Genomic DNA, 72,089 nt, shown 5'->3' with positions numbered 1-72,089 from the left:
CGACTTTTTTCTAATATTAGTCTTCTTTGTGTAGGCAAACACCAAACTTTTACTCCTGAGCTATATGCAATGGTTGAAATATCTGCTCTGTACTAGCAATTTAGCTGTTGTTTTCTGCTGGATTCTATGGAGTCTCTTCTTATCAATGTGAAATGTAGCAGCCGTCATATATCTGAATGAAATTTAAGTGCTGATTTTAGATTTTTACTCTGTGACATTCTCCTCTGTGACTTTCACTTGTGTGAGATTTCCTCCCATGTCTCTCAAATTTCCCAGTTCTTCTTTTCTGTCAGCCTGGAACTCTGTGCTCTTATTCCTCAAGCTAGTAAAACTCACTGCTTTACTCGTAGACATGCAATTTTGCACAGACCAGGGAGTGTCATCAGGTGTGAAGCTGCATTGATGCAAATTTAAATCATTGGAATTTTTCTTTATTCAATGGTTAAAAACTTCATCAGTGATCAAATATTCTACTATTTCTGCCTATTTTCTGTTTCTTATTACCATCAAATATGTATTTATTTTTTTTAGAGTTTACAGTTTTTTTTTCCCTGCATTTGAGTTAGACATGAGCTACTACCACATTTTGTAATTCAAACTTTTTGTCTAACAGTGTTTTAAAAAACTCTTTCTTTGGAGGGAATTCTCAAATTTCTAAATACTCTACAAACATTAGGATTGGGGCTCAAATTCCCAGTTTCCCTTGTAGCCAGATGTGCCTATGAAACATGGCCTCAGCTAATTAAGCATACCCAGATATTTGAAAGTAAGAAAAGTGTTAAGAGGAACTATAGATATCATTTTAGTTGATGCAAGGATGGAAAAAAAAATAACCAACTTTCACTGGTGAACTTTGTCTTCAATTATTGTTTTCCTGTGGGAAGTGGCTAATTTTCTGGCCTGGAGGTGGAATTGGTGTGTTGGTAACAATTGATTTGATGATAACCTGCGTTCATCTTTTTTAAAATTGCTGACCCACCATTGTTTCTGGTCCTGTTTTATACTTATGCAGTGTATAATCTCTCATGCAAAATTTAGTTCTTTGTTTCTCAGCTTAAACTGGATTTTGATGAGCAGTTTTCACCTTCAAATGAAAGAAACGGCTTTGTTTGATGTTACACAAAAATAACAAGAGGGAATTAAAGAAATACGTTTGTCACCTTGTGACACTACATAAATGAAACTTTGAAAATTCAACAATTCTGCTTTATAAGAAAATAGAAAGTTTCTACTGTTTTTCTTTATTTTCAAAGCTGTATCATTAAATGAAATTTCTGCCTCATGGAAGATTTTTAGAACTATGTAACAATAACATACAGACCATCAGGAGAGAAATGAATAAAGACGGAAAGAAGTAGGCACTGTGTGGTCACGTAGATGGCGCACAGTTGTGTGCCTGCAGCCCTAATACATTTTACCATGGAATTTATACAATAAATGTTAGTTTCCTGTGAACCTGCTAATTAATATGACTTCTGCAAATATTTCATTAACCTGAGCAGTTGAGGTTTCCTGTAGACAGACTGCACGTATTCTTATCTTTAACCTTTCCATAATGTTCTCTAATTAGAGATGTCACTGGTTCTCAAGAGCAAAAGAACAGCAGTAGCTTATAAAGTTACATTATTTGTTTTTTACTAATATGTAAAGTGATTTTGTCTTTCATTTCACCTCTAGAGCTAATTATGTATTCTAGGTTAACAAAAATTCCAGATCATACCATCATGAGTTTAAACTTTACAATGAACTCGTTATTTCCATTTATTACTAGCCTGCATTATAGCAATATTTAGCTAATGAATTCTCAAAATAGTTCTTGAAAGGGGAAAGAGTGCCTCAAGTAAATGGTGTAATTATTTATTTCTCAGAATTTTAAATTCAGTGTTCTGTATAATCTCAAAGGGATACCAATGAAGTTAGGGCGTAAGGACTCTGTGGTTAATAAAATGGCAAGAATTAAAAAGGATTATTACATTTTTTCCTCATACTATGATGGCTACAATTTTTTAAAACAGTAGAAATGTTTAGTTTTTAAAGGCTGCTAGTGTCTATTATATGCAAAATGTGAGCTCCCCAGTTCAACCTGTTGTTTGAAATTTGACCAGCTTTTTCTTGCTCTTGTTCAGGACAGTTATTAAACAGTCCAGGCAGGCCTCCGGAGTTACATATATGTATGTGGCTCTGTGTATATATATACACAGAAGTACAAGTAGCATATAATCAATTTACATAAGACTTTTGCTTTTGATGAAAATTCTTCTGAAAGTGAATATAAATTAATAGCATATGGAGCCTACAAAAATTGTCTAATAGGCAAGTAGGCAAAGATAATCTGTGAACAAAGAGTTTGCTAAAACATACTTTTTTTTTACATGTAATAACATTGTATCGAAGGGTTTCCAGAATTACATAATGTTATAGGGCACTTATCCTGAGACACACAAAGGAGACAAGGGGTAGAGCTAGAATGGAAGGGAAAATAAAGGACAAATAGAGATAGATACTTAAGTGGAAATGTTTTTATAAGAAAATCATCAAACAGGTGGTAATTTTAAAACATGGCTTTTCCAGGCAGCAAATTTTCTGAATTTATTGCAAAAGAAGATAAATCACGTGTCTACGTAGATCATGCCAATGAAATGAACAATAAAGGTTACTTATTAGAATATTGAAAATGGTTGATAATAAATTACTTATATTTATGGTAAGAGCAATAAACTTGATTTTTAGGGGGTTCAATGACTTCCTGAAAATATCCTTTCACAGATTTTCTCAGAGTGTCTAATTGGCAAAAGCACAGCTCCAAATAGCTCTTTCTGTCAACGTCTACAGAACATTTACAGTTTGATTTCTGAAAGTTACCATTTCTACTGATCTTACAAATTTGTAAAATGAATGCCCACCAGGACAAAATATTAAGTGATAAAATTAATTGGATCCTACAAGCGAAAATCTAGGCAAGGAAAGTCTTCTTCCTTCTTAATGAATGATTTTTATGTCTCTTTATTCATGTCCTTCTAGGTAGAGCAACACTCTGCAGACCTTCTTTTGAGGCATTTCACCACCAGAGTAAGTGTGATGTATGACTAATTAGTCCACCCACAGGGGGCTGGTGAAATTAAATTGGAAGTTATTTCCTAACTGGCATATCTTGGAGTAAAATTAATCTAATAACAGCTCTCATAAGAGAGCATAAGCTTAAAAGACCATTTTTCATTCAACTTTACCAAACAAAGTGCAAATTTAGGACTCCAGTTGTGAAGTTTGGTTGTGTGTGGATTGTACAGTGAAGGTACCAGTGGACAACAGTTGCTCATCAAGCAAGTTTATACAAAAGCTTTGGGACAAGTCCAACTCTAGATAAACTTCTAAAGGATTTCGTGCCTGTGTTCAGAGATCCTTTTTCTCTCTCCAAGGTAACCCACATATCAAAAGACATATGGGTTGTGGGTAGAACTTCCTAAAACTGCTGGTGAGAAGTGTGCCATGCATAAACATACTTCACTAGCTTGAATTTTCTATTAGTCTCACAGGCAACAATTACAATCCTGTATGTTGTTCTATCTCCACACACACCTGTACATAGAAAGATCAAGTAACATCCCTGGTTAAGATGTGTACAGGTTACAAGACATGTCTAAATATATTCACCAAGAGTTTTATTATTTTCACAGTGGCATTCACTAAATCAGTTGTCAGTGCAGCAATACTCAAGGAATAAGCAGGGTCTTTACTTTATCAAAGTTTGGAGTCAACCCCAAGTTAGATCACTGAAGCACATAACTATAGATAAGGTCACTCAAAAGCACAAATCCAGGTTATAAATATTCAGTTGTCATTTATATGCATTTAGCAATTTGAATGCTGGGAAGTGTAGCCCAGAAAATCAATCGACATGGAACTATTGAAGAGGCATGCATGGCACCTGCACTTTGAATCTCTTCAGACTCAGGTTAAACAGGAGACACCGTAGCTCATGTATCCTGCAATAACCCTTCCTCATCGCCTTTTTATCTACGAACCTGCCCTTTTCACTGTTATCTATATGCCTGAAGGTATGAATACCCTTGATCTTGGTAAAAAATGGTACCACCCGTCAGCAAAATCTCACTGATCAGTGTCTATGTTACCTCACCGAGTTAGCCTTTTGTGTTGTTGTGGCCCAGGATGACAATGTTGACACAATCCAAACCAGTATTGGAAAGTTAATGTTGGATGCGTCTTTGACAATTGATGGAATGACCTGAAATCAAATGTGAGGCAGTGGAGACTCAAGAATGCTATTCAGGCAGTTAGTGATCTGTGGAGATACTAAATGAAATATCTGGAAGGAATTGTAATCTTGCAACTATGCTTTTATGTGTTTTTTGACATAAACGGTTTCTCTTTATGATGGAGCTGCAGAGTGCATTTCCCATGAAGTTCCCTCAGTGTTAACTAACATAGTCATGTGTCACTTAATGACAGGGGTATGTCTGAGAAATGCATTGCTGGACAATTTTATTATTATATGAACACAGAGTTTACTTACACAAAGCTAGATACTATAGCTGATTACATACCTATGCTATATTGTATAGCCTATTCCTCCTAAGCTACAAACCTGTGCAGCATGTTACTGCACTGAACACTGTAGGCAATTGTAACACAACAGTTAAGTATATCTATATGCTTACTTATATCTATACAGTAAGTGTATCTATACATGTCTAAACATAGAAGAGGCACAGTAAAAATACAGTGTTATGATTTTATTGCACCACTGTCATGTGTGTGCACCATCCTTGACCAAAATGTTTTGTGATGTAGGATTGTAACAAAAGAATTAATTAAAGATAATATTGAAGTGCCTATTGAAATTTCAATGAAGGAAGGAATATTTGTAAATTCTGATTGCCTTAAGTGGGAGTTGACTTTCTTCCTGTTTCCACGGTTGTTCTTGTGAAAGGGCATAGCTTTCCAAAGACCTGAAATCTCCGACAAATCTTGCAATTCTCTATTGCCTGCATTATGAAGGTCACCTGGTATCAAATGAAGCAAAATGGTAGAGTATAAAGACCTGTACTTTCCTATCAGTTCCTAAACATAGCAAGCATTGGTCTGTCTTGAACATTTCTGCAGTTATAAATTAGCCTTGGGTCATGATTGTCTGCCTTTTATCATAGACAAGATTTAATTTAGGAGATGTCCTTTTAATGTGTTATGTGAATAGTAAGTGCCACTTATGAAGCCCTATTTTCTTCCAGTCATTCTAATTGTCGAATCTATCCAGTCAGGATGCATTGTTAGAGGCTTCACTGACGACACCGTCTGTGTGTGTGTGTGTTTGTGTGTGTGTGTGTCTGTGTACATACATATGATTGAGCAGGATTTAATGTAAGTCAAAACAATCTCAAATTTCTTAGGCCAATACAGCTTCCTTGGCCATTCCCTTGGAGCTCTGGGTTGAGGAGCTGGTGATGTGTGTTTCTTTTGCGTGTTCTACACGTTATCCCTATGCAGGCCTTCCTTGGGCTTGGTTTTGGAACCAGTGATGAGGAATATCATTAGAATTGTTGTGCTCAAAAAGATTCCTCCATTCTTCTGTATAAGCAATGGCAATTTTCCCAGACCAATATTTCTTCTTTTGAAATGGTAAATTTTGAATAGTAACAGGTTAGTATAATCCCATAAAATAACAAAATTTGAGTCCTATGAACTGTGTTTTATGCTAAATCATCATTTACTCCTTGTATGAGCTTTTTTTTTTTTTTGAGATGGAGTCTCACACTATCGCCGAGGCTGGAGTGCAGTGGCATGATTTTGGCTCACAGCAACTCCACCTCCCGGATTCACACCATTCTCCTGCCTCAGCCTCCTGAGTAGCTGGGACTACAGGTGCTGCCACCATGACTCACTAATTGTTTTTAAAGATTAAGAGCAAAATCAAAGCTGCTCCCCTATATTATATTCATAAACCAGAATGATTAATGCAAGCTATTTATTTATTAGAAGCAAATGCTCCAAATTTAGAATCTAAGACATGACAGCCTTTCAAAAGACATCAATTTACATTTTAGTGTCTATAGCTATGTTTGTATTCATGTTATTGGTGTCCGTAATATTTCACTAGATGTTCTGGGCAAATCGATAAATGAAAATAATGTATATGATAAGGAGAACAATTTAGGCCACCTGGAGGCCCCTTACAACTCAGCTGGTGAGGCAATAATGCCTGGGTGTAATAGTGAGCAACAACCTTTCAAACCTGTTGGGCAGTTTTCAGGCAGCGGAATATGTATGCCAAACCAGGCAGAAAGATAATTGGAGGCCAGTTAAAAGATCAGGCTGTGATTACACGTTTATTGTTTGTTTGTTTCTACTGAGGAAATATAAAACTTACTTATTATTTTCTCCATCTATCCCGCTATTTTGTCAAAACCTTTCATGTAAGTTACTACCAAACAATGGGTTATCCAAGATCTGTGGGTCGTATTCAATATTTGCTTTTCCATCCACTACTAACACATTTGATTCCCTTTGTAACTTTCTCCCGTTTCTCCTTTCAGCCTGTTTTCTCCAACCAAACTGAGGTTATGAGCCTCCCTATGTACTCTCACACCCTGTTTCATCTCATAGTGGAAAAACAAATATATTCATATAAAACTACACAGAAGCATTCTGTGAAACTTCATTCTGTTCCGTGCATTCAACTAACAGAGTTAAACCATACTTTTGATAGAGCAGTTCTGAAACACTCTTTCTGTAGAAAATGCAAGTGAACATTCGGAGCGCTAAGTGGGTAATAGTGGAAAAAGGAATATCTTCAAATATAAACTACACAGAACCATTCTGTGAAACTTCTTTCTGTTCTGTACATTCAACTAACAGAGTTAGTTGATTGAGCAGTTCTGAAAAAATCTTTCTGTAGAAAATGCAAGTGAACATTCAGAGCGCTAAGTGGGTAATAGTGGAAAAAGGAATATCTTCAAATATAAACTACACAGAAACATTCTGTGAAACTTCTTTCTGTTCTGTACATTCAACTAACAGAGTTGAAACTTACTTTTGATTGAGCAGTTCTGAAAAAATCTTTCTGTAGAAACTGCAAGTGGACATTCGGAGCGCTAAGACGCCTATAGTGGAAAAAGGAATATCTTCAAATAAAAACTACACAGAAGCATTCTGTGAAACTTCTTTTGGATCTGTGCATTCAACTAACAGAGTTGAACCTTATCTTTGATTGAGCAGTTCTGAAACATTCTTTCTGTAGAAACTGCAGGTGGACATTCGGAGCGCTAAGAGGCGTATAGTGGAAAAACAAATATCTTCAAAGAAAACTACACAGAAGCATTCTGTGAAACTCCTTTTTGCCCTGTGCATTCAACTAACAGAGTTAAACCATACTTTTGATTGAGCAGTTCTGAAACACACTTTCTGTAGAAAATGCAGGTGGACATTCGGAGGGCTAAGTGGCCTACAGTGGAAAAAAGAATATCTTCAAATAAAAACTACACAGAAGAATTCTGTGAAACTTCATTTCGTTCTGTGCATTCAACTAACAGAGTTGAACCTTACCTTTGATTGAGCAGTTCTGAAACACTCTTTCTGTAAAAACTGCAAGTGGACATTCGGAGCGCTAAGAGGCCTGTAAAGGAAAAAGGAATATCTTCAATTAAAAACTACACAGAGGCATTCTGTGAAACTGCTTTCTGATCTGTGCATTCAACTAACAGAGTTAAACCATACTTTTGATTTAGCAGTTCTGAAACAATCTTTCTGTAGAAAATGCAAGTGGACATTCGGAGGGCTAAGAGGCCTACAGTGCAAAAAGGAATACCTTCAAATAAAAACTAGAAAGAACCATTCTGTGAAACTTCATTTCATTCTGTGCATTCAACTTACAGAGTTGAACCTTACATTTGATTGAGCAGTTCTGAAACACCCTTTCTGTAGAAACTGCAAGTGGACATTCGGAGCGCTAATCGGCCTATAGTGGAAAAAGGAATATCTTCTTTCTGTTCTGTGCATTCAACTAACAGATTTAAACCATACTTTTGATAGAGCAGTTCTGAAACACTCTTTCTGTAGAAAATTCAAGTGAACATTCCGAGCGCTAAGAGGGTAATAGTGGAAAAAGGAATATCTTCAAATATAAACTACACAGAAGCATTCTCTGAAACTTCTTTCTGTTCCGTGCATGCAACTAACAGAGTTGAACCTTACATTTGATTGAGCAGTTCTGAAACACTCTTTCTGTAGATACTGCAATTGGACATTCTGAGCGCTAAGAGGCCTATACTGGAAAAAGTACTATCTTCAAATAAAAACTACACAGAAGCATTCTGTGAAACTTCTTTCTGATCTGTGCATTCAGCTAAGAGAGTTAAAACATACTTTTGATTGAGCAGTTCTGAAACACTCTTTCTGTAGAAAATGCAAGTGGACATTCGGAGCGCGAAGAACGAAATAGTGGAAAAAGGAATATCTTCAAATATGAACTACACAGAAGCATTCTCTGAAACTTCTTTCTGTTCCGTGCATTCAACTAACAGTGTTGAACCTTACTTTTGATTGAGCAGTTCTGAAACACTCTTTTTGTAGATACAGCAATTGCACACTCTGAGCGCTAAGAATCATATATTGGAAAAAGGAATATGTTCAAACAAAAACTACACAGAAGAATTCTGTGAAACTTCTTTCGGATGAGTGCATTCAACTAACAGAGTTAAAACGTAAATTTGATTGAGCAGTTCTGAACACACTTTCTGTAGAAAATGCAAATAGACATTTGGAGCGCTAAGAGGGTAGTAGTGGAAAAAGGAATATATTCAAATATAAACTACACAGAAGCATTCTGTGAAACTACTTTCTGTTCTGTACATTTAACTACCAGAGTTGAACCTTACTTTAGATTGAGACGTTCAGAAACACTCTTTCTGTTGAAACGGCAATTGGACATTCTGAGCGCTAAGAGGCCTATATTAGGGAAAAGAGTATCTTCAAATAAAAACTACACAGAAGCATTCTGTGAAACTTCTTTCTGATCTCTGCATTCAGCTAACAGAGTTAAACCATACTTTTGTTTGAGCAGTTCTGAAAGAGTCTTTCTGTAGAAAAGGCAAGTGGACATTAAGAGAGCTAAGATGGTAAAAGTGGAAAAAGGAATATCTCCAAATAAAAACTACACAGAAGCATTCTCTGAAACTTCTTTCTGTTCTCTGCATTCAACTAACACAGTTGAGCCTTACTTTTGAAGTAGCAGTACTGAAACACTCTTTCTGTAGAAACTGCAAGTGGACATTATGAGCGCTAAGAGGGCAATAGTGGAAAAAGGAATATCTTCAACTAAACACTAAACAGAAGCATTCTGTGAAACTTCTTTCTCTTCTGTGCATTCAACTAAAAGAGTTGAACCTTACTTTTGATTGAGCCATTCTGAAACACTCTTTCTGTAGAAACTGCAATTGGATATTCGGAGCGCTAAGAGGCCTATATTGGAAAAAGGACTATCTTCAAATAAAAACCACACAGAAGCATTCTGTGAAACATCTTTCTGATCTGTGCACTCAGCTAACAGAGTAAAACCATACTTTTGATTGAGCAGTTCTGAAACACTCTTTCTGTAGAAAATGCAACTGGACATTTGGAGCGCTAAGAGGTTAGTAGTGGAAAAAGGAATATATTCAATTATAAACTACACAGAAGTATTCTCTGAAACTTCTTTCTGTTCCGTGCATTCAAGTAACAGTGTTGAACCGTACTTTTGATTGAGCAGTTCTGAAAAACTGTTTTTGTAGATACTGCAATTGGACATTCTGAGCGCTAAGAGTCGTATATTGGAAAAAGGAATATCTTCAAAGAAAAAATACACAGAAGAATTCTGTGAAACTTCTTTCTGATCTGTGCATTCAACTAACAGAGTTAAACCATACTTTGATTGAGCAGTTCTGAACACTCTTTCTGTAGAAAATGCAAGTGGACATTCGGAGCGCTAAGAGGGTAATAGTGGAATAAGTAATATCTTCAAATATAAACTACACAGAAGAATTCTGTGAAACTTCTTTCTGTTCTGTGCATTCAACTAACAGAGTTGAACCTTACTTTTGATTGAGCCGTTCTGAAACACTCTTTCTGTAGAAAGTGCAATTGCACATTCTGAGCGCTAAGAGGCCTATATTGGGAAAAAGAATATCCTCAAAAACTACACAGAAGCATTCTCTGAAACCTCTTTCTGTTCTCTGCATTCAACTAAGAGATTTGAGCATTACATTTGAAGGAGCAGTTCTGAAATAATCTTTTTGTAGAAACTGCCAGTGGACATTCGGAGCGCTAAGAGGGTAATAGTGGAAAAAGGAATATCTTCAAATAAATACAACACAGAAGCATTCTGTGAAACTTCTTTCTGTTCTGTGCATTCAACTAAAAGAGTTGAACCTTACTTTTGATTGAGTCGTTCTGAAACACTCTTTCTCTAGAAGCTGCAATTGGATATTCGGAGCACTAAAAGACATACATTGGAAAAAAGACTATCATCAAATAAAAACTACGCAGCAGCATTCTGTGAAACTTCTTTCTGATCTGTGCATTCAGCTAACAAAGTTAAACCATACTTTTGATTGAGCCGTCCGGAAACACTCTTTCTGTAGAAAATGCAAGTGGACATTCGGAGCACTAAGAGGGTAATAGTGGAAAAAAGAATATCTTCAAATATAAACTACACAGAAGCATTGTATGAAACATCTTTCTGTTCCGTGCATTCAATTAACTGTGTTGAACATTACTTTTGGTGCAGCAGTTCCCAAACACTCTTTCTGTAGATACTGCAATTGGACATTCTGAAAGCTAAGAGACCTATATTGGAAAAAGGAATATCTTCAAATAGAAACTACACAGAAGAATTCTGTGAATCTTCTTTCTGATCTGTGCATTCAACTAACAGAGTTAAAACATACTCTTGATTGAGCAGTTCTGAACACTCTTTCTGTAGAAAATGCAAGTGGACATTTGGAACGCTAAGAGTGTAGTAGTGGAAAAAGGAATATATTCAAATATAAACTACACAGAAGCATTCTGTGAAACTACTCTCTGTTCTGTGCATTTAACTGAGTTGAAGCGTACTTTGATGGAGCCGTTCTGAAACACTCTTTGTGTAGAAATTGCAATGGGACATTCTGAGCGCTCAGAGGCCTATATTGGGAAAAAAATATCTTCATATAAAAACCATACAGAAGCATTCTCTAAACTTCTTTCTGATCTGTGCATTCAGCTAACAGAGTTAAAAGATACTTTTGATTGAGCAATTCTGAAACACTCTTTCTGTAGAAACTGCAATTGGGCATTCTGAGTGCTAAGAGGCCTATATTGGGAAAAAGAATATCTTCATATAAAAACTACACAGAAGCATTCTGTGAAACTTCTTTCTGATCTGTGCATTCAGCTACCAGAATTAACCTTACTTTTGATTGAGCAGTTCTGAAACACTCTTTCTGTAGAAAATGCAAGTGGACATTCGAAGCACAAAGAGGGCAATAGTGGAAAAAGCAATATCTTCAAATATCAGCTACACAGAAGCATTCTCTGAACCATCTTTCTGTTCCGTGCATTCAACTAACAGATTTAAACCACACTTTTGATTGAGCAGTTCTGAACACTCTTTCTGTAGAAAATGCAAGTGGACATTTGGAACGCTGAGATGGTAATAGTGGAAAAAATATCTCCAAATAAAAACTACACAGAAGCATTCTCTGAAACTTCTTTCTGTTCTCTGAATTCAACTAACAGAGTTGAGCCTTACTTTTGAAGGAGCAGTTCTGAAACACTCTTTCTGTAGAAACTGCAAGTGGACATTCGGAGCGCTAAAAGGGTAATAGTGGAAAAAAGGAATATCTTCAAATAAATACTACACAGAAGCATTCTGTGAAACTTCTTCCTCTTCTGTGCATTCAACTAAAAGAGTTGAACCTTACTTTTGATTGAGCCGTTCTGAAACACTCCTTCTGTAGAAACTGCAATTGGATATTCGGAGCGCTAAGAGACCTATATTGGAAAAAGCACTATCTTCAAAGAAAAACTACACAGAAGCATTCTGTGAAACTTCTTTCTGATCTGTGCATTCAGCCAACAGAATTAAACCATACTTTTGATTGAGCAGTTCTGAAACATTCTTTCTGGAGGAAATGCAAGTGGACAATCTGAGCGCTAAGAGGGTAATTGTGGAAAAACGAATATCTTCAAATATAAACTACACAGAAGCATTCTCTGAAACTCCTTTCTGTTCCGTGCTTTCAACTAACAGAGTTGAACCTTAATTTTGATTTAGCCATTCTGAAACACTCTTTCTGTAGAAACTGCAATTGGACATTCTGAGCGCTAAGAGGCCTTTATTGGGAAAAAGAATATCTTCAAATAAAAACTACACAGAAGCATTCTCTGAAACTTCTTTCTGATCTATGCATTCAGCTAACAGAGTTGAACCTTACTTTTGATTGAGCAGTTCTGAAACACTCTTTCTGTAGATACTGCAATTGGACATTCTGAGCGCTAAGAGTCCTATTTTGGGAAAAAGAATATCTTCAAATAAAAACTACAGAGAAGCATTCTGTGAAACTTCTTTCTAATCTGTGCATTCAACAGAGTTAAACCATACTTTTGATTGAGTAGTCTTGAAAACTCCTTCTGTAGTAAATGCAAGTGGACATTCGGAGCGTTAAGAAGAAAATAGTTGAAAAGGAATATATTCATATATAAACTACACAGAAGCATGCCGTAAAACTTCTTTCTATTCTGTGCATTCAACTAACAGTGTAGAACCTTACTTTTGATTGAGCCGTTCTGAAACCCTCTTTCTGTAGAAACTGCAATTGGACTTTCTGAGCGCTAAGAGGCCTATTTTGGGAAAAAGAATATCTTCAAATAAAAAGTACACAGAAGCATTCTGTGAAACTTCTTTCTGATCTGTGCATTCAACTAACAGAGTTAAACCATACTTTTGATTGAGGAGTCTTGAACACTCCTTCTGTGGAAAATGCAAGCGGACATTCGGAGCGCTAAGAGGATAATAGTGGAAAAAGGAATATATTCATATATATACTTCACAGAAGCATTCTCTGAAACTTCTTTCTGTTCTGTGTGTTCAACTAACAGAGATGAACCTTAATTTTGATTGAGCTATTCTGAAACCCTCTTTCTGTAGAAACTGCAATTGAACATTCTGAGTGCTAAGAGGCCTATATTGGGAAAAATAATATCTTCAAATAAAAGCTACCCAGAAGCATTCTGTAAAACTTCTTTCTGATCTGTGCATTCAGCTAACAGATTTGTACCATACTTTTGTTTGAGCAGTTCTGAAACACTCTTTCTGTGGAAAATGCAAGTGGACATTTGGAGCGCTGAGATGGTAATAGTGGAAAAAGGAATATCTTGAAATATAAACTACATAGAAGCATTCTCTGAAACTTCTTTCTGTTCCTTGCATTCAACTAACACAGTTGAGCATTACTTTTGAAGGAGCAGTTCTGAAACCCTCTTTCTGTAGAAACTGCAATTGGACATTCTCAGCGCTAAGAGTCCTATATTGGAAAAGGGAATATCTTCAAATAAAAACTACACAGAAGCATTCTGTGAAACTTCTTTCTCATCTGTGCATTCAGCTAACAGATTTAAACCATACTTTTGATTGAGCAGTTCTGAAACACTCTTTCTGTAGAAACTGCAAGTTGACATTCGGAGCGCTAAGGTGGTAATAGTGGAAAAAGGAATATCTCCAAATAAAAACTACACAGAAGCATTTTCTGAAACTTCTTTCTGTTCTCTGCATTCAACTATTCGAATTGAGCCTTACTTTGGAAGGAGCAGTTCTGAAACACTCTTTCTGTAGAAACTGCAAGTGGACATTCGGAGCGCTAAGAGGGTAATAGTGGAAAAAGGAATATTTTCAAATAAAAACTACACAGAATCATTCTGTGAAACTCCTTTCTGTTCAGTGCATTCAACTAAAAATGTTGAATCTTACCTTTGATTGAGCCGTTCTGAAAAACTCTTTCTGTAGAAACTGCATTTGGATATTCGGAGTGCTAAGAGGCCTATATTTGAAAAAGGACAATCTTCAAATAAAAACTACACAGAAGCATTCTGTTAAACTTCTTTCTGATCTGTGCATTCAGCTAACAGAGTTAAACCACACCTTTGATTGAGCAGTTCTGAAACACTCTTTCAGAAAAAAATGCAAGTGGACATTTGGAGCGCTAAGTGGGTAATAGTGGAAAAAGGAATATCTTCACATATAAACTACACAGAAGCATTCTCTGAAACTTCTTTCTGTTCCGTGCATTCAACTAACAGAGTTGAACCTTACTTTTGATTGAGCAGTTCTGAAACACTCTTTCTGTAGAAACTGTAATTGGACATTCTGAGCACTCATTGTCCTATATTGGAAAAAGGAATATCTTCAAATAAAAACTACACAGAAGCATTCTGTGAAACTTCTTTCTGATCTGTGCATTCAACTAACAGCGTTAAACCATACTTTTGATTGAGGAGTTCTGAGCACTCCTTTTGTAAAAAATGCAAGTGGACATTCGGAACGCTCAGAGGATAATAGTAGAAAAAGAAATACATTCAAATATAAACTTCACAGAAACATTCTGTGAAACTTCTTTCTGTTCTGTGCATTCAACTAACAGAGTTGAACCTTACTGTTCATTGAGCCGTTCCGAAACCCTCTTTCGGTAGAAACTGCAATTGGACATTCTGAGCGCTAAGAGGCCTATATTGGGAGAAAGAATATCTTCAAATAAAAACTACACAGAAGCATTCTGTGAAACTTCTTTCTGATCTGTGCATTCAGCTAACAGTTTTAAAAAATACTTTTGTTTGGGTAATTCTGAAACACTCTTTCGGTAGAAAATGCAAGTGGACATTCCGAGAGCTAAGATGGTAGTAGTGGAAAAAGGAATATCTTCAAATATAAACTACACAAATGCATTCTCTGAAACGTCTTTCTCTTCCGTGCATTCAACTAACAGAGTTGAACCTTGCCTTTGATGGAGCAGTTCTGAAAATCTTTCTGTAGATACTGCAATTGGACATTCTAAACGCTAAGAGTCCTATATTGGAGAAAGGAATATCTTCAAATAAAAACTACACAGAAGAATTCTGTGAAACTTCTTTCTGATCTGTGCATTCAACTAACAGAGTTAAACCATACTTTTGATTAAGCAGTTCTGAACACTCTTTCTGTAGAAAATGCAACTGGACAAGGGGAGCGCTAATAGGGTAGTAGTGGAAAAAGGAATATATTCAAATATAAACTTCACAGAATCATTCTGTGAAACTTCTTTCTGTTCTCTGCATTCAACTAAGAGCGTTGAACCTTACTTTTGATTGAGCCCTTCTGAAACCCTCTTTCTGTAGAAATTGCAATTGGAAATTCTGAGCGCTAAGAGGCCTATATTGGGAAAAAGAATATCTTCAAATAAAAACTACACAGAAGCATTCTGTGAAACTTCTTTCTGATATGTGCATTAAGCTAACAGTTTTAAACCATACTTTTGTTTGAGCAGTTCTGAAATACTCTTTCTGTAGAAAATGCAAGTGGGCATTCTGAGCGCTAAAAAGGTAATAGTGGAAAAAGGAATATATCCTAATATAAACAACACAGAAGCATTCTGTGAAACTTCTTTCTGTTCTGTGCATTCAACTAACAGAGTTGAACCTTACTTTTCATTGAGCCGTTCTGAAACACTCTTTCTGTAGAAACTGCAATTGGACATTCTGAGCGCTAAGAGGCCTATACTGGGAAAGAGAATATCTTCAAATAAAAACTTCACAGAAGCATTCTGTGAAGCTTATTTCTGACCTGTGCATTCAGCTAACAGATTTAAACCATACTTTTGATTGAGCAGTTCCGAAACACTCTTTCTGTAGAAAATGCAGTGGACATTTCGAGCACTGAGATGGTAATAGTGGAAAAAGAATATCTCCAAATAAAAACTACACAGAAGCATTCTCTGAAATTTCTTTCTGTTCCGTGCATTCAAATAACAGTGTTGAACCTTACCTTTGATGGAGCAGTTCTGAAACACTCTTTTGTAGATACTGCAATTGGACATTCTGAAAGATAAGAGTAACATATCGGAAAAAGGAATATCTTCAAGTTAAAACTACACAGAAGCATTCGGTGAAAGTTTTTCTGATATGTGCATTCAGCTAACAGTATTAAACCATACTTTTGTTTGAGCAGTTCTGAAACACACTTTCTGTAGAAAATGAAAGTGGACATTCGGAGCACTAAGATGGTAATAGTGGAAAAAGGAATATCTTCAAATATAAACTACACAGAAGCATCCTCTGAAACTTCTTTCTGTTCCGTGCATTCAACTAACAGTGTTGAACCTTACTTTTGATTGAGCATTTCTGAAACAATCTTTCTGTAGAAACTGCCATTGGACATTCTGAGGGCTAAGAGTCCTATATTGGAAAAAGAAATATCTTCAAATAAAAACTACACAGAAGCATTCTGTGAAACTTCTTTCTGATCTGTGCATTCAAATAACAGAATTAAACCATACTTTTGATTGAGCAGTTCTGAACACTCTTTCTATAGAAAATGCAACTGGGCATTCGGAGCGCTAAAAGGGTAATAGTGGAAAAAGGAATATATTCCAATATAAACAACACAGAAGCATTCTGTGAAACTTCTTTCTGTTCTGTGCATTCAAATAACAGAGTTGAACCTTACTTTTGATTGAGCCGTTCTGAAACACTCTTTCTGTAGAATCTGCAATTGGACATTCTGAGCGCTAAGAGGCCTACATTGGGAAAGAGAATACCTTCAAATAAAAACTACACAGAAGCATTCTGTGAAACTCCTTTCCGATCTGTGCATTCAGCTAACAGAGTTAAACCATACCTTTATTGAGCAGTTCTGAAACACACTTTCTGTAGAAACTGCAAGTGGACATACGTAGAGCTAAGAGGGTAATAGTGGAAAAAGGAATATCTTCAATTAAATACTACACAGAAGCATTCTGTGAAACTTCTTTATGTTCTGTGCATTCAACTAAAAGAGTTGAACCTTACTTTTGATTGAGCCGTTCTGAAACAGTATTTCTGTATAAACTGCAATTGGATATTCGGTGCGCTAAAAGGCCTATATTGGAAAAAGGACTATCTTCAAATAAAAACTACAAAGAAGCATTCTGTGAAACTTCTTTCTGATCTGTGCATTCAGCTAACAGAGTTAAACCATACTTTTCATTGAGCAGTTCTGAAACACACTTTCTGTAGAAAATGCAAGTGGACATTCGGAGCGCTACGATGGTATTAGTGGAAAAAGGAATATCTCCAAATTAAAACTACACAGAAGCATTCTCTCAAACTCCTTTCTGTTCTCTGCATTCAACTAACAGAGTTAAGCCTTACTTTTGAAGGAGCAGTTCTGAAACACTCTTTCTGTAGAAACTGCAAGTGGACATTCGGAGCGCTAAGAGGTTAATAGTGGAAAATGGAATATCCTCAACTAAATACTACACAGAAGCATTCTTTGAAACTTCTTTCTGTTCTCTGCATTCAACTAAAAGAGTTGAATCCTACTTTTGAGTGAGTCGTTCTGAAACACTCTTTCTGTAGAAACTGGAATTGGATATTCGGAGCGCTAAGAGGCCTATATTGGAAAAACTACTATCTTCAAATAAAAAGTACACAGAAGAATTCTGTGAAATTTCTATCTTTTCTGTGCATTCAGCTAACAGAGTTAAACCATACTTTTGATTGAGCAGTTCTGAAACACTCTTTCTGCAGAAAATGCAAGTGGACATTCGGAGTGCTTAGAGGGTAATAGTGGAAAAAGGAATGACTTCAAATATAAACTACACAGAAGCATTCTCTGAAACTTCTTTCTGTTCCGTGCATTCAACTAAACGAGTTGGACCTTACTTTTGATTGAGCAGATCTGAAACACTCTTTCTGTAGATACTGCAAATGGACATTCTGAGCGCTTAGAGTCCTATATTGGAAAATGGAATATCTTCAAATAAAAACTACACAGAAGCATTCTGTTCAACTTCTTTCTGATCTGTGCATTCAACTAACAGAGTGAAACCATAGTTTTGATTGAGGAGTTCTGAACACTCCTTCTGTAGAAAATGCAACTGGACATTCGGAGCGCTAAGAGGGTAATAGTGGAAAAAGGAATATATTCAAATATAAACTTCACAGAAGCATTCTGTGAAACTACTTTCTGTTCTGTGCATTCAACTAACAGAGTTGAACCTTACTTTTGATTGAGCCGTTAAGAAACCCTCTTTCTGTAGAAACTGCAATTGGACAATCTGAGCGCTAAGAGGCCTATATAGGGAAAAAGAATATCTTCAAATAAAAACTACACAGAAGCATTCTGTGAATCTTCTTTCTGATCTGTGCATTCAGTTAACAGATTTAAACCGTACTTTTGTTTTAGCAGTTCTGAAACACTCTTTCTGTAGAAAATGCAAGTGGACATTGGGAGCCCTAAGATGGTAATAGTGGAAAAAGGAATATCTTCAAATATAAACTACACAGATGCATTCTCTGAAACATATTTCTCTTCCGTGCATTCAACTAAGAGTGTTGAACCTTACCTTTGATGGAGCAGTTCTGAAACACTCTTTCGTAGATACTGCAATTGGACATTCTGAACGATAACAGTAACATATTGGAAAGAGGAATATCTTTAAATAAAAACTACACAGAAGAATTCTGTGAAACTTCTTTCTGATCTGTGCATTAAACTAACAGAGTTAAAACATACTTTTGATTGAGCAGTTCTGAACACTCTTTCTGTAGAAAATGCAGCTGGACATTTGGAGCGCTAAGACGGTAGTAGTGGAAAAAGGACTATATTCAAATATAAACTACACAGAAGCATTCTGTGAAACTACTTTCTGTTCTGTGCATTCAACTAACGGAGTTGAATCTTACTTTTGATTGAGCCGTTCTGAAACACTCTTTCTGTAGTAACTGCAATTGGACATTCTGAGTGCTAAGAGGCCTATATTGGGAAAAAGAATATCTTCATATAAAAACTACACAGAAGCATTCTGTGAAACTTCTTTCTGATCTGTGCATTCAGCTAACAGAGTTAAACCATACTTTTCATTGAGCAGTTCTGAAACACACTTTCTGTAGAAAATGCAAGTGGACACTCGGAGCGCTACGATGGTAATAGTGGAAAAAGGAATATCTGCAAATTAAAACTACACAGAAGCATTCTCTGAAACTTCTTTCTGTTCTCTGCATTCAACTAAAAGAGTTAAGCCTTACTTTTGAAGGAGCAGTTCTGAAACACCCTTTCTGTAGAAACTCCAAGTGGACATTCGGAGCGCTAAGAGGTTAATAGTGGAAAAAGGAATATCCTCAACTAAATACTACAAAGAAGCATTCTTTGAAACTTCTTTCTGTTCTCTGCATTCAACTAAAAGAGTTCAACCTTACTTTGGATTGACCCGTTCTGAAACACTATTTCTGTAGAAACTGCAATTGGATATTCGGAGCGCTAAGAGGCCTATATTGGAAAAAGTACTACCTTCAAATAAAAACTACACAGAAGCATTCTGTGAAATTTCTTTCTGATCTGTGCATTCAGCTCACAGAGTTTAACCATACTTTTATTGAGCTGTTCTGAAACACTCTGTCTGTAGAAAATGCAATTGGACATTCAAAGCGCTTAGACGGTAATAGTGGAAAAAGGAATATCTTCAACTATAAACTACACAGAAGCATTCTCTGAAACTTCTTTCTGTTCCGTGCATTCAACTAACAGAGTTGGACCTTACTTTTGACTGAGCAGTTCTGAAACACTCTTTCTGTAGATACTGCAAATGGTCATTCTGAGCGCTAAGAGTCCTGTATTGGAAAATGGAATATCTTCAAGTAAAAACTACACAGAAGCATTCTGTTAAACTTCTTTCTGATCTGTGCATTCAACTAACAGTGTTAAACCATACTTTTGATTGATGAGTTCTGAACACTTCTTCCGTAGAAAATGCAATTGGACATTCTGAGCGCTAAGAGAGTAATAGTGGAAAAAGGAATATATACAAATATAAACTTCACAGAAGCATTCTGTGAAACTTCTTTCTGTTCTGTGCATTCAACTAACAGAGTTGAACCATACTTTTGATTGAGCCGTTATGAAACCCTCTTTCTGTAGAAATTGCAATTGGACGTTCTGAGCGCTAAGAGGCCTATACTGGGAAAAAGAATATCTTCAAATAAAAACTACACAGAAGCATTCTGTGAAACTTCTTTCTGATCTGTGCATTCTGCTAACAGGTTTGAACCATACTTTTGTTTTAGCAGTTCTGAAACACTCTTTCTGTAGAAAACGCAAGTGGACATTCGGAGCACTAAGATGCTAATAGTGGAAAAAGGAATATCTACAAATATAAAATATACAGAAGCATTCTCTAAAACTTCTTTCTGTTCAGTGCATTCAACTAAAAGAGTTGAGCCTTTCTTTTGAAGGAGCAGTTCTGAAACACTCTTTCTGTAGATACAGCAATTGGACATTCTGAGCGCTTAGAGGCCTATATTGGAAAAAGGACTATCTTCAAATAAAAACTACACAGATGCATTCTCTGAAACTTTTTCCTGTTCCGTGCATTCAACTAACAGTGTTGAACCTTACATTTGACGGAGCAGTTCTGAAACACTCTTTTGGTGGATACTGCAATTGGACGTTCTGAACGATAAGTGTAACATATTGGAAAAAGGAATATCTTCAAATAAAAACTATACAAAAAGATTCTGTGAAACTTCTTTCTGATTTGTGCATTCAACTAACAGAGTTAAACCATAGTTTTGATTGAGCAGTTCTGAACACTCTTTCTGTAGAAAATGCAACTGGACATTTGGAGCGCTAAGACAGTAGTAGTGGAAAAAGGAATATATTCAAATATAAACTACACAGAAGCAGTCTGTGAAACTTCTTTCTGTTCTGTGCATTCAACTAACGGAGTTGAATCTTACTTTTGATGGAGCCATTCTGAAACACTCTTTCTGTAGAAACTGCAATTGGACATTCTGAGTGCTAAGAGGCCTATATTGGGAAAAAGAATATATTCATATAAAAACTACACAGAAGCATTCTGTGAAACTTCTTTCTGATCTGTGCATTCTTCAGCTAACAGAGTTAAACCATACTTTTGATTGAGCAGTTCTGAAACACTCTTTCTGTAGAAAATGCAAGTGGACATTCGGAGCGCTAAATGGAAATAGTGGAAAAAGGAATATCTCCAAATAAAAACTACACAGAAGCATTCTTTGAAACTTCTTTCTGTTCACTGCATTCAACTAACAGAGTTGAGCCTTACTTTTGAAGGAGCAGTTCTGAAACACTCTTTCTGTAGAAACTGCAAGTGGACAATCAGAGCGCTAAGTGGGGAATAGTGGAAAAAGGAATATTTTCAAATAAAAACTACACAGAAGCATTCTGTGAAATTTCTTTCTGTTCAGTGCATTCAACTAAAGAGTTGAATCCTACATTTGAGTGAGTCGTTCTGAAACATTCTTTCTGTAGAAACTGCAATTGGATATTCGGAGCGCTAAGAGGCCTATATTGGAAAAAGTACTATCTTCAAATAAAAACTACACAGAAGCATTCTGTGAAATTTCTATCTTTTCTGTGCATTCAGCTAACAGCGCGCCCAGATCCAGCGATGCCACCGGTCCGCCTCTCCCGCCGCCCTGGCCTGTCCTTAGCCCCAGGCCGCTTCCAAAACCGCCCTCAATCCCGAGAGCTAACCCTGTCCACCTCGCCGCAAAGCCAAAGAAACGGGAGCAGCCGGCGGCAGGACAGGGCCAAAAGCCGAGACTAACCCCGACCCCCGACTCCCAGTCCCCCGGAGTGCCTGCCGCGGGCCGTCGCTCCTGTCCCCATCCCTCTGCCCCTCCCGGACCTCCGTCCTTCCACCAATGGGCTCCCCGAGGCCCGAGCCCTCACTCCCAGTCCCCCGAGTCCCTGCCGCGGCCCCTCGCGCCTGTCCCCATCCCTCGGTCCCTCCCAGACCTCTGGCCTTCTACCACTCGCCTCCCCCAGCCCACCTGAACCTCCGCGGCTTCTGAGAACAAGGCGAACCCCCTGACCCAACAGCCTCCTGACAGTCTTCTGTCCTGGGCATCTTCCCCTTCTGTGGGGCTCTCTGAACCTCCCCACCCCCACCCGATTTTTCCCCCACCCCCCCTGGCAGGCGCCCAATCAATCTTGGTATGAATTTCAACATTGAAAAGAAAAATCATTGAAAAGCAAAGCTGAAAGTCCTCAGCTTCTCAATGCGCGCTTAGCTGTTTTTCGGTAGAGCCACCACAGGGAGGTGGGTGAAGCACTCAGGCTCTAGAATTACACATCTGGGTTCACATTCAAATTCCACCACTTAGTAGCTTTGTAACACTGGACAAATAGCTTCTGCGCGCTTCTGGTTTTTGATCTCCAGAGTGTGATCAGGAGGTCATGGTGAGGAATGAACGAAGCAACACACGGGCAGCCTTAAAACGATGGCACATAGTAGGTGTTCAATAAAGGGCCCAAGTGGTTTCTTCCACCCAGACCAACCAACGACAATGTCCCAATCAGTCAGTCAACTTCCAACTGGACTCCAAGAGAGAACGAACCATCACGCCTCTCTAAATTCACGTTTCTCTTTTGAATCTGCAGTGAGAGATGACACACTAAGTAGCTAGTTTTGGTGGAGTGCCTGATTTGACAAATGTGCGTCTGGGGGGCGGGGTGGGTGTGTCTGTATACACAACTAAATTAAACTGAGAATCAGAATGCTTTCATTACCATTAATTTACTTTGTGTGTATAAGCCCACACACCCATATATACACACACACTAACTGTTCCCGAACAAGGAGTTAGTGAACAGCAGGATGTCCACTCTGTCAGACACGTTTCGGGAAGCACTGAAATGGGACGTTTCTGATTGATTTTACCACTCCTCGAAGTTTATTTTCCTTTATGACTTAGACTCCTTCTGTGGAGATTTAACAAATAAAAGTCTTTTTTGTTGTATGTTATATCATTTAAGTTTTATAATGTATTTAAGTTTTCATTTTAAAGAGACCAGTGAAAATTATATATATTTATGGTGTACAACGTGAGGTTTCCTACCTGTATACATTGTGGAATGACCAAATCAAGCTAATTAACACACTGGTTTCCTCGCATCCTGATTTTATTGTGATGAGAATACTTTGAAAATCTACTCCCACAGCTATTTTCAAGTAAGCAATACATAGTTATTCACTGTAGACGCCGTGACGCTCAGCAGATCTCTGGAAATATTCCTGCCTGAAATTTGGTATCATTTGACTCACATCTCCCCACACCCTCCCCGGCACCTGCCTCGGGGAAACACCCTTCTGCTCTCTGCAGCTACGATTTCAACGATGTTACGTTCCTCGTATCAGTCAGGTCACGCATTATTCGAATTTTTGTGCTCGCTTTTTAAAAATTTATTATGTATGTATTTACTTTTGGAGACAGGGTCTCACTCTGTCAAGCAGGCTGGAGTACAGTGACACCAACACGGCTCACCACGGCCTCCACCTCCCGGGTTCAAGAGATCTTCCCACTTGAGTCTCCTGAGTAGCTAGGACTAAGGCGTCCAACACCACACCTGTCTAATGTTTTTTTTTTTTTTTTTGTAGAGATGGGATTTCACCACGTCGCCCAGTTTGATCTCCAACTCCTGGGCTGAAGTGCTCCACCTGCCTTGGACTCCCAAAGTGGTGGGATTACAGTCACGAGCCTCCGTGCCTGGCCTTTGCTTTATTTCACTCACTGTAACCTCCTGTAGACTCATTCATGTTGCAGATGATAAGATTTCTTTAATTTGTGAGGCTTCATAGTATTCTATAGGGTATATAGAACTGTTTTAGTGTTGTTGTTTTGCTCTCTTTTGAGACAGCGTTTCGCTCTTGTCGCCCAGGTTGGGGTGCATTGGCTTGATATCGGCTCGCTAGATCCCCTGTCTCCCAGGTTCAAGTGAGTCTCCTACCTCAGCTGAGATCAGAAAGGCAGAATCTGCCTCCCGGGTTCAAGTGATTCTCCTCCCTCGGCTGAGATAAAGAGGCAGAATTACCTTGCCCAGCTCACTTTGTGTCTCTGGCACAGATGGGGTCCCACCACGTTGGCCAGGCGGGTCTTGAACTCCTGACCTCAAATGATCAGCCATGCTTGGCCTCCCAGTGTACTGGCTTTACAGGTGTGAGCCACTGCGCCCTGGGCCTCATTGTGGTTTCAGTTTGCCACACTGGTCTGTAATGGGAGACTGGACCAATTAGTTGGGCTGCAGGCCTCAAGAGGCAATAAGGTAAACATCAGGAAATCAGCAAGGTACTCAGAAGAGAATAGTTTTACAGCACCCAAGAGAAGTCAAACATCTGTAGTAGTCATAGAAATGTAATGAAAATGTAAGTGAGGCACTATTTAAGTCACTGCTTTTTTCAGAAACACTCTTCCCAAATCTGACAAAAGTGTGGTATTTTGAGGCAGCATTGAATTGATAAAATACGTATTTGAAATAGGTATTGATATATGTCAATTGTCACGGAAACCTTCGTGTCCTTGTATTGAGGCGTCTCAAGCTTGCATAGGGTGTCTAAGTAAAGTGCCCAAAGGAACCTGAATCAAATACACAAAGAAGTTATTTCCCCACTAGAATATTTTATTATATCTTAAGCTGTAGGGTGCGTGTGCCCAAAGAGCTCGCTTCTTCCATAGGTATCCATGTGCCATGCTGACCTGCTGCACCCAACATCTCATCATTTACGTTCGGTATTTCTCGCAATGCTATCCCTGACCCCGCCCTCCACCCCGTGACAGGCCCCAGTGTGTAACGTTCCCCACCCTGTGTCCGAGTGTTCTCATTGTTCAATTCTCACCTGCGAGTGAGAACACGGGGTGTTTGGTTTTCTGTCCTTGTGACAGTTTGCTCAGAATGATGGTTTCCGGCTCCACCCATGTCCCTGCAAAGGACATGAACTTATCCTTTTTGGTGGCTGCATAGAAATCCTTGGTGTTTATGTGCCACATTTCCTTAATGCAGTCTATCATCGTCGATGGGCATTTGGGTAGGGTTCCAAGTCATTGCATTCTGAATAGTGCTGCCATAAACGTACGTGTGCATGTGTCTTTACACTAGCATGATTTATAAACCTTCGGGTGTATACCCGGTAATGGGGTCGCTGGGTCAAATGGTATGTCTAGTTCTAGATCCTTGAGGAATGGCCACACTGTCTTCCACCATGTTTGAACTAGTTTACACTCCCACCAACCTAGGCAAACAGGGTCTGGAATGCACCTCCAGCAAACTCCAACGGATCTGCAGCTGAGGGACCTGACTCTTAGAAGGAAAACTAATAAACAGAAAGGAACAGCATCAGCATCAGCAAAAAGGACATACACTCCATAACCCCATCGGCAGGTCACCAGCATCAATGAGCAAAGGTAGGGAAAACCGCAAAGATGGGGAGGAGCCAGAGCAGAAAAGTGGAACACTCTCCAAACCAGAGGGCCTCTTCTGCTCCAGAGTCTCGCTCTGCCCCACAGGCAGGAGTGCAGTGGCGCCATCTCGGCTCACTGCAACCTCTGACTCCTGGGTTCAGTTCCCCTACCTCAGCATCCCGAGTTGCGGGGATTATCGGCACCCGCCATCATGCCCGGCTGATGTTCGCATTTTTCGTTTGCATTTTAGACAGGATCGGGATCCCTCCTGTTTAAAAGTTCCACTGAATCTCTGCTCGTGAGTACAGCTGATCTGTACACAATGGTTTCCACAGCATTTGCTTTTCGTAGCCACTGCAGGATTCACCTTCCGTATCTTCTCATCTCCTCTGAAAACCAGCTATACATTGGTAAACGGCTGATTCCTTTGGGGCAGTGTCCTTACAAGCTTTTCCTAAAACCTCAGTGACTTCTTTGTTATTCCGCCCGAGTTCACCATACATTTGATGTTTGTTCTTGCTGCAATTTTAGCGGAATTCATCTTGCTCTGATAGGAGTCCTTTTCAACCGATGTCTCATCCTTCTTAGTGCCTCAGTCTAGATCTAGTTCAGGAAGGTTCTAACAAGTTAGTACAAGTTAATTTTAGTGCAAACAAATTGAAATCCATGCATAGACTTTCAGCATGTACATTTTCTATGAAGTTTTTGAAGACCCCGTGTGTTGAACGTTGCCCACGTCCTGGGAGAGAAGTGGTTGCGGTCCGCTTCCTGTCCTCAAGCTGCCCACGGTGGAGGAGTGCACAGAGCAGGGAAAGGCAAGCCCAGACAGATCCTGCCCACTAGCAGGCAGCAGCAGATGGCTGGCCCAGTCCCGGCTCCGTGGGGGTGCTGTGTGGGCCCGAGCAAGTTGAGCAACCTCCCTGAAACTCAATGTGCGGCTATGTGGCTCAGTTCCACTAGCCATTATGGTACTGCTGAGCAGGGACACTTAATCACCTCAGGAAAAGCAAGCTAGCTCCAAGGTTAGCAACCGGGAGTTCGGGTGGCTTCCATTAGCAGACCCGGAGCCCCCCCCGCAAGCTGGAGTCTGGTGGAAGATGAGGTTCAGTGTGATTGGATCGAAGAAGCAACGTAATCAAGGACAAGTCCCACCGTCTCTCACAGAAGAGCCCTGTGCGTATATAAAGGCGGTGCGCCTCCGCGGCGGCACTCGTTGAAGCCGCCAGTTGGGAGAGGAGCAGAGCCACGCAGGTGCTCCCGAAGGCAGCGAGATGTTGCGAGCCACAGCTCCCTGCTGGTTCCCACCTGGCTATCCAGAAGCGAAGAAGGCGGCCGAGGAGGCGGCCCTCGAGGCTCCAGAATTCCCACTGCCCTCTCATCAGCCTGCCCAGAGCTTCGGGCTCTGGGTGCCCCAGATGTACAAGCGGGCCTCAGCATCTGTGGGGATCCAGACGGAGCCCGAGAATACGGGTCCGGCTGTGCCCCCTGCGTGGCCCGAGATGGTGACGGAGGCTTGGTGCTTCCCTGCGCAGCGGGGATCGGCCTGCTGCCTGCCAGCCGCCCCAAAGCTGGCAGAGAGACCCTCCGCAGTCCGCATCTCAGCCCCCAGGGAGAGGAAGAGGATCGCCCACTTTCCCAGCCCTTGCTTGGCCACCGGTGCCACTGATGCCAAGAGAACCCGGGTGGCCAGCAGAAGCCAACGCTCCAATGGCTCCAAGGTCGGCAGACAGCCACGGAAGACGCGCAACAGGTCGGGGATGGCAGACAAGACCTCCACCACCATCAGCTCTAAGCGGATCGTCCGTCGTCCATCCTTAGCGCGTTTGAAGAAACCCATTATCCTCCGAAGCTCGGGGTGCCAAGTCCCCACCGTCATCCGCCGAGGCTATCTCCAACTGTTCACCAAAGAGTGTCTCAAGTTCTGCGCCTCCAAGCAGGAGGCCGAGGAGAAGGCGCTGAACGAGGAGAAGGCGGCCTACGACTGCAGCCCCAACAAGAACGTGTACCTGAACGTGGTCCTGAACACCCTCAAGAGACTGAAGGGCCTGACCCCCAGCTCCATGCCCGGCCTCAGCAGGGCCGCCCTGTACAGCCGCCTCCAGGAGTTCCTGCTCACCCAGGACCAGCTCAAGGAGAACGGCTACCCCTTCCCGCACCCCGAGCAGCCCGGAGGCGCCGTCCTCTTCACTGGCCAGGGGAAGGGGCCCGGCGACTCCTCCCGCAGGGTCTGCTGCCGTTGTGGCACCGAGTACCTGGTGTCCTCCTCGGGCCGCTGTGTACGCGACGAGTTGTGTTATTATCACTGGGGGCGGGTCCGCTGGAGCCAAGTGGCTGGAGGCCGGGTTAGCCAGTACACCTGCTGTGCAGCGGCTCCTGGCTCCGTGGGCTGCCAGGTGGCAAAGCAGCACGTGCGGGACGGCCGCAAGGACAGCCTCGATGGCTTCGTGAAGACCTTGGAGAAAGAGTGTTCCAGAGACGCTTATCCAGGGATCTACGCCTTGGACTGTGTGATGTGCTACACCACGCACGGCCTGGAGCTGACCCGCGTCACCGTGGTGGACGCCGACATGCGAGTGGTGTACGACACCTTCGTCAAGCCCGACAACGAGATCGTGGACTACGACACCAGGTTTTCCGGAGTGACCGAGGCCGACGTCGCCAACACGAGCATCACGTTGCCCAAAGTCCAAGCCATCCTGCTGAGCTTTTTCAGCGCCCAAACCATCCTCATCGGGCACAGCATGGAGAGCGATCTGCTGGCCCTGAAGCTCATCCACAGCACCGTGGTGGACACGGCCGTGCTCTTCCCGCACTACCTGGGTTTCCCCTACAAGCGCTCCCTCAGGAATCTCGCGGCCGACTACCTGGGACACATCATCCAGGACAGCCAGGACGGGCACAACTCCAGCGAGGACGCAAACGCCTGCCTGCAGCTGGTGATGTGGAAGGTCCGACAGCGCGCCCAGATCCAGCGATGCCACCGGTCCGCCTCTCCCGCCGCCCTGGCCTGTCCTTAGCCCCAGGCCGCTTCCAAAACCGCCCTCAATCCCGAGATCTAAACCTGTCCACCTCGCCGCAAAGCCAAAGAAACGGGAGCAGCCGGCGGCAGGACAGGGCCAAAAGCCGAGACTAACCCCGACCCCCGACTCCCAGTCCCCCGGAGTGCCTGCCGCGGGCCGTCGCTCCTGTCCCCATCCCTCTGCCCCTCCCGGACCTCCGTCCTTCCACCAATGGGCTCCCCGAGGCCCGAGCCCTCACTCCCAGTCCCCCGAGTCCCTGCCGCGGCCCCTCGCGCCTGTCCCCATCCCTCGGTCCCTCCCAGACCTCTGGCCTTCTACCACTCGCCTCCCCCAGCCCACCTGAACCTCCGCGGCTTCTGAGAACAAGGCGAACCCCCTGACCCAACAGCCTCCTGACAGTCTTCTGTCCTGGGCATCTTCCCCTTCTGTGGGGCTCTCTGAACCTCCCCACCCCCACCCGATTTTTCCCCCACCCCCCCTGGCAGGCGCCCAATCAATCTTGGTATGAATTTCAATATTGAAAAGAAAAATCATTGAAAAGCAAAGCTGAAAGTCCTCAGCTTCTCAATGCGCGCTTAGCTGTTTTTCGGTAGAGCCACCACAGGGAGGTGGGTGAAGCACTCAGGCTCTAGAATTACACATCTGGGTTCACATTCAAATTCCACCACTTAGTAGCTTTGTAACACTGGACAAATAGCTTCTGCGCGCTTCTGGTTTTTGATCTCCAGAGTGTGATCAGGAGGTCATGGTGAGGAATGAACGAAGCAACACACGGGCAGCCTTAAAACGATGGCACATAGTAGGTGTTCAATAAAGGGCCCAAGTGGTTTCTTCCACCCAGACCAACCAACGACAATGTCCCAATCAGTCAGTCAACTTCCAACTGGACTCCAAGAGAGAACGAACCATCACGCCTCTCTAAATTCACGTTTCTCTTTTGAATCTGCAGTGAGAGATGACACACTAAGTAGCTAGTTTTGGTGGAGTGCCTGATTTGACAAATGTGCGTCTGGGGGGCGGGGTGGGTGTGTCTGTATACACAACTAAATTAAACTGAGAATCAGAATGCTTTCATTACCATTAATTTACTTTGTGTGTATAAGCCCACACACCCATATATACACACACACTAACTGTTCCCGAACAAGGAGTTAGTGAACAGCAGGATGTCCACTCTGTCAGACACGTTTCGGGAAGCACTGAAATGGGACGTTTCTGATTGATTTTACCACTCCTCGAAGTTTATTTTCCTTTATGACTTAGACTCCTTCTGTGGAGATTTAACAAATAAAAGTCTTTTTTGTTGTATGTTATATCATTTAAGTTTTATAATGTATTTAAGTTTTCATTTTAAAGAGACCAGTGAAAATTATATATATTTATGGTGTACAACGTGAGGTTTCCTACCTGTATACATTGTGGAATGACCAAATCAAGCTAATTAACACACTGGTTTCCTCGCATCCTGATTTTATTGTGATGAGAATACTTTGAAAATCTACTCCCACAGCTATTTTCAAGTAAGCAATACATAGTTATTCACTGTAGACGCCGTGACGCTCAGCAGATCTCTGGAAATATTCCTGCCTGAAATTTGGTATCATTTGACTCACATCTCCCCACACCCTCCCCGGCACCTGCCTCGGGGAAACACCCTTCTGCTCTCTGCAGCTACGATTTCAACGATGTTACGTTCCTCGTATCAGTCAGGTCACGCATTATTCGAATTTTTGTGCTCGCTTTTTAAAAATTTATTATGTATGTATTTACTTTTGGAGACAGGGTCTCACTCTGTCAAGCAGGCTGGAGTACAGTGACACCAACACGGCTCACCACGGCCTCCACCTCCCGGGTTCAAGAGATCTTCCCACTTGAGTCTCCTGAGTAGCTAGGACTAAGGCGTCCAACACCACACCTGTCTAATGTTTTTTTTTTTTTTTTTGTAGAGATGGGATTTCACCACGTCGCCCAGTTTGATCTCCAACTCCTGGGCTGAAGTGCTCCACCTGCCTTGGACTCCCAAAGTGGTGGGATTACAGTCACGAGCCTCCGTGCCTGGCCTTTGCTTTATTTCACTCACTGTAACCTCCTGTAGACTCATTCATGTTGCAGATGATAAGATTTCTTTAATTTGTGAGGCTTCATAGTATTCTATAGGGTATATAGAACTGTTTTAGTGTTGTTGTTTTGCTCTCTTTTGAGACAGCGTTTCGCTCTTGTCGCCCAGGTTGGGGTGCATTGGCTTGATATCGGCTCGCTAGATCCCCTGTCTCCCAGGTTCAAGTGAGTCTCCTACCTCAGCTGAGATCAGAAAGGCAGAATCTGCCTCCCGGGTTCAAGTGATTCTCCTCCCTCGGCTGAGATAAAGAGGCAGAATTACCTTGCCCAGCTCACTTTGTGTCTCTGGCACAGATGGGGTCCCACCACGTTGGCCAGGCGGGTCTTGAACTCCTGACCTCAAATGATCAGCCATGCTTGGCCTCCCAGTGTACTGGCTTTACAGGTGTGAGCCACTGCGCCCTGGGCCTCATTGTGGTTTCAGTTTGCCACACTGGTCTGTAATGGGAGACTGGACCAATTAGTTGGGCTGCAGGCCTCAAGAGGCAATAAGGTAAACATCAGGAAATCAGCAAGGTACTCAGAAGAGAATAGTTTTACAGCACCCAAGAGAAGTCAAACATCTGTAGTAGTCATAGAAATGTAATGAAAATGTAAGTGAGGCACTATTTAAGTCACTGCTTTTTTCAGAAACACTCTTCCCAAATCTGACAAAAGTGTGGTATTTTGAGGCAGCATTGAATTGATAAAATACGTATTTGAAATAGGTATTGATATATGTCAATTGTCACGGAAACCTTCGTGTCCTTGTATTGAGGCGTCTCAAGCTTGCATAGGGTGTCTAAGTAAAGTGCCCAAAGGAACCTGAATCAAATACACAAAGAAGTTATTTCCCCACTAGAATATTTTATTATATCTTAAGCTGTAGGGTGCGTGTGCCCAAAGAGCTCGCTTCTTCCATAGGTATCCATGTGCCATGCTGACCTGCTGCACCCAACATCCCATCATTTACGTTCGGTATTTCTCGCAATGCTATCCCTGACCCCGCCCTCCACCCCGTGACAGGCCCCAGTGTGTAACGTTCCCCACCCTGTGTCCGAGTGTTCTCATTGTTCAATTCTCACCTGCGAGTGAGAACACGGGGTGTTTGGTTTTCTGTCCTTGTGACAGTTTGCTCAGAATGATGGTTTCCGGCTCCACCCATGTCCCTGCAAAGGACATGAACTTATCCTTTTTGGTGGCTGCATAGAAATCCTTGGTGTTTATGTGCCACATTTCCTTAATGCAGTCTATCATCGTCGATGGGCATTTGGGTAGGGTTCCAAGTCATTGCATTCTGAATAGTGCTGCCATAAACGTACGTGTGCATGTGTCTTTACACTAGCATGATTTATAAACCTTCGGGTGTATACCCGGTAATGGGGTCGCTGGGTCAAATGGTATGTCTAGTTCTAGATCCTTGAGGAATGGCCACACTGTCTTCCACCATGTTTGAACTAGTTTACACTCCCACCAACCTAGGCAAACAGGGTCTGGAATGCACCTCCAGCAAACTCCAACGGATCTGCAGCTGAGGGACCTGACTCTTAGAAGGAAAACTAATAAACAGAAAGGAACAGCATCAGCATCAGCAAAAAGGACATACACTCCATAACCCCATCGGCAGGTCACCAGCATCAATGAGCAAAGGTAGGGAAAACCGCAAAGATGGGGAGGAGCCAGAGCAGAAAAGTGGAACACTCTCCAAACCAGAGGGCCTCTTCTGCTCCAGAGTCTCGCTCTGCCCCACAGGCAGGAGTGCAGTGGCGCCATCTCGGCTCACTGCAACCTCTGACTCCTGGGTTCAGTTCCCCTACCTCAGCATCCCGAGTTGCGGGGATTATCGGCACCCGCCATCATGCCCGGCTGATGTTCGCACTTTTCGTTTGCATTTTAGACAGGATCGGGATCCCTCCTGTTTAAAAGTTCCACTGAATCTCTGCTCGTGAGTACAGCTGATCTGTACACAATGGTTTCCACAGCATTTGCTTTTCGTAGCCACTGCAGGATTCACCTTCCGTATCTTCTCATCTCCTCTGAAAACCAGCTATACATTGGTAAACGGCTGATTCCTTTGGGGCAGTGTCCTTACAAGCTTTTCCTAAAACCTCAGTGACTTCTTTGTTATTCCGCCCGAGTTCACCATACATTTGATGTTTGTTCTTGCTGCAATTTTAGCGGAATTCATCTTGCTCTGATAGGAGTCCTTTTCAACCGATGTCTCATCCTTCTTAGTGCCTCAGTCTAGATCTAGTTCAGGAAGGTTCTAACAAGTTAGTACAAGTTAATTTTAGTGCAAACAAATTGAAATCCATGCATAGACTTTCAGCATGTACATTTTCTATGAAGTTTTTGAAGACCCCGTGTGTTGAACGTTGCCCACGTCCTGGGAGAGAAGTGGTTGCGGTCCGCTTCCTGTCCTCAAGCTGCCCACGGTGGAGGAGTGCACAGAGCAGGGAAAGGCAAGCCCAGACAGATCCTGCCCACTAGCAGGCAGCAGCAGATGGCTGGCCCAGTCCCGGCTCCGTGGGGGTGCTGTGTGGGCCCGAGCAAGTTGAGCAACCTCCCTGAAACTCAATGTGCGGCTATGTGGCTCAGTTCCACTAGCCATTATGGTACTGCTGAGCAGGGACACTTAATCACCTCAGGAAAAGCAAGCTAGCTCCAAGGTTAGCAACCGGGAGTTCGGGTGGCTTCCATTAGCAGACCCGGAGCCCCCCCCGCAAGCTGGAGTCTGGTGGAAGATGAGGTTCAGTGTGATTGGATCGAAGTAGCAACGTAATCAAGGACAAGTCCCACCGTCTCTCACAGAAGAGCCCTGTGCGTATATAAAGGCGGTGCGCCTCCGCGGCGGCACTCGTTGAAGCCGCCAGTTGGGAGAGGAGCAGAGCCACGCAGGTGCTCCCGAAGGCAGCGAGATGTTGCGAGCCACAGCTCCCTGCTGGTTCCCACCTGGCTATCCAGAAGCAAAGAAGGCGGCCGAGGAGGCGGCCCTCGAGGCTCCAGAATTCCCACTGCCCTCTCATCAGCCTGCCCAGAGCTTCGGGCTCTGGGTGCCCCAGATGTACAAGCGGGCCTCAGCATCTGTGGGGATCCAGACGGAGCCCGAGAATACGGGTCCGGCTGTGCCCCCTGCGTGGCCCGAGATGGTGACGGAGGCTTGGTGCTTCCCTGCGCAGCGGGGATCGGCCTGCTGCCTGCCAGCCGCCCCAAAGCTGGCAGAGAGACCCTCCGCAGTCCGCATCTCAGCCCCCAGGGAGAGGAAGAGGATCGCCCACTTTCCCAGCCCTTGCTTGGCCACCGGTGCCACTGATGCCAAGAGAACCCGGGTGGCCAGCAGAAGCCAACGCTCCAATGGCTCCAAGGTCGGCAGACAGCCACGGAAGACGCGCAACAGGTCGGGGATGGCAGACAAGACCTCCACCACCATCAGCTCTAAGCGGATCGTCCGTCGTCCATCCTTAGCGCGTTTGAAGAAACCCATTATCCTCCGAAGCTCGGGGTGCCAAGTCCCCACCGTCATCCGCCGAGGCTATCTCCAACTGTTCACCAAAGAGTGTCTCAAGTTCTGCGCCTCCAAGCAGGAGGCCGAGGAGAAGGCGCTGAACGAGGAGAAGGCGGCCTACGACTGCAGCCCCAACAAGAACGTGTACCTGAACGTGGTCCTGAACACCCTCAAGAGACTGAAGGGCCTGACCCCCAGCTCCATGCCTCAGCATCCTCCTCAGCAGGGCCGCCCTGTACAGCCGCCTCCAGGAGTTCCTGCTCACCCAGGACCAGCTCAAGGAGAACGGCTACCCCTTCCCGCACCCCGAGCAGCCCGGAGGCGCCGTCCTCTTCACTGGCCAGGGGAAGGGGCCCGGCGACTCCTCCCGCAGGGTCTGCTGCCGTTGTGGCACCGAGTACCTGGTGTCCTCCTCGGGCCGCTGTGTACGCGACGAGTTGTGTTATTATCACTGGGGGCGGGTCCGCTGGAGCCAAGTGGCTGGAGGCCGGGTTAGCCAGTACACCTGCTGTGCAGCGGCTCCTGGCTCCGTGGGCTGCCAGGTGGCAAAGCAGCACGTGCGGGACGGCCGCAAGGACAGCCTCGATGGCTTCGTGAAGACCTTGGAGAAAGAGTGTTCCAGAGACGCTTATCCAGGGATCTACGCCTTGGACTGTGTGATGTGCTACACCACGCACGGCCTGGAGCTGACCCGCGTCACCGTGGTGGACGCCGACATGCGAGTGGTGTACGACACCTTCGTCAAGCCCGACAACGAGATCGTGGACTACGACACCAGGTTTTCCGGAGTGACCGAGGCCGACGTCGCCAACACGAGCATCACGTTGCCCAAAGTCCAAGCCATCCTGCTGAGCTTTTTCAGCGCCCAAACCATCCTCATCGGGCACAGCATGGAGAGCGATCTGCTGGCCCTGAAGCTCATCCACAGCACCGTGGTGGACACGGCCGTGCTCTTCCCGCACTACCTGGGTTTCCCCTACAAGCGCTCCCTCAGGAATCTCGCGGCCGACTACCTGGGACACATCATCCAGGACAGCCAGGACGGGCACAACTCCAGCGAGGACGCAAACGCCTGCCTGCAGCTGGTGATGTGGAAGGTCCGACAGCGCGCCCAGATCCAGCGATGCCACCGGTCCGCCTCTCCCGCCGCCCTGGCCTGTCCTTAGCCCCAGGCCGCTTCCAAAACCGCCCTCAATCCCGAGAGCTAACCCTGTCCACCTCGCCGCAAAGCCAAAGAAACGGGAGCAGCCGGCGGCAGGACAGGGCCAAAAGCCGAGACTAACCCCGACCCCCGACTCCCAGTCCCCCGGAGTGCCTGCCGCGGGCCGTCGCTCCTGTCCCCATCCCTCTGCCCCTCCCGGACCTCCGTCCTTCCACCAATGGGCTCCCCGAGGCCCGAGCCCTCACTCCCAGTCCCCCGAGTCCCTGCCGCGGCCCCTCGCGCCTGTCCCCATCCCTCGGTCCCTCCCAGACCTCTGGCCTTCTACCACTCGCCTCCCCCAGCCCACCTGAACCTCCGCGGCTTCTGAGAACAAGGCGAACCCCCTGACCCAACAGCCTCCTGACAGTCTTCTGTCCTGGGCATCTTCCCCTTCTGTGGGGCTCTCTGAACCTCCCCACCCCCACCCGATTTTTCCCCCACCCCCCCTGGCAGGCGCCCAATCAATCTTGGTATGAATTTCAACATTGAAAAGAAAAATCATTGAAAAGCAAAGCTGAAAGTCCTCAGCTTCTCAATGCGCGCTTAGCTGTTTTTCGGTAGAGCCACCACAGGGAGGTGGGTGAAGCACTCAGGCTCTAGAATTACACATCTGGGTTCACATTCAAATTCCACCACTTAGTAGCTTTGTAACACTGGACAAATAGCTTCTGCGCGCTTCTGGTTTTTGATCTCCAGAGTGTGATCAGGAGGTCATGGTGAGGAATGAACGAAGCAACACACGGGCAGCCTTAAAACGATGGCACATAGTAGGTGTTCAATAAAGGGCCCAAGTGGTTTCTTCCACCCAGACCAACCAACGACAATGTCCCAATCAGTCAGTCAACTTCCAACTGGACTCCAAGAGAGAACGAACCATCACGCCTCTCTAAATTCACGTTTCTCTTTTGAATCTGCAGTGAGAGATGACACACTAAGTAGCTAGTTTTGGTGGAGTGCCTGATTTGACAAATGTGCGTCTGGGGGGCGGGGTGGGTGTGTCTGTATACACAACTAAATTAAACTGAGAATCAGAATGCTTTCATTACCATTAATTTACTTTGTGTGTATAAGCCCACACACCCATATATACACACACACTAACTGTTCCCGAACAAGGAGTTAGTGAACAGCAGGATGTCCACTCTGTCAGACACGTTTCGGGAAGCACTGAAATGGGACGTTTCTGATTGATTTTACCACTCCTCGAAGTTTATTTTCCTTTATGACTTAGACTCCTTCTGTGGAGATTTAACAAATAAAAGTCTTTTTTGTTGTATGTTATATCATTTAAGTTTTATAATGTATTTAAGTTTTCATTTTAAAGAGACCAGTGAAAATTATATATATTTATGGTGTACAACGTGAGGTTTCCTACCTGTATACATTGTGGAATGACCAAATCAAGCTAATTAACACACTGGTTTCCTCGCATCCTGATTTTATTGTGATGAGAATACTTTGAAAATCTACTCCCACAGCTATTTTCAAGTAAGCAATACATAGTTATTCACTGTAGACGCCGTGACGCTCAGCAGATCTCTGGAAATATTCCTGCCTGAAATTTGGTATCATTTGACTCACATCTCCCCACACCCTCCCCGGCACCTGCCTCGGGGAAACACCCTTCTGCTCTCTGCAGCTACGATTTCAACGATGTTACGTTCCTCGTATCAGTCAGGTCACGCATTATTCGAATTTTTGTGCTCGCTTTTTAAAAATTTATTATGTATGTATTTACTTTTGGAGACAGGGTCTCACTCTGTCAAGCAGGCTGGAGTACAGTGACACCAACACGGCTCACCACGGCCTCCACCTCCCGGGTTCAAGAGATCTTCCCACTTGAGTCTCCTGAGTAGCTAGGACTAAGGCGTCCAACACCACACCTGTCTAATGTTTGTTTTTTTTTTTTTGTAGAGATGGGATTTCACCACGTCGCCCAGTTTGATCTCCAACTCCTGGGCTGAAGTGCTCCACCTGCCTTGGACTCCCAAAGTGGTGGGATTACAGTCACGAGCCTCCGTGCCTGGCCTTTGCTTTATTTCACTCACTGTAACCTCCTGTAGACTCATTCATGTTGCAGATGATAAGATTTCTTTAATTTGTGAGGCTTCATAGTATTCTATAGGGTATATAGAACTGTTTTAGTGTTGTTGTTTTGCTCTCTTTTGAGACAGCGTTTCGCTCTTGTCGCCCAGGTTGGGGTGCATTGGCTTGATATCGGCTCGCTAGATCCCCTGTCTCCCAGGTTCAAGTGAGTCTCCTACCTCAGCTGAGATCAGAAAGGCAGAATCTGCCTCCCGGGTTCAAGTGATTCTCCTCCCTCGGCTGAGATAAAGAGGCAGAATTACCTTGCCCAGCTCACTTTGTGTCTCTGGCACAGATGGGGTCCCACCACGTTGGCCAGGCGGGTCTTGAACTCCTGACCTCAAATGATCAGCCATGCTTGGCCTCCCAGTGTACTGGCTTTACAGGTGTGAGCCACTGCGCCCTGGGCCTCATTGTGGTTTCAGTTTGCCACACTGGTCTGTAATGGGAGACTGGACCAATTAGTTGGGCTGCAGGCCTCAAGAGGCAATAAGGTAAACATCAGGAAATCAGCAAGGTACTCAGAAGAGAATAGTTTTACAGCACCCAAGAGAAGTCAAACATCTGTAGTAGTCATAGAAATGTAATGAAAATGTAAGTGAGGCACTATTTAAGTCACTGCTTTTTTCAGAAACACTCTTCCCAATTCTGACAAAAGTGTGGTATTTTGAGGCAGCATTGAATTGATAAAATACGTATTTGAAATAGGTATTGATATATGTCAATTGTCACGGAAACCTTCGTGTCCTTGTATTGAGGCGTCTCAAGCTTGCATAGGGTGTCTAAGTAAAGTGCCCAAAGGAACCTGAATCAAATACACAAAGAAGTTATTTCCCCACTAGAATATTTTATTATATCTTAAGCTGTAGGGTGCGTGTGCCCAAAGAGCTCGCTTCTTCCATAGGTATCCATGTGCCATGCTGACCTGCTGCACCCAACATCCCATCATTTACGTTCGGTATTTCTCGCAATGCTATCCCTGACCCCGCCCTCCACCCCGTGACAGGCCCCAGTGTGTAACGTTCCCCACCCTGTGTCCGAGTGTTCTCATTGTTCAATTCTCACCTGCGAGTGAGAACACGGGGTGTTTGGTTTTCTGTCCTTGTGACAGTTTGCTCAGAATGATGGTTTCCGGCTCCACCCATGTCCCTGCAAAGGACATGAACTTATCCTTTTTGGTGGCTGCATAGAAATCCTTGGTGTTTATGTGCCACATTTCCTTAATGCAGTCTATCATCGTCGATGGGCATTTGGGTAGGGTTCCAAGTCATTGCATTCTGAATAGTGCTGCCATAAACGTACGTGTGCATGTGTCTTTACACTAGCATGATTTATAAACCTTCGGGTGTATACCCGGTAATGGGGTCGCTGGGTCAAATGGTATGTCTAGTTCTAGATCCTTGAGGAATGGCCACACTGTCTTCCACCATGTTTGAACTAGTTTACACTCCCACCAACCTAGGCAAACAGGGTCTGGAATGCACCTCCAGCAAACTCCAACGGATCTGCAGCTGAGGGACCTGACTCTTAGAAGGAAAACTAATAAACAGAAAGGAACAGCATCAGCATCAGCAAAAAGGACATACACTCCATAACCCCATCGGCAGGTCACCAGCATCAATGAGCAAAGGTAGGGAAAACCGCAAAGATGGGGAGGAGCCAGAGCAGAAAAGCGGAACACTCTCCAAACCAGAGGGCCTCTTCTGCTCCAGAGTCTCGCTCTGCCCCACAGGCAGGAGTGCAGTGGCGCCATCTCGGCTCACTGCAACCTCTGACTCCTGGGTTCAGTTCCCCTACCTCAGCATCCCGAGTTGCGGGGATTATCGGCACCCGCCATCATGCCCGGCTGATGTTCGCACTTTTCGTTTGCATTTTAGACAGGATCGGGATCCCTCCTGTTTAAAAGTTCCACTGAATCTCTGCTCGTGAGTACAGCTGATCTGTACACAATGGTTTCCACAGCATTTGCTTTTCGTAGCCACTGCAGGATTCACCTTCCGTATCTTCTCATCTCCTCTGAAAACCAGCTATACATTGGTAAACGGCTGATTCCTTTGGGGCAGTGTCCTTACAAGCTTTTCCTAAAACCTCAGTGACTTCTTTGTTATTCCGCCCGAGTTCACCATACATTTGATGTTTGTTCTTGCTGCAATTTTAGCGGAATTCATCTTGCTCTGATAGGAGTCCTTTTCAACCGATGTCTCATCCTTCTTAGTGCCTCAGTCTAGATCTAGTTCAGGAAGGTTCTAACAAGTTAGTACAAGTTAATTTTAGTGCAAACAAATTGAAATCCATGCATAGACTTTCAGCATGTACATTTTCTATGAAGTTTTTGAAGACCCCGTGTGTTGAACGTTGCCCACGTCCTGGGAGAGAAGTGGTTGCGGTCCGCTTCCTGTCCTCAAGCTGCCCACGGTGGAGGAGTGCACAGAGCAGGGAAAGGCAAGCCCAGACAGATCCTGCCCACTAGCAGGCAGCAGCAGACGGCTGGCCCAGTCCCGGCTCCGTGGGGGTGCTGTGTGGGCCCGAGCAAGTTGAGCAACCTCCCTGAAACTCAATGTGCGGCTATGTGGCTCAGTTCCACTAGCCATTATGGTACTGCTGAGCAGGGACACTTAATCACCTCAGGAAAAGCAAGCTAGCTCCAAGGTTAGCAACCGGGAGTTCGGGTGGCTTCCATTAGCAGACCCGGAGCCCCCCCGCAAGCTGGAGTCTGGTGGAAGATGAGGTTCAGTGTGATTGGATCGAAGTAGCAACGTAATCAAGGACAAGTCCCACCGTCTCTCACAGAAGAGCCCTGTGCGTATATAAAGGCGGTGCGCCTCCGCGGCGGCACTCGTTGAAGCCGCCAGTTGGGAGAGGAGCAGAGCCACGCAGGTGCTCCCGAAGGCAGCGAGATGTTGCGAGCCACAGCTCCCTGCTGGTTCCCACCTGGCTATCCAGAAGCAAAGAAGGCGGCCGAGGAGGCGGCCCTCGAGGCTCCAGAATTCCCACTGCCCTCTCATCAGCCTGCCCAGAGCTTCGGGCTCTGGGTGCCCCAGATGTACAAGCGGGCCTCAGCATCTGTGGGGATCCAGACGGAGCCCGAGAATACGGGTCCGGCTGTGCCCCCTGCGTGGCCCGAGATGGTGACGGAGGCTTGGTGCTTCCCTGCGCAGCGGGGATCGGCCTGCTGCCTGCCAGCCGCCCCAAAGCTGGCAGAGAGACCCTCCGCAGTCCGCATCTCAGCCCCCAGGGAGAGGAAGAGGATCGCCCACTTTCCCAGCCCTTGCTTGGCCACCGGTGCCACTGATGCCAAGAGAACCCGGGTGGCCAGCAGAAGCCAACGCTCCAATGGCTCCAAGGTCGGCAGACAGCCACGGAAGACGCGCAACAGGTCGGGGATGGCAGACAAGACCTCCACCACCATCAGCTCTAAGCGGATCGTCCGTCGTCCATCCTTAGCGCGTTTGAAGAAACCCATTATCCTCCGAAGCTCGGGGTGCCAAGTCCCCACCGTCATCCGCCGAGGCTATCTCCAACTGTTCACCAAAGAGTGTCTCAAGTTCTGCGCCTCCAAGCAGGAGGCCGAGGAGAAGGCGCTGAACGAGGAGAAGGCGGCCTACGACTGCAGCCCCAACAAGAACGTGTACCTGAACGTGGTCCTGAACACCCTCAAGAGACTGAAGGGCCTGACCCCCAGCTCCATGCCTCAGCATCCTCCTCAGCAGGGCCGCCCTGTACAGCCGCCTCCAGGAGTTCCTGCTCACCCAGGACCAGCTCAAGGAGAACGGCTACCCCTTCCCGCACCCCGAGCAGCCCGGAGGCGCCGTCCTCTTCACTGGCCAGGGGAAGGGGCCCGGCGACTCCTCCCGCAGGGTCTGCTGCCGTTGTGGCACCGAGTACCTGGTGTCCTCCTCGGGCCGCTGTGTACGCGACCAGTTGTGTTATTATCACTGGGGGCGGGTCCGCTGGAGCCAAGTGGCTGGAGGCCGGGTTAGCCAGTACACCTGCTGTGCAGCGGCTCCTGGCTCCGTGGGCTGCCAGGTGGCAAAGCAGCACGTGCGGGACGGCCGCAAGGACAGCCTCGATGGCTTCGTGAAGACCTTGGAGAAAGAGTGTTCCAGAGACGCTTATCCAGGGATCTACGCCTTGGACTGTGTGATGTGCTACACCACGCACGGCCTGGAGCTGACCCGCGTCACCGTGGTGGACGCCGACATGCGAGTGGTGTACGACACCTTCGTCAAGCCCGACAACGAGATCGTGGACTACGACACCAGGTTTTCCGGAGTGACCGAGGCCGACGTCGCCAACACGAGCATCACGTTGCCCAAAGTCCAAGCCATCCTGCTGAGCTTTTTCAGCGCCCAAACCATCCTCATCGGGCACAGCATGGAGAGCGATCTGCTGGCCCTGAAGCTCATCCACAGCACCGTGGTGGACACGGCCGTGCTCTTCCCGCACTACCTGGGTTTCCCCTACAAGCGCTCCCTCAGGAATCTCGCGGCCGACTACCTGGGACACATCATCCAGGACAGCCAGGACGGGCACAACTCCAGCGAGGACGCAAACGCCTGCCTGCAGCTGGTGATGTGGAAGGTCCGACAGCGCGCCCAGATCCAGCGATGCCACCGGTCCGCCTCTCCCGCCGCCCTGGCCTGTCCTTAGCCCCAGGCCGCTTCCAAAACCGCCCTCAATCCCGAGAGCTAACCCTGTCCACCTCGCCGCAAAGCCAAAGAAACGGGAGCAGCCGGCGGCAGGACAGGGCCAAAAGCCGAGACTAACCCCGACCCCCGACTCCCAGTCCCCCGGAGTGCCTGCCGCGGGCCGTCGCTCCTGTCCCCATCCCTCTGCCCCTCCCGGACCTCCGTCCTTCCACCAATGGGCTCCCCGAGGCCCGAGCCCTCACTCCCAGTCCCCCGAGTCCCTGCCGCGGCCCCTCGCGCCTGTCCCCATCCCTCGGTCCCTCCCAGACCTCTGGCCTTCTACCACTCGCCTCCCCCAGCCCACCTGAACCTCCGCGGCTTCTGAGAACAAGGCGAACCCCCTGACCCAACAGCCTCCTGACAGTCTTCTGTCCTGGGCATCTTCCCCTTCTGTGGGGCTCTCTGAACCTCCCCACCCCCACCCGATTTTTCCCCCACCCCCCCTGGCAGGCGCCCAATCAATCTTGGTATGAATTTCAACATTGAAAAGAAAAATCATTGAAAAGCAAAGCTGAAAGTCCTCAGCTTCTCAATGCGCGCTTAGCTGTTTTTCGGTAGAGCCACCACAGGGAGGTGGGTGAAGCACTCAGGCTCTAGAATTACACATCTGGGTTCACATTCAAATTCCACCACTTAGTAGCTTTGTAACACTGGACAAATAGCTTCTGCGCGCTTCTGGTTTTTGATCTCCAGAGTGTGATCAGGAGGTCATGGTGAGGAATGAACGAAGCAACACACGGGCAGCCTTAAAACGATGGCACATAGTAGGTGTTCAATAAAGGGCCCAAGTGGTTTCTTCCACCCAGACCAACCAACGACAATGTCCCAATCAGTCAGTCAACTTCCAACTGGACTCCAAGAGAGAACGAACCATCACGCCTCTCTAAATTCACGTTTCTCTTTTGAATCTGCAGTGAGAGATGACACACTAAGTAGCTAGTTTTGGTGGAGTGCCTGATTTGACAAATGTGCGTCTGGGGGGCGGGGTGGGTGTGTCTGTATACACAACTAAATTAAACTGAGAATCAGAATGCTTTCATTACCATTAATTTACTTTGTGTGTATAAGCCCACACACCCATATATACACACACACTAACTGTTCCCGAACAAGGAGTTAGTGAACAGCAGGATGTCCACTCTGTCAGACACGTTTCGGGAAGCACTGAAATGGGACGTTTCTGATTGATTTTACCACTCCTCGAAGTTTATTTTCCTTTATGACTTAGACTCCTTCTGTGGAGATTTAACAAATAAAAGTCTTTTTTGTTGTATGTTATATCATTTAAGTTTTATAATGTATTTAAGTTTTCATTTTAAAGAGACCAGTGAAAATTATATATATTTATGGTGTACAACGTGAGGTTTCCTACCTGTATACATTGTGGAATGACCAAATCAAGCTAATTAACACACTGGTTTCCTCGCATCCTGATTTTATTGTGATGAGAATACTTTGAAAATCTACTCCCACAGCTATTTTCAAGTAAGCAATACATAGTTATTCACTGTAGACGCCGTGACGCTCAGCAGATCTCTGGAAATATTCCTGCCTGAAATTTGGTATCATTTGACTCACATCTCCCCACACCCTCCCCGGCACCTGCCTCGGGGAAACACCCTTCTGCTCTCTGCAGCTACGATTTCAACGATGTTACGTTCCTCGTATCAGTCAGGTCACGCATTATTCGAATTTTTGTGCTCGCTTTTTAAAAATTTATTATGTATGTATTTACTTTTGGAGACAGGGTCTCACTCTGTCAAGCAGGCTGGAGTACAGTGACACCAACACGGCTCACCACGGCCTCCACCTCCCGGGTTCAAGAGATCTTCCCACTTGAGTCTCCTGAGTAGCTAGGACTAAGGCGTCCAACACCACACCTGTCTAATGTTTGTTTTTTTTTTTTTGTAGAGATGGGATTTCACCACGTCGCCCAGTTTGATCTCCAACTCCTGGGCTGAAGTGCTCCACCTGCCTTGGACTCCCAAAGTGGTGGGATTACAGTCACGAGCCTCCGTGCCTGGCCTTTGCTTTATTTCACTCACTGTAACCTCCTGTAGACTCATTCATGTTGCAGATGATAAGATTTCTTTAATTTGTGAGGCTTCATAGTATTCTATAGGGTATATAGAACTGTTTTAGTGTTGTTGTTTTGCTCTCTTTTGAGACAGCGTTTCGCTCTTGTCGCCCAGGTTGGGGTGCATTGGCTTGATATCGGCTCGCTAGATCCCCTGTCTCCCAGGTTCAAGTGAGTCTCCTACCTCAGCTGAGATCAGAAAGGCAGAATCTGCCTCCCGGGTTCAAGTGATTCTCCTCCCTCGGCTGAGATAAAGAGGCAGAATTACCTTGCCCAGCTCACTTTGTGTCTCTGGCACAGATGGGGTCCCACCACGTTGGCCAGGCGGGTCTTGAACTCCTGACCTCAAATGATCAGCCATGCTTGGCCTCCCAGTGTACTGGCTTTACAGGTGTGAGCCACTGCGCCCTGGGCCTCATTGTGGTTTCAGTTTGCCACACTGGTCTGTAATGGGAGACTGGACCAATTAGTTGGGCTGCAGGCCTCAAGAGGCAATAAGGTAAACATCAGGAAATCAGCAAGGTACTCAGAAGAGAATAGTTTTACAGCACCCAAGAGAAGTCAAACATCTGTAGTAGTCATAGAAATGTAATGAAAATGTAAGTGAGGCACTATTTAAGTCACTACTTTTTTCAGAAACACTCTTCCCAATTCTGACAAAAGTGTGGTATTTTGAGGCAGCATTGAATTGATAAAATACGTATTTGAAATAGGTATTGATATATGTCAATTGTCACGGAAACCTTCGTGTCCTTGTATTGAGGCGTCTCAAGCTTGCATAGGGTGTCTAAGTAAAGTGCCCAAAGGAACCTGAATCAAATACACAAAGAAGTTATTTCCCCACTAGAATATTTTATTATATCTTAAGCTGTAGGGTGCGTGTGCCCAAAGAGCTCGCTTCTTCCATAGGTATCCATGTGCCATGCTGACCTGCTGCACCCAACATCCCATCATTTACGTTCGGTATTTCTCGCAATGCTATCCCTGACCCCGCCCTCCACCCCGTGACAGGCCCCAGTGTGTAACGTTCCCCACCCTGTGTCCGAGTGTTCTCATTGTTCAATTCTCACCTGCGAGTGAGAACACGGGGTGTTTGGTTTTCTGTCCTTGTGACAGTTTGCTCAGAATGATGGTTTCCGGCTCCACCCATGTCCCTGCAAAGGACATGAACTTATCCTTTTTGGTGGCTGCATAGAAATCCTTGGTGTTTATGTGCCACATTTCCTTAATGCAGTCTATCATCGTCGATGGGCATTTGGGTAGGGTTCCAAGTCATTGCATTCTGAATAGTGCTGCCATAAACGTACGTGTGCATGTGTCTTTACACTAGCATGATTTATAAACCTTCGGGTGTATACCCGGTAATGGGGTCGCTGGGTCAAATGGTATGTCTAGTTCTAGATCCTTGAGGAATGGCCACACTGTCTTCCACCATGTTTGAACTAGTTTACACTCCCACCAACCTAGGCAAACAGGGTCTGGAATGCACCTCCAGCAAACTCCAACGGATCTGCAGCTGAGGGACCTGACTCTTAGAAGGAAAACTAATAAACAGAAAGGAACAGCATCAGCATCAGCAAAAAGGACATACACTCCATAACCCCATCGGCAGGTCACCAGCATCAATGAGCAAAGGTAGGGAAAACCGCAAAGATGGGGAGGAGCCAGAGCAGAAAAGCGGAACACTCTCCAAACCAGAGGGCCTCTTCTGCTCCAGAGTCTCGCTCTGCCCCACAGGCAGGAGTGCAGTGGCGCCATCTCGGCTCACTGCAACCTCTGACTCCTGGGTTCAGTTCCCCTACCTCAGCATCCCGAGTTGCGGGGATTATCGGCACCCGCCATCATGCCCGGCTGATGTTCGCACTTTTCGTTTGCATTTTAGACAGGATCGGGATCCCTCCTGTTTAAAAGTTCCACTGAATCTCTGCTCGTGAGTACAGCTGATCTGTACACAATGGTTTCCACAGCATTTGCTTTTCGTAGCCACTGCAGGATTCACCTTCCGTATCTTCTCATCTCCTCTGAAAACCAGCTATACATTGGTAAACGGCTGATTCCTTTGGGGCAGTGTCCTTACAAGCTTTTCCTAAAACCTCAGTGACTTCTTTGTTATTCCGCCCGAGTTCACCATACATTTGATGTTTGTTCTTGCTGCAATTTTAGCGGAATTCATCTTGCTCTGATAGGAGTCCTTTTCAACCGATGTCTCATCCTTCTTAGTGCCTCAGTCTAGATCTAGTTCAGGAAGGTTCTAACAAGTTAGTACAAGTTAATTTTAGTGCAAACAAATTGAAATCCATGCATAGACTTTCAGCATGTACATTTTCTATGAAGTTTTTGAAGACCCCGTGTGTTGAACGTTGCCCACGTCCTGGGAGAGAAGTGGTTGCGGTCCGCTTCCTGTCCTCAAGCTGCCCACGGTGGAGGAGTGCACAGAGCAGGGAAAGGCAAGCCCAGACAGATCCTGCCCACTAGCAGGCAGCAGCAGACGGCTGGCCCAGTCCCGGCTCCGTGGGGGTGCTGTGTGGGCCCGAGCAAGTTGAGCAACCTCCCTGAAACTCAATGTGCGGCTATGTGGCTCAGTTCCACTAGCCATTATGGTACTGCTGAGCAGGGACACTTAATCACCTCAGGAAAAGCAAGCTAGCTCCAAGGTTAGCAACCGGGAGTTCGGGTGGCTTCCATTAGCAGACCCGGAGCCCCCCCGCAAGCTGGAGTCTGGTGGAAGATGAGGTTCAGTGTGATTGGATCGAAGTAGCAACGTAATCAAGGACAAGTCCCACCGTCTCTCACAGAAGAGCCCTGTGCGTATATAAAGGCGGTGCGCCTCCGCGGCGGCACTCGTTGAAGCCGCCAGTTGGGAGAGGAGCAGAGCCACGCAGGTGCTCCCGAAGGCAGCGAGATGTTGCGAGCCACAGCTCCCTGCTGGTTCCCACCTGGCTATCCAGAAGCAAAGAAGGCGGCCGAGGAGGCGGCCCTCGAGGCTCCAGAATTCCCACTGCCCTCTCATCAGCCTGCCCAGAGCTTCGGGCTCTGGGTGCCCCAGATGTACAAGCGGGCCTCAGCATCTGTGGGGATCCAGACGGAGCCCGAGAATACGGGTCCGGCTGTGCCCCCTGCGTGGCCCGAGATGGTGACGGAGGCTTGGTGCTTCCCTGCGCAGCGGGGATCGGCCTGCTGCCTGCCAGCCGCCCCAAAGCTGGCAGAGAGACCCTCCGCAGTCCGCATCTCAGCCCCCAGGGAGAGGAAGAGGATCGCCCACTTTCCCAGCCCTTGCTTGGCCACCGGTGCCACTGATGCCAAGAGAACCCGGGTGGCCAGCAGAAGCCAACGCTCCAATGGCTCCAAGGTCGGCAGACAGCCACGGAAGACGCGCAACAGGTCGGGGATGGCAGACAAGACCTCCACCACCATCAGCTCTAAGCGGATCGTCCGTCGTCCATCCTTAGCGCGTTTGAAGAAACCCATTATCCTCCGAAGCTCGGGGTGCCAAGTCCCCACCGTCATCCGCCGAGGCTATCTCCAACTGTTCACCAAAGAGTGTCTCAAGTTCTGCGCCTCCAAGCAGGAGGCCGAGGAGAAGGCGCTGAACGAGGAGAAGGCGGCCTACGACTGCAGCCCCAACAAGAACGTGTACCTGAACGTGGTCCTGAACACCCTCAAGAGACTGAAGGGCCTGACCCCCAGCTCCATGCCTCAGCATCCTCCTCAGCAGGGCCGCCCTGTACAGCCGCCTCCAGGAGTTCCTGCTCACCCAGGACCAGCTCAAGGAGAACGGCTACCCCTTCCCGCACCCCGAGCAGCCCGGAGGCGCCGTCCTCTTCACTGGCCAGGGGAAGGGGCCCGGCGACTCCTCCCGCAGGGTCTGCTGCCGTTGTGGCACCGAGTACCTGGTGTCCTCCTCGGGCCGCTGTGTACGCGACGAGTTGTGTTATTATCACTGGGGGCGGGTCCGCTGGAGCCAAGTGGCTGGAGGCCGGGTTAGCCAGTACACCTGCTGTGCAGCGGCTCCTGGCTCCGTGGGCTGCCAGGTGGCAAAGCAGCACGTGCGGGACGGCCGCAAGGACAGCCTCGATGGCTTCGTGAAGACCTTGGAGAAAGAGTGTTCCAGAGACGCTTATCCAGGGATCTACGCCTTGGACTGTGTGATGTGCTACACCACGCACGGCCTGGAGCTGACCCGCGTCACCGTGGTGGACGCCGACATGCGAGTGGTGTACGACACCTTCGTCAAGCCCGACAACGAGATCGTGGACTACGACACCAGGTTTTCCGGAGTGACCGAGGCCGACGTCGCCAACACGAGCATCACGTTGCCCAAAGTCCAAGCCATCCTGCTGAGCTTTTTCAGCGCCCAAACCATCCTCATCGGGCACAGCATGGAGAGCGATCTGCTGGCCCTGAAGCTCATCCACAGCACCGTGGTGGACACGGCCGTGCTCTTCCCGCACTACCTGGGTTTCCCCTACAAGCGCTCCCTCAGGAATCTCGCGGCCGACTACCTGGGACACATCATCCAGGACAGCCAGGACGGGCACAACTCCAGCGAGGACGCAAACGCCTGCCTGCAGCTGGTGATGTGGAAGGTCCGACAGCGCGCCCAGATCCAGCGATGCCACCGGTCCGCCTCTCCCGCCGCCCTGGCCTGTCCTTAGCCCCAGGCCGCTTCCAAAACCGCCCTCAATCCCGAGAGCTAACCCTGTCCACCTCGCCGCAAAGCCAAAGAAACGGGAGCAGCCGGCGGCAGGACAGGGCCAAAAGCCGAGACTAACCCCGACCCCCGACTCCCAGTCCCCCGGAGTGCCTGCCGCGGGCCGTCGCTCCTGTCCCCATCCCTCTGCCCCTCCCGGACCTCCGTCCTTCCACCAATGGGCTCCCCGAGGCCCGAGCCCTCACTCCCAGTCCCCCGAGTCCCTGCCGCGGCCCCTCGCGCCTGTCCCCATCCCTCGGTCCCTCCCAGACCTCTGGCCTTCTACCACTCGCCTCCCCCAGCCCACCTGAACCTCCGCGGCTTCTGAGAACAAGGCGAACCCCCTGACCCAACAGCCTCCTGACAGTCTTCTGTCCTGGGCATCTTCCCCTTCTGTGGGGCTCTCTGAACCTCCCCACCCCCACCCGATTTTTCCCCCACCCCCCCTGGCAGGCGCCCAATCAATCTTGGTATGAATTTCAACATTGAAAAGAAAAATCATTGAAAAGCAAAGCTGAAAGTCCTCAGCTTCTCAATGCGCGCTTAGCTGTTTTTCGGTAGAGCCACCACAGGGAGGTGGGTGAAGCACTCAGGCTCTAGAATTACACATCTGGGTTCACATTCAAATTCCACCACTTAGTAGCTTTGTAACACTGGACAAATAGCTTCTGCGCGCTTCTGGTTTTTGATCTCCAGAGTGTGATCAGGAGGTCATGGTGAGGAATGAACGAAGCAACACACGGGCAGCCTTAAAACGATGGCACATAGTAGGTGTTCAATAAAGGGCCCAAGTGGTTTCTTCCACCCAGACCAACCAACGACAATGTCCCAATCAGTCAGTCAACTTCCAACTGGACTCCAAGAGAGAACGAACCATCACGCCTCTCTAAATTCACGTTTCTCTTTTGAATCTGCAGTGAGAGATGACACACTAAGTAGCTAGTTTTGGTGGAGTGCCTGATTTGACAAATGTGCGTCTGGGGGGCGGGGTGGGTGTGTCTGTATACACAACTAAATTAAACTGAGAATCAGAATGCTTTCATTACCATTAATTTACTTTGTGTGTATAAGCCCACACACCCATATATACACACACACTAACTGTTCCCGAACAAGGAGTTAGTGAACAGCAGGATGTCCACTCTGTCAGACACGTTTCGGGAAGCACTGAAATGGGACGTTTCTGATTGATTTTACCACTCCTCGAAGTTTATTTTCCTTTATGACTTAGACTCCTTCTGTGGAGATTTAACAAATAAAAGTCTTTTTTGTTGTATGTTATATCATTTAAGTTTTATAATGTATTTAAGTTTTCATTTTAAAGAGACCAGTGAAAATTATATATATTTATGGTGTACAACGTGAGGTTTCCTACCTGTATACATTGTGGAATGACCAAATCAAGCTAATTAACACACTGGTTTCCTCGCATCCTGATTTTATTGTGATGAGAATACTTTGAAAATCTACTCCCACAGCTATTTTCAAGTAAGCAATACATAGTTATTCACTGTAGACGCCGTGACGCTCAGCAGATCTCTGGAAATATTCCTGCCTGAAATTTGGTATCATTTGACTCACATCTCCCCACACCCTCCCCGGCACCTGCCTCGGGGAAACACCCTTCTGCTCTCTGCAGCTACGATTTCAACGATGTTACGTTCCTCGTATCAGTCAGGTCACGCATTATTCGAATTTTTGTGCTCGCTTTTTAAAAATTTATTATGTATGTATTTACTTTTGGAGACAGGGTCTCACTCTGTCAAGCAGGCTGGAGTACAGTGACACCAACACGGCTCACCACGGCCTCCACCTCCCGGGTTCAAGAGATCTTCCCACTTGAGTCTCCTGAGTAGCTAGGACTAAGGCGTCCAACACCACACCTGTCTAATGTTTGTTTTTTTTTTTTTGTAGAGATGGGATTTCACCACGTCGCCCAGTTTGATCTCCAACTCCTGGGCTGAAGTGCTCCACCTGCCTTGGACTCCCAAAGTGGTGGGATTACAGTCACGAGCCTCCGTGCCTGGCCTTTGCTTTATTTCACTCACTGTAACCTCCTGTAGACTCATTCATGTTGCAGATGATAAGATTTCTTTAATTTGTGAGGCTTCATAGTATTCTATAGGGTATATAGAACTGTTTTAGTGTTGTTGTTTTGCTCTCTTTTGAGACAGCGTTTCGCTCTTGTCGCCCAGGTTGGGGTGCATTGGCTTGATATCGGCTCGCTAGATCCCCTGTCTCCCAGGTTCAAGTGAGTCTCCTACCTCAGCTGAGATCAGAAAGGCAGAATCTGCCTCCCGGGTTCAAGTGATTCTCCTCCCTCGGCTGAGATAAAGAGGCAGAATTACCTTGCCCAGCTCACTTTGTGTCTCTGGCACAGATGGGGTCCCACCACGTTGGCCAGGCGGGTCTTGAACTCCTGACCTCAAATGATCAGCCATGCTTGGCCTCCCAGTGTACTGGCTTTACAGGTGTGAGCCACTGCGCCCTGGGCCTCATTGTGGTTTCAGTTTGCCACACTGGTCTGTAATGGGAGACTGGACCAATTAGTTGGGCTGCAGGCCTCAAGAGGCAATAAGGTAAACATCAGGAAATCAGCAAGGTACTCAGAAGAGAATAGTTTTACAGCACCCAAGAGAAGTCAAACATCTGTAGTAGTCATAGAAATGTAATGAAAATGTAAGTGAGGCACTATTTAAGTCACTACTTTTTTCAGAAACACTCTTCCCAATTCTGACAAAAGTGTGGTATTTTGAGGCAGCATTGAATTGATAAAATACGTATTTGAAATAGGTATTGATATATGTCAATTGTCACGGAAACCTTCGTGTCCTTGTATTGAGGCGTCTCAAGCTTGCATAGGGTGTCTAAGTAAAGTGCCCAAAGGAACCTGAATCAAATACACAAAGAAGTTATTTCCCCACTAGAATATTTTATTATATCTTAAGCTGTAGGGTGCGTGTGCCCAAAGAGCTCGCTTCTTCCATAGGTATCCATGTGCCATGCTGACCTGCTGCACCCAACATCCCATCATTTACGTTCGGTATTTCTCGCAATGCTATCCCTGACCCCGCCCTCCACCCCGTGACAGGCCCCAGTGTGTAACGTTCCCCACCCTGTGTCCGAGTGTTCTCATTGTTCAATTCTCACCTGCGAGTGAGAACACGGGGTGTTTGGTTTTCTGTCCTTGTGACAGTTTGCTCAGAATGATGGTTTCCGGCTCCACCCATGTCCCTGCAAAGGACATGAACTTATCCTTTTTGGTGGCTGCATAGAAATCCTTGGTGTTTATGTGCCACATTTCCTTAATGCAGTCTATCATCGTCGATGGGCATTTGGGTAGGGTTCCAAGTCATTGCATTCTGAATAGTGCTGCCATAAACGTACGTGTGCATGTGTCTTTACACTAGCATGATTTATAAACCTTCGGGTGTATACCCGGTAATGGGGTCGCTGGGTCAAATGGTATGTCTAGTTCTAGATCCTTGAGGAATGGCCACACTGTCTTCCACCATGTTTGAACTAGTTTACACTCCCACCAACCTAGGCAAACAGGGTCTGGAATGCACCTCCAGCAAACTCCAACGGATCTGCAGCTGAGGGACCTGACTCTTAGAAGGAAAACTAATAAACAGAAAGGAACAGCATCAGCATCAGCAAAAAGGACATACACTCCATAACCCCATCGGCAGGTCACCAGCATCAATGAGCAAAGGTAGGGAAAACCGCAAAGATGGGGAGGAGCCAGAGCAGAAAAGCGGAACACTCTCCAAACCAGAGGGCCTCTTCTGCTCCAGAGTCTCGCTCTGCCCCACAGGCAGGAGTGCAGTGGCGCCATCTCGGCTCACTGCAACCTCTGACTCCTGGGTTCAGTTCCCCTACCTCAGCATCCCGAGTTGCGGGGATTATCGGCACCCGCCATCATGCCCGGCTGATGTTCGCACTTTTCGTTTGCATTTTAGACAGGATCGGGATCCCTCCTGTTTAAAAGTTCCACTGAATCTCTGCTCGTGAGTACAGCTGATCTGTACACAATGGTTTCCACAGCATTTGCTTTTCGTAGCCACTGCAGGATTCACCTTCCGTATCTTCTCATCTCCTCTGAAAACCAGCTATACATTGGTAAACGGCTGATTCCTTTGGGGCAGTGTCCTTACAAGCTTTTCCTAAAACCTCAGTGACTTCTTTGTTATTCCGCCCGAGTTCACCATACATTTGATGTTTGTTCTTGCTGCAATTTTAGCGGAATTCATCTTGCTCTGATAGGAGTCCTTTTCAACCGATGTCTCATCCTTCTTAGTGCCTCAGTCTAGATCTAGTTCAGGAAGGTTCTAACAAGTTAGTACAAGTTAATTTTAGTGCAAACAAATTGAAATCCATGCATAGACTTTCAGCATGTACATTTTCTATGAAGTTTTTGAAGACCCCGTGTGTTGAACGTTGCCCACGTCCTGGGAGAGAAGTGGTTGCGGTCCGCTTCCTGTCCTCAAGCTGCCCACGGTGGAGGAGTGCACAGAGCAGGGAAAGGCAAGCCCAGACAGATCCTGCCCACTAGCAGGCAGCAGCAGACGGCTGGCCCAGTCCCGGCTCCGTGGGGGTGCTGTGTGGGCCCGAGCAAGTTGAGCAACCTCCCTGAAACTCAATGTGCGGCTATGTGGCTCAGTTCCACTAGCCATTATGGTACTGCTGAGCAGGGACACTTAATCACCTCAGGAAAAGCAAGCTAGCTCCAAGGTTAGCAACCGGGAGTTCGGGTGGCTTCCATTAGCAGACCCGGAGCCCCCCCGCAAGCTGGAGTCTGGTGGAAGATGAGGTTCAGTGTGATTGGATCGAAGTAGCAACGTAATCAAGGACAAGTCCCACCGTCTCTCACAGAAGAGCCCTGTGCGTATATAAAGGCGGTGCGCCTCCGCGGCGGCACTCGTTGAAGCCGCCAGTTGGGAGAGGAGCAGAGCCACGCAGGTGCTCCCGAAGGCAGCGAGATGTTGCGAGCCACAGCTCCCTGCTGGTTCCCACCTGGCTATCCAGAAGCAAAGAAGGCGGCCGAGGAGGCGGCCCTCGAGGCTCCAGAATTCCCACTGCCCTCTCATCAGCCTGCCCAGAGCTTCGGGCTCTGGGTGCCCCAGATGTACAAGCGGGCCTCAGCATCTGTGGGGATCCAGACGGAGCCCGAGAATACGGGTCCGGCTGTGCCCCCTGCGTGGCCCGAGATGGTGACGGAGGCTTGGTGCTTCCCTGCGCAGCGGGGATCGGCCTGCTGCCTGCCAGCCGCCCCAAAGCTGGCAGAGAGACCCTCCGCAGTCCGCATCTCAGCCCCCAGGGAGAGGAAGAGGATCGCCCACTTTCCCAGCCCTTGCTTGGCCACCGGTGCCACTGATGCCAAGAGAACCCGGGTGGCCAGCAGAAGCCAACGCTCCAATGGCTCCAAGGTCGGCAGACAGCCACGGAAGACGCGCAACAGGTCGGGGATGGCAGACAAGACCTCCACCACCATCAGCTCTAAGCGGATCGTCCGTCGTCCATCCTTAGCGCGTTTGAAGAAACCCATTATCCTCCGAAGCTCGGGGTGCCAAGTCCCCACCGTCATCCGCCGAGGCTATCTCCAACTGTTCACCAAAGAGTGTCTCAAGTTCTGCGCCTCCAAGCAGGAGGCCGAGGAGAAGGCGCTGAACGAGGAGAAGGCGGCCTACGACTGCAGCCCCAACAAGAACGTGTACCTGAACGTGGTCCTGAACACCCTCAAGAGACTGAAGGGCCTGACCCCCAGCTCCATGCCTCAGCATCCTCCTCAGCAGGGCCGCCCTGTACAGCCGCCTCCAGGAGTTCCTGCTCACCCAGGACCAGCTCAAGGAGAACGGCTACCCCTTCCCGCACCCCGAGCAGCCCGGAGGCGCCGTCCTCTTCACTGGCCAGGGGAAGGGGCCCGGCGACTCCTCCCGCAGGGTCTGCTGCCGTTGTGGCACCGAGTACCTGGTGTCCTCCTCGGGCCGCTGTGTACGCGACGAGTTGTGTTATTATCACTGGGGGCGGGTCCGCTGGAGCCAAGTGGCTGGAGGCCGGGTTAGCCAGTACACCTGCTGTGCAGCGGCTCCTGGCTCCGTGGGCTGCCAGGTGGCAAAGCAGCACGTGCGGGACGGCCGCAAGGACAGCCTCGATGGCTTCGTGAAGACCTTGGAGAAAGAGTGTTCCAGAGACGCTTATCCAGGGATCTACGCCTTGGACTGTGTGATGTGCTACACCACGCACGGCCTGGAGCTGACCCGCGTCACCGTGGTGGACGCCGACATGCGAGTGGTGTACGACACCTTCGTCAAGCCCGACAACGAGATCGTGGACTACGACACCAGGTTTTCCGGAGTGACCGAGGCCGACGTCGCCAACACGAGCATCACGTTGCCCAAAGTCCAAGCCATCCTGCTGAGCTTTTTCAGCGCCCAAACCATCCTCATCGGGCACAGCATGGAGAGCGATCTGCTGGCCCTGAAGCTCATCCACAGCACCGTGGTGGACACGGCCGTGCTCTTCCCGCACTACCTGGGTTTCCCCTACAAGCGCTCCCTCAGGAATCTCGCGGCCGACTACCTGGGACACATCATCCAGGACAGCCAGGACGGGCACAACTCCAGCGAGGACGCAAACGCCTGCCTGCAGCTGGTGATGTGGAAGGTCCGACAGCGCGCCCAGATCCAGCGATGCCACCGGTCCGCCTCTCCCGCCGCCCTGGCCTGTCCTTAGCCCCAGGCCGCTTCCAAAACCGCCCTCAATCCCGAGAGCTAACCCTGTCCACCTCGCCGCAAAGCCAAAGAAACGGGAGCAGCCGGCGGCAGGACAGGGCCAAAAGCCGAGACTAACCCCGACCCCCGACTCCCAGTCCCCCGGAGTGCCTGCCGCGGGCCGTCGCTCCTGTCCCCATCCCTCTGCCCCTCCCGGACCTCCGTCCTTCCACCAATGGGCTCCCCGAGGCCCGAGCCCTCACTCCCAGTCCCCCGAGTCCCTGCCGCGGCCCCTCGCGCCTGTCCCCATCCCTCGGTCCCTCCCAGACCTCTGGCCTTCTACCACTCGCCTCCCCCAGCCCACCTGAACCTCCGCGGCTTCTGAGAACAAGGCGAACCCCCTGACCCAACAGCCTCCTGACAGTCTTCTGTCCTGGGCATCTTCCCCTTCTGTGGGGCTCTCTGAACCTCCCCACCCCCACCCGATTTTTCCCCCACCCCCCCTGGCAGGCGCCCAATCAATCTTGGTATGAATTTCAACATTGAAAAGAAAAATCATTGAAAAGCAAAGCTGAAAGTCCTCAGCTTCTCAATGCGCGCTTAGCTGTTTTTCGGTAGAGCCACCACAGGGAGGTGGGTGAAGCACTCAGGCTCTAGAATTACACATCTGGGTTCACATTCAAATTCCACCACTTAGTAGCTTTGTAACACTGGACAAATAGCTTCTGCGCGCTTCTGGTTTTTGATCTCCAGAGTGTGATCAGGAGGTCATGGTGAGGAATGAACGAAGCAACACACGGGCAGCCTTAAAACGATGGCACATAGTAGGTGTTCAATAAAGGGCCCAAGTGGTTTCTTCCACCCAGACCAACCAACGACAATGTCCCAATCAGTCAGTCAACTTCCAACTGGACTCCAAGAGAGAACGAACCATCACGCCTCTCTAAATTCACGTTTCTCTTTTGAATCTGCAGTGAGAGATGACACACTAAGTAGCTAGTTTTGGTGGAGTGCCTGATTTGACAAATGTGCGTCTGGGGGGCGGGGTGGGTGTGTCTGTATACACAACTAAATTAAACTGAGAATCAGAATGCTTTCATTACCATTAATTTACTTTGTGTGTATAAGCCCACACACCCATATATACACACACACTAACTGTTCCCGAACAAGGAGTTAGTGAACAGCAGGATGTCCACTCTGTCAGACACGTTTCGGGAAGCACTGAAATGGGACGTTTCTGATTGATTTTACCACTCCTCGAAGTTTATTTTCCTTTATGACTTAGACTCCTTCTGTGGAGATTTAACAAATAAAAGTCTTTTTTGTTGTATGTTATATCATTTAAGTTTTATAATGTATTTAAGTTTTCATTTTAAAGAGACCAGTGAAAATTATATATATTTATGGTGTACAACGTGAGGTTTCCTACCTGTATACATTGTGGAATGACCAAATCAAGCTAATTAACACACTGGTTTCCTCGCATCCTGATTTTATTGTGATGAGAATACTTTGAAAATCTACTCCCACAGCTATTTTCAAGTAAGCAATACATAGTTATTCACTGTAGACGCCGTGACGCTCAGCAGATCTCTGGAAATATTCCTGCCTGAAATTTGGTATCATTTGACTCACATCTCCCCACACCCTCCCCGGCACCTGCCTCGGGGAAACACCCTTCTGCTCTCTGCAGCTACGATTTCAACGATGTTACGTTCCTCGTATCAGTCAGGTCACGCATTATTCGAATTTTTGTGCTCGCTTTTTAAAAATTTATTATGTATGTATTTACTTTTGGAGACAGGGTCTCACTCTGTCAAGCAGGCTGGAGTACAGTGACACCAACACGGCTCACCACGGCCTCCACCTCCCGGGTTCAAGAGATCTTCCCACTTGAGTCTCCTGAGTAGCTAGGACTAAGGCGTCCAACACCACACCTGTCTAATGTTTGTTTTTTTTTTTTTGTAGAGATGGGATTTCACCACGTCGCCCAGTTTGATCTCCAACTCCTGGGCTGAAGTGCTCCACCTGCCTTGGACTCCCAAAGTGGTGGGATTACAGTCACGAGCCTCCGTGCCTGGCCTTTGCTTTATTTCACTCACTGTAACCTCCTGTAGACTCATTCATGTTGCAGATGATAAGATTTCTTTAATTTGTGAGGCTTCATAGTATTCTATAGGGTATATAGAACTGTTTTAGTGTTGTTGTTTTGCTCTCTTTTGAGACAGCGTTTCGCTCTTGTCGCCCAGGTTGGGGTGCATTGGCTTGATATCGGCTCGCTAGATCCCCTGTCTCCCAGGTTCAAGTGAGTCTCCTACCTCAGCTGAGATCAGAAAGGCAGAATCTGCCTCCCGGGTTCAAGTGATTCTCCTCCCTCGGCTGAGATAAAGAGGCAGAATTACCTTGCCCAGCTCACTTTGTGTCTCTGGCACAGATGGGGTCCCACCACGTTGGCCAGGCGGGTCTTGAACTCCTGACCTCAAATGATCAGCCATGCTTGGCCTCCCAGTGTACTGGCTTTACAGGTGTGAGCCACTGCGCCCTGGGCCTCATTGTGGTTTCAGTTTGCCACACTGGTCTGTAATGGGAGACTGGACCAATTAGTTGGGCTGCAGGCCTCAAGAGGCAATAAGGTAAACATCAGGAAATCAGCAAGGTACTCAGAAGAGAATAGTTTTACAGCACCCAAGAGAAGTCAAACATCTGTAGTAGTCATAGAAATGTAATGAAAATGTAAGTGAGGCACTATTTAAGTCACTACTTTTTTCAGAAACACTCTTCCCAATTCTGACAAAAGTGTGGTATTTTGAGGCAGCATTGAATTGATAAAATACGTATTTGAAATAGGTATTGATATATGTCAATTGTCACGGAAACCTTCGTGTCCTTGTATTGAGGCGTCTCAAGCTTGCATAGGGTGTCTAAGTAAAGTGCCCAAAGGAACCTGAATCAAATACACAAAGAAGTTATTTCCCCACTAGAATATTTTATTATATCTTAAGCTGTAGGGTGCGTGTGCCCAAAGAGCTCGCTTCTTCCATAGGTATCCATGTGCCATGCTGACCTGCTGCACCCAACATCCCATCATTTACGTTCGGTATTTCTCGCAATGCTATCCCTGACCCCGCCCTCCACCCCGTGACAGGCCCCAGTGTGTAACGTTCCCCACCCTGTGTCCGAGTGTTCTCATTGTTCAATTCTCACCTGCGAGTGAGAACACGGGGTGTTTGGTTTTCTGTCCTTGTGACAGTTTGCTCAGAATGATGGTTTCCGGCTCCACCCATGTCCCTGCAAAGGACATGAACTTATCCTTTTTGGTGGCTGCATAGAAATCCTTGGTGTTTATGTGCCACATTTCCTTAATGCAGTCTATCATCGTCGATGGGCATTTGGGTAGGGTTCCAAGTCATTGCATTCTGAATAGTGCTGCCATAAACGTACGTGTGCATGTGTCTTTACACTAGCATGATTTATAAACCTTCGGGTGTATACCCGGTAATGGGGTCGCTGGGTCAAATGGTATGTCTAGTTCTAGATCCTTGAGGAATGGCCACACTGTCTTCCACCATGTTTGAACTAGTTTACACTCCCACCAACCTAGGCAAACAGGGTCTGGAATGCACCTCCAGCAAACTCCAACGGATCTGCAGCTGAGGGACCTGACTCTTAGAAGGAAAACTAATAAACAGAAAGGAACAGCATCAGCATCAGCAAAAAGGACATACACTCCATAACCCCATCGGCAGGTCACCAGCATCAATGAGCAAAGGTAGGGAAAACCGCAAAGATGGGGAGGAGCCAGAGCAGAAAAGCGGAACACTCTCCAAACCAGAGGGCCTCTTCTGCTCCAGAGTCTCGCTCTGCCCCACAGGCAGGAGTGCAGTGGCGCCATCTCGGCTCACTGCAACCTCTGACTCCTGGGTTCAGTTCCCCTACCTCAGCATCCCGAGTTGCGGGGATTATCGGCACCCGCCATCATGCCCGGCTGATGTTCGCACTTTTCGTTTGCATTTTAGACAGGATCGGGATCCCTCCTGTTTAAAAGTTCCACTGAATCTCTGCTCGTGAGTACAGCTGATCTGTACACAATGGTTTCCACAGCATTTGCTTTCCGTAGCCACTGCAGGATTCACCTTCCGTATCTTCTCATCTCCTCTGAAAACCAGCTATACATTGGTAAACGGCTGATTCCTTTGGGGCAGTGTCCTTACAAGCTTTTCCTAAAACCTCAGTGACTTCTTTGTTATTCCGCCCGAGTTCACCATACATTTGATGTTTGTTCTTGCTGCAATTTTAGCGGAATTCATCTTGCTCTGATAGGAGTCCTTTTCAACCGATGTCTCATCCTTCTTAGTGCCTCAGTCTAGATCTAGTTCAGGAAGGTTCTAACAAGTTAGTACAAGTTAATTTTAGTGCAAACAAATTGAAATCCATGCATAGACTTTCAGCATGTACATTTTCTATGAAGTTTTTGAAGACCCCGTGTGTTGAACGTTGCCCACGTCCTGGGAGAGAAGTGGTTGCGGTCCGCTTCCTGTCCTCAAGCTGCCCACGGTGGAGGAGTGCACAGAGCAGGGAAAGGCAAGCCCAGACAGATCCTGCCCACTAGCAGGCAGCAGCAGACGGCTGGCCCAGTCCCGGCTCCGTGGGGGTGCTGTGTGGGCCCGAGCAAGTTGAGCAACCTCCCTGAAACTCAATGTGCGGCTATGTGGCTCAGTTCCACTAGCCATTATGGTACTGCTGAGCAGGGACACTTAATCACCTCAGGAAAAGCAAGCTAGCTCCAAGGTTAGCAACCGGGAGTTCGGGTGGCTTCCATTAGCAGACCCGGAGCCCCCCCGCAAGCTGGAGTCTGGTGGAAGATGAGGTTCAGTGTGATTGGATCGAAGTAGCAACGTAATCAAGGACAAGTCCCACCGTCTCTCACAGAAGAGCCCTGTGCGTATATAAAGGCGGTGCGCCTCCGCGGCGGCACTCGTTGAAGCCGCCAGTTGGGAGAGGAGCAGAGCCACGCAGGTGCTCCCGAAGGCAGCGAGATGTTGCGAGCCACAGCTCCCTGCTGGTTCCCACCTGGCTATCCAGAAGCAAAGAAGGCGGCCGAGGAGGCGGCCCTCGAGGCTCCAGAATTCCCACTGCCCTCTCATCAGCCTGCCCAGAGCTTCGGGCTCTGGGTGCCCCAGATGTACAAGCGGGCCTCAGCATCTGTGGGGATCCAGACGGAGCCCGAGAATACGGGTCCGGCTGTGCCCCCTGCGTGGCCCGAGATGGTGACGGAGGCTTGGTGCTTCCCTGCGCAGCGGGGATCGGCCTGCTGCCTGCCAGCCGCCCCAAAGCTGGCAGAGAGACCCTCCGCAGTCCGCATCTCAGCCCCCAGGGAGAGGAAGAGGATCGCCCACTTTCCCAGCCCTTGCTTGGCCACCGGTGCCACTGATGCCAAGAGAACCCGGGTGGCCAGCAGAAGCCAACGCTCCAATGGCTCCAAGGTCGGCAGACAGCCACGGAAGACGCGCAACAGGTCGGGGATGGCAGACAAGACCTCCACCACCATCAGCTCTAAGCGGATCGTCCGTCGTCCATCCTTAGCGCGTTTGAAGAAACCCATTATCCTCCGAAGCTCGGGGTGCCAAGTCCCCACCGTCATCCGCCGAGGCTATCTCCAACTGTTCACCAAAGAGTGTCTCAAGTTCTGCGCCTCCAAGCAGGAGGCCGAGGAGAAGGCGCTGAACGAGGAGAAGGCGGCCTACGACTGCAGCCCCAACAAGAACGTGTACCTGAACGTGGTCCTGAACACCCTCAAGAGACTGAAGGGCCTGACCCCCAGCTCCATGCCTCAGCATCCTCCTCAGCAGGGCCGCCCTGTACAGCCGCCTCCAGGAGTTCCTGCTCACCCAGGACCAGCTCAAGGAGAACGGCTACCCCTTCCCGCACCCCGAGCAGCCCGGAGGCGCCGTCCTCTTCACTGGCCAGGGGAAGGGGCCCGGCGACTCCTCCCGCAGGGTCTGCTGCCGTTGTGGCACCGAGTACCTGGTGTCCTCCTCGGGCCGCTGTGTACGCGACCAGTTGTGTTATTATCACTGGGGGCGGGTCCGCTGGAGCCAAGTGGCTGGAGGCCGGGTTAGCCAGTACACCTGCTGTGCAGCGGCTCCTGGCTCCGTGGGCTGCCAGGTGGCAAAGCAGCACGTGCGGGACGGCCGCAAGGACAGCCTCGATGGCTTCGTGACGACCTTGGAGAAAGAGTGTTCCAGAGACGCTTATCCAGGGATCTACGCCTTGGACTGTGTGATGTGCTACACCACGCACGGCCTGGAGCTGACCCGCGTCACCGTGGTGGACGCCGACATGCGAGTGGTGTACGACACCTTCGTCAAGCCCGACAACGAGATCGTGGACTACGACACCAGGCTTTCCGGAGTGACCGAGGCCGACGTGGCCATCACGAGCATCACGTTGCCCAAAGTCCAAGCCATCCTGCTGAGCTTTTTCAGCGCCCAAACCATCCTCATCGGGCACAGCCTGGAGAGCGATCTGCTGGCCCTGAAGCTCATCCACAGCACCGTGGTGGACACGGCCGTGCTCTTCCCGCACTACCTGGGTTTCCCCTACAAGTGCTCCCTCAGGAATCTCCTGGCCGAATACCTGGGACATATCATCCAGGACAGCCAGGACGGGCACAACTCCAGCGAGGACGCAAACGCCTGCCTGCAGCTGGTGATGTGGAAGGTCCGACAGCGCGCCCAGATCCAGCGATGCCACCGGTCCGCCTCTCCCGCCACCCTGGCCTGTCCTTAGACCCAGGCCGCTTCCAAAACCGCCCTCAATCCTGAGAGCTAACCCTGTCCACCTCGCCGCAAAGCGAAAGATACGAGAGTAGCCGGCGGCGGGACAGGGCCAATAGCCGACACCAACACCGACCCCCGACTCCCAGTCCCCCGGAGTGCCTGCCGCGCGCCGTCGCCGCTGTCTCCATCCCTCTGCCTCTCCCGGACCTCTGTCCTTCCACCAATGGGCTCCCCGAGGCACGAGCCCCCACTCCCAGTCCCCTTAATCCCTGCCGCGGCCCCTCGCGCCTGTCCCCATTCCTCCGTCCCTCCCAGACCTCTGGCCTTACACCACTTGCCTCCCCCAGCCCTCCTGGACCTCCATGGCCTCTGAGAACAAGGCGAGCCCCCTGACCCAACAGCCTCCTGACAGTCTTCTGTCCTGGGCATCTTCCCCTTCTGTGGGGCTTTCTGAACCTCCCCTCCCCCACCCAATTTTTCCTCTACCCCCGAGGCAGGCGCCCAATCAATCTTGGTATGAATTTAAACATTGAAAACAAAAAACATTTCAAAGCAAAGCTGAAAGTCCTCAGCTTCTCAATGCGCGCTTAGCTGTTTTTCTGTAGCTCCGCCACTGTGAGATGGGTGAAACACTTAGGCCCTAGAATTACACATCTTGCTTCACATTCAAATTCCACCCCTTACTAGCTTTGTAACACTGGACAAATAACTTCTACGCGCTTCTGGTTTTTGGTCTCCAAAGTGTGATCAGGAGGATATGGTGAGGAATAAACGAAGCAACACATGGGCAACCTTAAAACGATCGCACTTAGTAGGTGTTCAGTTAAGAGTCCAAATGGATTCTTCCACACAGATCAACCACCTACAATGTCTCAATCAGTTAGTCAAATTCCAACTGGACTCCAAGACAGAAGGAACCATCATGCCTCTCTAAATTCACATTTGTGTTTTGAATCTGCAGTGAGACATGACACACTAAGTAGCTAGTTTTGGTGGAATGGCTGATTTGATAAATGTGCGTGTGGGGGGCGGGGTGTGTGTGTCTGTATACATAACTAAATTCAACGAGAATCAGAATGCTTTCATTACCATTAATTTACTTTGTGTGTATAAGCCCGCACACCCATATATACACACACACTAACTGTTCCAGAGCAAGGAGTTAGTGAACAACAGGATGTCCACTCTGTCAGACACATTTCGGAAAGCACTGATGTGGGACGTTTCTGATGGATTTTACCACTCCTCGAATTTTATTTTCCTTTATGACTTAGACTGCTTCTGTGGAGATTTAACAAATGAAAGTCTTTTTTATTGTATGTTATTTCATTTAAATTTTATAATGTATTTAAGTTTTCATTTTAAATAGACCAGTGAAAATTTTGTATATTTATGCTGTACAACGTGAGGTTTCCTACATGTATACATTGTGGAATGACCAAATCAAGCTAATTAACACACTCATTTCCTCGCCTCCTGTTTTTATTGTGATGAGAATACGTTTAAAATCTACTCCCACAGCTATTTTCAAGTAGACAATACATAGTTATTCACAGTAGTCGCCGTGCTGCGCAGTAGATCTCTAGAAACATTCCTGTATGACATTTGGTATCATTTGACTAACATCTCCCCAACCCCTCCCTGGCACCTGCCTCAGGTAACTACCGTTCTGCTCTCTACAGCTATTAGTTCAACGACGTTACGTTCCTCGTATCAGTCAGGTCACGCATTTTTCGACTTTCTGTGCTCGCTTTTTAAAACTTTATTATGTATTTATTTTCTTTTTGAGACAGGGTCTCACTCTGTCAACCAGGCTGGAGTACAGTGACACCAACATGGCTCACCACGGCCTCCACCTCCCAGGTTCAAGAGATCCACCCACTTCAGTCTCCTGAGTAGCTGGGACTACAGGCGTCCAACACCACACCTGTCTAATGTTTGTAATTTTCTTGTAGAGACGGGGTTTCACCACGTCGCCCAGTTTGATCTCCAACTCCTGGGCTCAAGTGCTCCACCTGCCTTGGACACCCGAAGTGGTGGCATTGCAGTCACGAGCCACTGTGCCTGGTCTTTGCTTTATTTCACTCACTGTAACATCCTGTAGACTCATTCATGTTTCAAGTGATATGATTTCTTTCCTTTTTGATGCTTCATAGTATTCTATAGGGTATATATAACTGTTTCAGTGTTGTTGTTTTGCTTTGTTTTGAGACAGCGTTTCGCTCTTGTCGCCCAGGTTGGGGTGCAGTGACTTGATATCGGCTCACTAGATCCGCTGTCTCCCAGGTTCAAGTGAGTCTCCTGCCTCAGCTGAGATCATAAAGGCAGAACCTGCCTCGCGGGTTCAAGTGATTCTCCTACCTCAGCTGAGATGAAGAGGCAGAATTACCATGCCCAGCTAACTTTGTGTCTCTATACAGATGGGGTTCCACGACGTTGGCCAGGATGGTCTTCAACTCCTGACGTCAAATGATCAGCCATGCTTGGCCTCCCAGTGTACTGGCTTTACAGGTGTGAGCAAGTGCGCGCTGGACCTCATTGAGGTTTAATTTGCAACACTGGTCTGTAGTGAGAGACTGGATGAATTAGTTGGGTTGTAGGCTTTAATAGGCAATTAGGTAAACATCAGGAAAACAAAAATGTACTCAGAAGAGAATACTTTTACAGCACCCAAGAGAAGTCAAACATCTGTATTAGCTGTAGAAATGTAATTAAAATGTAAATGAGGCACTATTTTAATCACTAGGTTTTTTAGAAACACTCTACCCTATTCTGACAAAAGTGTGGTATTTTGAGGCAGCATTGAATTGATAAACTACGTATTTGAAATAGATATTGATATATGTCAATTGTCACGGAAACCTTCGTGTCCTTGGATTGAGGCATCTCAAGTTTGTATAATGTGTCTAAGTAAACTGCCCAAAAGAACCTGAATCAAATATATAAAAAGTTATTTCCCCACTAGTATTTTTTATTATAACTTAAGCTGTAGGGTGCATGTGCCCTAAGATCACGCTTGTTCCGTAGGTATCCATGTGCCATGCTGACCTGCTGCACCCATCATCTCATCGTTTACCTTAAGTATTTCTCCCAATGCTATCCCTGCCTCTGCCCTCCACCCCGTGACAGGCCCTTGTGTGTGACGTTCCCCACCCTGTGTCTGAGTGTTCTCATTGTTCAATTCCCACCTATGAGTGAGAACATGGGGTGTTTGGTTTTCTGTCCTTGTGACTGTTTGCTCAGAATGATGGTTTCCAGCTCCACCCATGTCCCTGCAAAGGACATGAACTTATCCTTTTTGATGGCTGCATAGTAATCCAGGGTGTTTATGTGCCACATTTTCTTAATGCAGTCTATGATCGTCAATGGACAATTGGTTTGGGTTCCAAGTCTTTGCATTCTGAATAGTGCTGCCTTAAATATACTTGTGTATGCATCTTTACACTAGCATCATTTATAAATCTTCGGGTGTATACCCGGTAATGGGGTCACTGGGTCAAATGGTATGTCTAGTTCTAGATCCTTGAGGAATGGCCACACTCTCTTCCACCATGGGTGAACTACAAATACCTTTGCAAATTTACAAAACTTTAAAGCAAGCGTGTCATCTTTGTGATAACTTCTTTTCATTCGATGAGATAGATTCTACTATTGGCCCATTTAACTAGTGAGAAAAGTGAGACACAGGGGTTAACTTACCCATCTTTACCCAGCTAGTCAGGCAATGGCTACAAGAGAAGGTGGAGGGTCACAGTGAGACTCTGACTTCGCTGGAATGGTCCAGATATCCATTAATATTAGAAATCCCATTGTAGAGTCTTAAAAATTTGTTCTCAGCTTTCTTCTTTCATTTTCCCTCTCAATTTTCTTAACTATTTTCTTTCTTTTAAAAATTAATTTATTGACAAGCCTGACCAACATGGAGAAACCCCTTCCTATTAAAAACACAAAATTAGCCTGGCGTTGTGGCACATGCCTGTAATCCCAGCTACTCCGGAGGCTGAGGCAGGAGAATCGCTTGAACCCAGGGGTTGGAGGCTGCGGTGAGCCGAGATCACGTCATTGCACTCCAGCCTGGGCAACAAAAGCAAAACTAAGTCTCAAAAAATATATTTATATATATTTAGTTCTCTGTTTATTTTCCTTCCTTTATACCTAAGATCTTCTGGTATTTAATTTAAAACTTGATTTTATAATATGTTTAGCAAAATAGGCAGTCCCCATTCTTCTACTTGAGGAAATATCTTTCAACTCTGTTTTTTAGTTATTTTGTTGTTCATCTCCATATGACTAAATAATTTGCTTATATTGCTACTTACTCTTTTTTCAGTTTTGGAATTTTCTATTGGCCTCCCACTAGGAAGATAAGGATATACTTTTCTTTTATGCCTTCACCCTGTTCCACCTCTTTTGTGATAAAATGTTTGTCTTAATTTAATTAGATCAATATTAGTATTTAAATTATTACAAGTATTTTGTTACAAACACGCAAATGCTACTCACAATTGAGCCATCTACCATCTAGAATAATTTTTCTTTCCTCCACAAGTTTTAATTTTCACTGGAATTGTGTAGTTTATTCATTGCTTGGCATTTTGTGTAATTATCACAAATTTAACCACAACTGTGCGAGGGTCTATATCACCTCTCAAAATGATGGGAGGTGTCTGTTATAGTATCAGAAATATGACACTTCCTACTCTTCTACATTACTGTCAACACTTGATATCGCCATTTAAAATTTGTAATCATTCTGGAAGGCATTTCTATGGATATATCCTACAGTTGTTTTAATCTGCATTTTTGGATGACTAATGAAATTGTGCACTTTTCTATTTCTTTATTAGACATGTAGCTATCTTCTTTTATAATATAATTGTTTCATCCTTTTCCCTATTTTTAATTGGATTGTACTTTTTCTTAATGATTTGTAAAAACTCTATTCTGGATACTAGTCTTGAGGTTAGATGTATTATAAATTTATTCTCCCACTTTCTGTGTCTTTTTACTCTCTTAATAAGGTTGTTTGATGAACGTAAGTTCCTAATTTTAATGTAGGACAATTATCTATTCTTTACAGGACCAGCTACGTAATTTACCGGGCTTAGAACAAAATCAAAATGAAGGATCCTATATTCAAAAATTAGTAAATATTTCAAGATGAGGACACAGAATATTAAACCAAGCATGAAGCCCTTTTACTCTCAGGGCCCTGTGCAGCCATATGAGTCACAGAGCAATGAAACTGGCCCTGATTTCATTTTATGTGTAGTGTTTTTTGAGGCCTCATTTAGAGAATTTTTGGCTACTCCAAGGTCATTGAGACATTCTCTTATATTATTTCCCAGAAGCTTTTATGCCTTGCCGTTTACTTTTTTTTTCTTTTTTGAGATCAAGTGTATTTCTATACATTTTAGAGCCCACATGTCAATTACTACTGAAAAGGACATGCTGAGATTTGTTAATGAGATTGCATTGAGTTTACAGATTAATTTGAGAGGAATCAAACCTTCATAATATTGAGTCTTCTAATCCATGAATGTGGTATGTTTCTTTATTTATTCTGACTTCTTTAACTTCTTAATCATGTTTTATATTTTTTTGTAGAAGCTTCACACATCTTTAATGCACAGGTATTTATGGGATTTTATTTTTGCATTTGTAATTTTTAAATTTTTAATGTCTAATTGCTGTTATGTAAAAATACAGTTGCTTTTATAGAAAGAGCTTATATCCAGCAAACTTGCTGTATTCACTTCATCACTTTGTCTGCAGAAGAACAGAAGTTCGACCAGGCAGAAATTGTGCACGTCAGACTCCTGACGTGACATTATGTAGATTTTGAGGCAGGAAAGTGTCTGCCTCATGCAATTACTAAGAATTCCCCTTAAACGTGTAGAAAAGACAATGTAAAGCTTTTCATGACTTGTTATCTGGGTGAGCAAACAACTTCATCCCACTGAGTTTGTTGTTTTCCATCGTTTAAGAAGAAGTTAATACATAATTTCCCTATCTTCCTAATCTTGTTGTAAAGCCGAAACTTTGTGTGTGTATAATATAGCACACATAAATATAATATAGCACGTATATAATATATATTATATATAAATGTGTTTTGGAAAAGGAGGAAGTATTATAAAAGTTTTGTTAATTTTAGATACCAAAGCAGAGTTTTAAAGTTTATACTATTATATGAAGAGAGAGGCAAGAGTTGTAAATTGTTCCTCAAACTTTCATTATGTGTTTATTTAGAAAAATTATTTTGTTTTTCTTTACATGAAAAAATAATAATGACAGCTCCCATTTAATAGAGCCCTGGCAGTGCAAAGTATTCCACATGCATTACCTCATTTAATTCCCTCAATAACTGTTACTGATAAGCAACTCCAAGCTGGGACTAGGGTGAGGAAAAGGAGGCATTTATTTCAGGTACAAAATTTAACAGGGCACCAAAAACTCAGTTATTAAATAAATGACATTTGAATATTGTATTTAAAACATCAAAAGTAATCCAAATAAATCTACAATAAAAAATCCACATTTTAATTAAAGGCAGGGCAGTTATCTTGGGTAACCTTGAGTAAATAACTTCTTTGTGCCTCTGCTTTATTTAAAATGGGATAATAATAATAATAATAATAATATCTGCTCCTTAGGGTTGTAGTGAGGACTTAATGATTTAATGTAAGTGATTAGAACAATGCCTGGCATATTTTAAATGCTGAAACATGCTGGTTAAAATCATCTAGTATTATCTTTACTGGTTTTGCAAAACTTTAAATATAAGAAAACTGAGACTCAAAGGGTTTAAAAGCCTTGACCAATGTTACAAAGTGAGTCGCAGTATTCACACTCAGAAAGTTTTCCTCCAGAGCCCTTTTGTTAATCACTCCACCATACTGTTTCTCATGGGGATGTTATGAACCTTGTATGTTCACAGAGCACGTGGGTGTGCATGTGTGTGCACCTTATTGGTAGAAAGTGATCATACAGTGAAAGCTTTTAAAAATCTCTTGAGATGCTATCAAGTGTTAGCGTATTGACTAAGATGAGTTTTATTAAATTGGCATTGCTGAGCAAAGGAGCACAAAAGAAACGGAAGAAATACGCTACAGGCGGAGTGTGAGATTAAGAGAGCAGGGCCTTCACTTCACTCAAGAGGTTAAGACAGATTATATAACCAGTCTTTTACATAAGAGGGCAATCCATCTTCTTTAGGAGATATATCAATGGTTAGGACTCAGTTAGGATATATTAATGGTTAAAATTTAGTTTTAACTTGTTCAACTTGTTCATTTGAATTTAGCTATAGATTTGTTTTCTTAATGAGAATAAATTGAACTATCTGTTAACAGGATAAGTGGGAAACAACACATGAGGTTTCATACAACTGTATCCACAGTAGGCAGTGCATGGCACAGAACAAAAAAGCACTCTTATTTACAGAGCTTCTGACTTCAATTAAACCTCTTAGTAAAGCGAGCAAAGGATTATTTATACAGGTTTCTAGGTTGGTCACAATCACGCTTTCTAGGAATGATGCTGAGTTGTTTAAACTTGTGACTCAGTGCTCTCTAACCTTCCTGGATCTGTGTTATTGCTTCTTAACTGTTGTCTGTCATCCAGGTTTTGGAAGACAATTTAGTTTCCTTTGTGAATGAACAGGGGCAAATTAAAGGATGCATTTCTATGTGTTCCATTTGAATATTTTTCCTCACTGAATACTGGGATGATATAAACTGCAAAACCTGTAGTCTGAAGTGTAATCCTGTGTAGTGAAATTCTATAAGAGCGAGCATTTCCTCAGAGTCAAGCAATTCAGCAAGAGCCACACACACACACAGATGCACAACAATGATGAAACATGCATGAATAGATTTATATAATCGCCAACAAGAGGACATCTTTTTACAAAATGCTGAAATTTGCATGATGTCTTTTTCACAACTTGTGTGTATTTCGCAACTTCACAACATATTTATAAGCAATTGGTTCAACTAATAGAAATCATGCCATTTACTTCCCTTATCTTTGGGGTCTGACACTAACTCTGCACCTTACTGTTTCTGTACCCCATTTTCTTACCTAAAAGGAGGTTATTAATACGACTCATTTCACAAACTTGTTGTGAAGACTGAATAAGATAAAGCGTGCAAAGTCTTAAGAAGAAGACATGGCATTTAGTAACTAATCAAAAATGTCACCTCTCTGAATACCATTATTACCTTAGATAAAGTCTGGAAAATTGCCAAAGTAATCACATCACCTTTAATAATGAGTGTGGAAATGTACCTTCTTGGTTCCAGAGACCCTTATTTCATCCAGGTTTCTAAGGCATCCATTACATCATAGTAAAATAGCTAACGTTCCCTTTTCTTTCCTCTTTGTCAATAGCTGCTATGACCTTAATTATCTGTAGAAGGCCTCTAGAATGAGATTTTTGACAATATGCATTATAAGTAAAATTATTCTATAATTATATTCTGTTGCAGTGATTATTGACCAGCATGTTTCTTGCCTTGTTGTAAAAAGATAAAATACGGATATCATTATCTATGTCCACTGAGATAGTGAAGGCTCTATTTCCCGTTTCCTGTTCCATTAGTGCCCAAATGACTTCCTTCTTTAGAGCTGCTCTGTAAGCTCCCTGACATACAACAGCACAACTGGGCCTTGCCTTCCTACAACATATAGGATAACATTAAACAGGTCAGCATGTGTAGAGGATGCATGGTGTATATTGAATTTGAAGAGCAAACAAATCTGGTGTACAATCATGACAGTCACAGTAACTTTTATCTCAAAAAATAAATTTTAGCCCAAGGATTTTTCTAATCAAATATGAAACTCTTGTCACATGGCACAATGACATGATGATTTTCATGAACAATTACCTGAGGAAAGGTTAACACTTTTGCCTATCCTGTTCTAATTAAATAGAACAAAATGGATGACTTTCAATGTGGGGAAAAATCAGATCTAAGTAAACTTTAAAAAAATGCCATCAATATTTCTCTTTTTTTGACAGTATTATATATCACTTAAATGGAAACCTATAGAGTTCTGTTGCATGATTGATTTTTGAAGGCTTTAAAATTGAGTAACTTGTCATACCTTGGTACTCTCTATGCAAACACGTGTATACTTTTTTTTTTTTTGCGAGACAGAGTCTTGCTCTGTCGCCCAGGCTGGAGTACAGTGGCACGATCTCTGCTCACTGCAAGCGCTGACTCCCAGGTTCACACCATTCTCCTGCCTCAGCCTCCTGAGTAGCTGGGACTACAGGTGCCTGCCACCACGCCCGGCTAATTTTTTATATTTTTTTAGTAGAGACGGGGTTTCACCGTGTTAGCCAGGATGGTCTCTATCTCCTGACCTTGTGATCTGCCCTCCTCGGCCTCCCAAAGTGCTGGGATTACAGGCGTGAGCCACCGCGCCTGGCCTTACATATTTTTTCTGAAGAATTTTTTTTGAGATAGGGGCTTACTCTGATGCCCAGGCTTGGGCATAGTGGTGCAATGATAGCTCACTGCAGCCTCGAACTCCTGGGCTCAAGCAATCCTCTAACCTCAGCCTCCTGAGTAGCTGGGACTATAGGCATGCACCACCATGCCTGGCCAATTTTTAACAATTTTGTGTTAAGAGTCAAGGTCTCACTATGTTGCCCAATCCGGTTTTTTTGAATTTTTACAGCAGATAGAAACATCAGAAAACCTATTTCACCAGGAGAGAGAGAGCGATCTAACAGACATCCAAGAATGAGG

General features: G+C 46.0%; 2 pseudogenes; both read left to right on the top strand.

Moving 5' to 3' along the window:
* Window positions 1–27,384: 27,384 nt before the first annotated feature.
* On the top strand, window positions 27,385–28,802 carry LOC134736951 (exonuclease GOR-like; annotated as a pseudogene).
* Window positions 28,803–54,623: 25,821 nt separating this feature from the next.
* Window positions 54,624–55,883, top strand: LOC134736950 (exonuclease GOR-like; annotated as a pseudogene).
* Window positions 55,884–72,089: the final 16,206 nt, after the last annotated feature.

Source organism: Symphalangus syndactylus, chromosome 6 (assembly GCF_028878055.3).
Source record: "Symphalangus syndactylus isolate Jambi chromosome 6, NHGRI_mSymSyn1-v2.1_pri, whole genome shotgun sequence".
In the NCBI taxonomy this organism is placed as follows: Eukaryota; Metazoa; Chordata; class Mammalia; order Primates; family Hylobatidae; genus Symphalangus; species Symphalangus syndactylus.
Note: the sequence above shows the minus strand (reverse complement) of the source record. Positions and strands in the feature narration are given on the sequence as shown.